This window comes from Tenrec ecaudatus, chromosome 18 (assembly GCF_050624435.1).
Source record: "Tenrec ecaudatus isolate mTenEca1 chromosome 18, mTenEca1.hap1, whole genome shotgun sequence".
NCBI classification, from domain to species: Eukaryota; Metazoa; Chordata; class Mammalia; order Afrosoricida; family Tenrecidae; genus Tenrec; species Tenrec ecaudatus.
Window position 1 is genome coordinate 33,700,456 of NC_134547.1, and position 72,089 is coordinate 33,772,544.

Below are 72,089 nucleotides of genomic sequence, written 5' to 3' on the forward strand. Positions count from 1 at the left end.
ATCCCAAATGAAGACTGAGCATGATCGTGGGACCAGAGGAAAGTAAAAGGAAATAGGGGAAAAAAGCTAGGAGGCAAAGGGCATTTATAGAGATCTATATATCGGTATGCACATATGCAAATATTTATAGATTTAGTATTAAAGTAGCAGATGGACATTGGGCCTCTACTCAAGAACTCCTTCAATGCAAGAATATTTTGTTCTATTAAACTGGCATTCTATGATGCTCACCTTCCCAACATGATCGCTGAAAACAAAGCGGGTGCATAAGCAAATGTGGTGAAGAAAGTTGATGGTGCCCAGCTGTCAAAAGATATAGCATCTGGGGTCTTAAAGTTTTGAAGATAAACAAGCAGCCATCTAGCTCAGAAACAATAAAACCCACATGCAAGAAGCACACCAGCCTGTGTGATCATGAGGTGTCGATGGGATCAAGTATCAGGCATCAAGGAACAAAAAATAATATCACTGTGAATGAGGAGGAGTGCAAAGGAGACCCAAAGCTCATCTGCAGACAACTGGACATCCCCTTACAGAAGGGTCACAGGGAGGAGACGAGCCAGAACAGTGCAGTGTAGCAATGATGAAACATACAAGTTTCCTATCATGATCCCACCACTATCATGATCCCAATTTTACCTTACAAATCTGGCTAGACCAGAGGATATACACTGGTACAAATAAGAACTGGAAACACAGGGAATCCAGAACAGATGAACCCCTCAGGCCCAGTTGGTGAGAGTGACTATACCAGAAGGGTAAGGGGAATGTGGGGTTGAAGGGGGGAACCAATCACAAGGATCTACATATAACCTCCTCCCTGGGGGACGGACAACAGAAAAGTTGGTGAAAGGAGACGTCGGACAGTGTAAAACATGACAAAATAATAATATTTTATAAATCATCAAGGGTTCATGAGGGAGGGAGACAGAAAGGGAGGGGAAAAATGAAGAGCTGATGCCAAAGGCTCAAGTAGAAGGAAAATGTTTTGAGAATGATGATGGCAACAAATGTACAAATGTGCTTGACACCATGCATGTATGTATGGATTGTGGTAAGTGTTGTATGAATCCTTAATAAAATGATTTTTTTTAAATGGTCATAACAGACCACCCATTGAAGGACTTCCCAAGTCCCATGTCCAGACCATGCCAGGCTTACTCTCTTTCCTTTGGTTTGAAAGGCTAAATGTTTTAAGGTCCAAAAGATACCTCATCTCGAACATAGCTTAAAGAGAATTTTATTAAGTCACATCATCCGGATGAGGGAGGCCACCAACACAGGTTGAAATGGCATCGGAGGGCCCTTGAGACATCAAGCGTTAAGAAGGGCAGGAAAGGCAACAGTCTCAAAAGCGTGATTGGTGGCAGATCAATGCATCACAGTTAGAGGTGGGACTACAGAAGCAGGCCTGGGACCACGATTGGGACACATACATTGTTAGACAGAGGGTTTATGAGATTGCTCCAGGGTCTTCCAGCCAAGACACTCAGGGCCCAACTGATAGGGCCTGACTCATGACTATGCGACCCCTTGTACTGCCCCCGTACGGTGACCTCAATCAAGGACAAAGCATTCAAGGGAGGCTTCATTTATGTGGGGGTTCATCCCTCCTTAGCCTTTGTAGCCCTTTGCAAACCAAGGTGCTCAGAATTGAAGCTCTTTTACACACGTGTGCTGAGCAAAACAGAAGTGCACCTGCTAGTTCAGAGCCCAGCACAGTGTCTTGAAATGGTAGGGCAGGTTCAGCTTGGCACCTTGAAACCCTGGTACCTGGGGCCCATGACATTGGGCAGACTCTATTGACAGCTGCTTCAAAAAGCCTGTCTTCTGGCTGACATGGATGACCTTGCTGCAGGCAATGTGCAGATCAGGGCCTCGTCACTGCACTGCCTGGTACTTTGGGGATCATACTGTATCAGCTTCACTTAGTTGACATCCCCTCAAATGGGCCGCTTGGGGGACCCAGCAAGATAAAGAAGGCAGAAGATAGATGCTCAAGCCACTGGGGCAGGGTTTTCCAAAAGTTATTGATCTCAGAATATTTCTTTTACATTAAAGTTCAGTACAGATGTGAGTGTGTAGATATAAAATTATAACAAAAGTTTGTGAAACAAAACTTACCCTTACCGTGGGGAATGCATTCATATTCCCTCCACTGATTCATTCTGTTTTACTTTTTAACTTTTTATTGAGACCCACTGAACTGATGTTATGATCCACTAATAGGCTCTCACTCATGTTTTAACAATCATTAGTGTTTGTCTGTTTGGCCCTCAACCCCCATCCCTTGCCCATTTCCTCTTCATCTTTCCCCATTTCTTTGAGTCTAGTTTTCTCAGCCTTGAGCTCAGCTGCCCAGTTGCCCCTCTATAGTGACAGAATGAATGTCTAATTATTCAACACATCTCATTAGCAGGCAGCACTGACAAAGGGGGATGGTGTGGGCAAAAGTGATCCCCTAGTATCAGGGTACAGAGAAGCAACCCAGAGGGCATCACACACAGCAAAGTCAAATAGCGGCCACATATGGCTCAGCAGAGAGGAATGAAGTAAGAAGGAAGGTAGTAGGAGGAATATGGGACAACCTGGAGTACTCCGCTTTAGAGAACTGCCCTGGGTCTGCTCTGCTCAGCTCTGAGGCTAGGCTGGAGGCAGGGAGCCCTCTCTGAGAAGGGCCTGAGCACAAGAGAAATCAGGGCTGGTTGAGCTCAGTCCTTCTGTAGACTATGAGCTTCCAGGGCAGAAGTAGAGCTACGGTCATCTCTACAGGCCCAGGTCTAGGCCACGGTAAGCCAGAATCCCAACTCCCAAAATTTACACACCATCATTCTTTCTTTCTTTCTTTCTTTCTTTCTTTCTTTCTTTCTTTCTTTCTTTCTTTCTTTCTTTCTTTCTTCCATGTGTGGAGCAAACACACTATTGAGACCTGGGACTCAGAGACAAACAACATCAGTCCTGAGGAGTTCATATTCTGATGATGTATAATAGGGGAGGCAGACAAACTGGAAACTTTAGCACACACAGAATATAGAGAGTTGTGGCACCCCAAGAGTGCCCAAGGCTGGATGATTTTCTTTCTTTCATTCATTTGGGATTTTCTTTCGCTCATTCATGAGACAAATATCCCTGGAGCACAGGGCTCAGCAGAGAACAGGCCGAGCGCTTGGGGGATTCTTTTCTGTGTGGTAGGCAGACAGGCAGCAAGAGACTGTTCATAGTGGGATGGGAGACCCTGAAGAACGGGAAGGCTGCACGAGTACTGGGGATCTCTCTGTCCCTCCTTCAGTCCTACTCCACTTCCTCTATTGGGTGACCAAGCCCCTCACTCACCCGGTCACTTCCTCTCCACCTGCCCTCTGCCTTCACACACCATTTCCTGCCCAAGGCTCCCTGTTGGTCCCCTGCATCCCCGATGGAGATGGATTTGACCTGTCAGACCTGTAAGAGACGATTTGACCAGGATAATGGACAGATTGAAGTGTGGTGTCATCGGTGGCCTCTTCAGTTCTAAAGACAGCACATTTCCCATTTGTATTAAATATGAAGTACATTCAGAAATGAAAGCGGAACGTCAACATAAATTAGAACTGACATGGTTATTGAGTCCACAGCTATTGATTCTGACAGGCCTGCCCATTCACTAAAGTTGCTGCTGGATTGCCTGTGGGCATGAAGAGCCAAGAGTGCTTAGGACGGTATGAAGCGGGAGGTGGGGGTGGGGGTTGAATAACTCTGGGCAGCTTCAGCGGCGCATGTGGACAGAATGACTCAAGACACTTCTTGCCATAGGTTTCGCTCCAAAGTGGAGAAGACCTAAAGAGCCATAGCTGGAGAGAGATTCTGGATCAAGGGCGGTTTCTAAAAAGCACCATGTGAGGGCACGCATGTCTGCGGGCAGTGTGCCAAAGAAAGAGGGAGAACCTGAAGACGCAGGAGCGAGGAGATTCTCATCTGAGTTCCCACCCATGGGCTCACATGGATTTTAACAGGCCTAGAGATAGTTCAGATCTCCTGCCAGGAGGGAAGGCAGGGAGCTTGAATAGAGAGGAGAGGGGTTGGTAAATGTGGTGGTAGGGAGAAGAGGTGGTTCCTTTCATTTGATCCTAACTGAACTAAGCTTCTCCTGGGCCCTCTGGGCACCGCCACTGCTGCTGAATGCTTTGTACCCAGGTTCTGACCAGCAGTACATGCATGTGATCCGCTAACACCTCACTCAGTGGCCCCATCTTTTCTCTCACTGTGGGAAACCGAAAGATTTCTCCCAAGTCGTCTCCCCCAAATATATGTTAGCCTTAGGACACTGCCTGCAGCTAATGGTGAATGATTGTCAAGTTACCTCCTTGAAGGCAGTCAGTTGCCAGACAACTGTCTGGGCCCACCCCCTGCTGTTAAAGACCATGGGCTACTTCTCCCTAAAGGCTTGCCACCATTAGTCTGGTCCCTGTAGGAGGGGTTTATACCCTATTGATAATGGTTTCTATGGAGATCCAGAGAACAAGTCAAACCTGTTGATGATGTCACCCTCCAGGTGTTAAGGAGGCAGGAAGGCAATGCAAAGGCTTCAACAGCCCCCATATAAAGTGATAACTGACAGTCAACACTACCCTTCAGGTTAAGGAGGACACTGGAGAGTGGTGGGGACTCTGAGAGAGCCAGAGTCTCTGTCTATGGATAGTGGTCTCCATATAGCTCATTGTTGCCACAGGGGAATGCAGACCATCCTTGTATGACTTTCTGCTTTTTCAAGATAAGCCAGAAACCCATTTATTTTTAAAGACCAACAATTCAATTTCTGAACATTTTACGGGCCAAGCCACATGGTATGCCAGATTTGGCCTGCAGCCCATCACTGGAGAGCTCCGGTCCAGGTGTTACCATGATTGGCCTGAACAAGTGTTCTGCCCGCCTCTCCCACAGGATCGTTCAGAGATACACATTCAGGACAATGTGGGTCTGTTTCCATGGGGCTCTTGGTTCTCATGTTCCAGGTTGTTGTGTTTTTTGTGGCAGAGTCTGACCAGACACTGGCTAACGGAGACCCACTGGGTTCTGGCAGAACTTAAGAGCAGAAAGGAAGCCTGGTGGGGTGTGAAGGAAAGAGGATCTGACCAATTAACTTTCCACTGTTTGTAAATACATAAATCCAAGATGCCAAAGAAAAAGAATATGTGGCCTTTAGATAAGAGACCATAAACCTGTCTTGGATAATTAATCTTTGGAAGAAGCAAACATGTTCAGCACTTAATGTCTGAAAAGGTGCAACAGCAAGCGCGAGCTGTAAATAAGATACGGAAAAGGCGGTTGTGTTTTCCCCACTCATTACGGTGGGTTTAGCTAATTAATTCATAATGCCACCACATTGATGCTGCTTTATTTCATGTGAATTACCTCTTAACTCATGTTCAAAGACAAACACATGGAGCAAGTTGAACTTTCAAAGGAAGCAAATGTTCATAAAAGACAAAATAATAATGGTCATGGCTTATTCATGTTGCTATAGATAACATTATTATGTCAACATTTCCATTGGAAACCTTTATTTCCAGCAGTGTTCTATGTTAGCATTATGATATCGCCTATAAAAGAGGTGCTTTTGTTTTTATTCCATGTTGAAAAATAACTTTCATTAGCTGGTTAGTTTCCCAAGATTTAGAAAATGGCTTTTCATGGCAGGGTGGACCATAGAGAATGACAGCAGTGGTCTGATTTTGCTTTAGGAGTACAGGGAGTGTTCCAGGTGATTCCAGGGCCTACCACAGACCTGGGAGCTGAGGCTCACTGATTCTCACCTGCTCTTGTTTCCCCCATTCTCGGCAGCCTGAGCCTCTTTTCTACTTGGAGTGAGCCCTACTCTGCCTTGCTTTTCCTTCTTTTGGGCCCAACCAAGAGACATTCATTCATTCATTCATTCATTCATTCATTCAGTACGTATTCACTGAATACATCCACATGACAGGCCATGTGCCTTTGCTGAGTCTAAGTGGAATGATACATGGAGACTGATAATGCCATTGGAATACCTTCTATTGCAGTGCAGCATTGTTTTCGTACTGGGTTTTCTGGGGGCTGGACAGGTGCTCATGTGCTCTAAGGTCCTCATCTGGTGGTAGCAGGCACCATCAGCTGCCAAAAGTAGTGAACAGCACAGATGATCAATGAGTAGGCCAAAAATAAATAGATGGTGATGAAAGCAACAAAACCGAAAATAGATAAAATGGGAAGAAGTGATGGGGACTGTCAATAGTGTGGCGTGAGCCACTGTGTTGCTGTTAGGTGCGATTGAATCTATTCTGACTCATAGCAATCCTATGTACAACAGAACAAAACACTGCCTGGTCCTGTGCCATCTTCGCCATTTTTCCTATGCCTGCAGCCACTGTGTCAATCCATCTTGTCGAAGGTCTTCTTTTTTGCTGCCCTTCTACTTTACCAAGCCTGATGTCCTTCTCCATCTCTTGACAACATGTCCAAAGTACGTGAGGCAAAGTGTTGCCATTATTGTTTCCAAGGAGTACTCTGGTTGTGCTTCTTCCACAGCAGATTTGTTGGGTCTTTTGGCGGTTCATGGTACTTTCAATATTCATCACCAGCAGGCAGTTGAAACTACTGTAGCTTGGGTACAGTATAAATTACAGTACAATTTAAAATACTGTAGCAGGTGCACCTTAGTCCTCAAAATAACATTCTTAGTTTCCCACACTTTAAAGAGGTGTTGTGCAGTTGATTTACCCAATGTAATGCATCGGTTTGATCTCTTGACTGCTTCTTCCATGAGCACTGATTGTGAATCTAAGCAAGATGTCAATCATTTCTCCACTTACCATGATCTTATCTACTGGTCCAGTCGTGAGGATTTTCGCTTTCTTTCTTCTTTTTATTCTTTTTCTTTCGTTACAATGAATTGCAACACGTACTCAAGACCACTGTGTTAGCTACATAATCTGGTGTCAATTTGGGATTTGAGAGGATTACGAGTGAAGGGGTGGAGTCTAGTCTTTCAATTGGGTCATACCCAGTGAGGCCTCTGTGTGAGTATGGACTTCTCCTGAGAACTCTGGGAACTCCTGGATTTCCTCCTTGGAGGAGAGAAATTCTCTTCTCTCTCTCTCTCTCTCTCTCTCTCACTGTCTCAGTTTACTTCCTTGGAGATGCTCTACTGACAAGACACATTGTGCTACACCCTGAGAACTGGAGAAGCTTGATGCAACCAGACCTCTGGAGCTGGAGAAGCCATGTGGAGACCCCTGCCAGCACTGAGATGCTTACAACACCACTGGACCCACAAGACTTCCAACCCACTTGCCTGCAACCCTCCTGCATTCAGCATCATTGCATGTATTTCATGAGGCTGAAGAGGACTTTATAGATTGGTACCGGACATATGGACTTGATCTGGACCAGGTTGGGACGTTTTCTCAATATTCAATTGATCTTCTATATAAACCTCTTTCTTATGAGTGTCTATGAATTTGTTTCTATAGTCTGCCTGGACAAACACAACAACAGTTCTTTTTTTTTTTTTTTAGGACAATAAAACTTTTAATAATACTCATTCACTCAAGTAGAACTATGCCTCTTGGACAAGACGTGCCATACCAAAGCAAAGAGCTTAAAAGCAAAGAAAAAATAGAAAATATATGGTGGTCTGAAATTGCCAATTCCTGGGCACCTTCAAATTAGGAAACTTGAACCGTAGTCCAATGACCTCCAAATCCATAAGCTTGGGATCATCATCATCTGCTCCTCTAAGTCCCAGGGGGATGTCAGTTCCTTTAATCTGCCATAGATGTGTGTTTAAGGTAAAATCCAGTTTACTTAGAGGGGTTTCCAAATGAACCCTCATGTTGTGATCTAGAAGGATACTGTGCGCCGCAGAGGAACAGAGTCTAAAGTCCCCGCTGTCTGCAGCATGCTGCTGGGCCACTGAGGAAGGTGGTCGTGTTTCCACCAATGTTAGTAAAAGCTGGATGCTGTTTCGGCAAAGATAGCGACAAGGTAACTGACAGTTTTCTTCTCTTCAGTATTTGCCTTAAAGGAAGAGTCCTAGCTGGTAGAAGCTTCTGGTGCCAGGAAGCCATTAAACACGTGGGTATGGCTAGCAATCAGGCTCACTTAGCTCATGGTAGTTGGCACATGGATGGTTATAGTTTGCATTCCAATGATTTAAACCGAGATATTCTTGTTCAGGTTGGACGCACGGTGAGTAGAAGACCTCTTTTCCCAAGAAATAAGAGGGAGAAAGTCTTTGGAGAACGGCCTCGCTGAACTGGTAAGTTAGTTTTCTCCGGATTTTGATGATTTCCCCAGTTCTTCCGTAATTCCGCAATGCCCTGGCCATTTTCTGGTAAGTCATGGTCTTCCGGTTGCCTTTCCTTTCCCCCCAAAGTTCTGCAAGTCTCTCTTTGTTTTTTGACACAAACTGAAAGATGCCCTTGCTTCTATCTACCCACTGAATACAAGAAGCCATCTCCAGGTTACACAGGGATTCAAGAAGGTATTCAAACAGCCGAAGCTTCTTTCGGCCTTTTCCGACCTTTTGCTGGAGAGCGGCAGGTTGCGTTAGCTGGTTTTCAGCGATATTCTGCAGTGATGGATGCATATTTGTTTCCACACAGTAGTCTGCAACATTATTGATGATGGTTTTCCAGGTACAGGCAGGCTCCTCCGCCGGTAGCACTCCAAAGCAGCTGGGGCTCCCTCGGACCTGAGCGCAGTGGTTGATGAAAGCCAGGTAATTTTTGTAGTCTTGCATGATTCCGTCTGTCCCATGTATGGCAGGGTGAGTGGCTGCATAGGGTTTTCTTGGCTGTAAACTTTGACGGTAACAGATCACCAGGCCTTTCTTTCGTGGCACTGCTGGGTAGATTTTAACCCTGCCCACCTTGAGGTTAGGACACAGTTGGTTATGGGTTTGGCTGAGATCCGAAAGGTCTGAAGTTTGAAGCAGCAGCCACTCTTGAGGGTAAAGACGAGGCTTTCTACTCCCGTAAAGAGTTTAACAGTCTTGCAAAGTTACAGGGGCAGTTCTACCCTGTGGCAGACCCTATGGGGTCACCATGAATTGACTGGATGCCAGTGAGTTTGGTTTGGTTAAATACGTTCGCCACCTCCAAGGGACCTATCTCCCACAATACCCTGGAGAGTACTGGAGGTTGCCTGTTGAATGTTGCCTCAACACATCAAAAGCATCTTCAAATGCTTGCCCCAGCTTGTCTTGTTCACTACACGCCATGTTTGATTAATAAATTGGGTGATTCTGCTCATGGGCCTGCTACCTTGCGTCTAAAAGGGCCAGACGCCAGGAGTCTCGGCTTTCCCGGAGATCAAAACAACAGTTCTTAAATTAAAAAAAAATAATTTTATTGGGATCTCTTACAGACATAACAATTTGTAATTCAATTAGATCAAGAATGCTTATACAATTATTGCTGCTATCAGGTTCAAAACATTTTCATTCTTCTTACTTCCTTGTTATAAGCTCACCTTTACCCCCCCTCTCCACCACCCTTCCCCCCAGGAGCCTTTATTGTTGTATCTGGTATAAATTATTATTATTATTTTCCATGTCTTACACTATCCAATATATCCATCCAACTACAATTCTATAATTCGTTCCCCTCAAGGGGGATTACACAGTCATCATTGCCATCAGCTCACCCCTCCTCCCCTTCCCCAACCCTCTCTTTCCCTACCCTCAGGAAATCATTACTCCTTTTACTATTTCTGAAGGGTTATCTATTTTGGTTTCCATGAATCACACATTCTTAATTATACACATAAGTATACTTATGTCTAACTAGGGTAATGAGGTAAGAGAAGAACAATAATAGTGAGGGGAGGAAATATTAAAGAACTATAGGTATCCCGGCGTGGAGGAGGGAACCGGTGGAGAGGTCTGGGAGGCTGGCCCCAGCACCATAAATTAAGTGGATTCCTGCCCCTCCCCCGAAAAGAATTTGTTCCAAAGGACGACATTGACTCTGCAGCTCTGGGAGATGGACATATTTGATCAGAGCACACGGGAGCAGATGAAGGGGCAGGAGGAAAGAGTGGAGCACAGCCTGGCCCACCAGGCTGTGATGATGATGTTCCTGAGTAGAGCAGACAGTCCACAGAGAGAACAACATGGCTGGCCCTACTATGAGACATGATGCCCCTCAGTGAGTAAGGGCGATACAGGGGACAGCACCGGAGACACAGTGTGGGAATTGCACCTGACCTGATCCCACCACACCGAGGCAAATCACTGGGGGAGTGCAGCGGAACAGCAAGGGAATGGAGTGGCAAGGTCCCCAGGGAATGCTGAAAGTGGACTTTGGGGCCAGGGCGTGGTGCCCCAACAGACTGGACTGGAAAACGCTCCTAAGGGCCAGCAAACGATCCCTGAACTAACTACAAGCTTTTCTCTTGTGAACTGTTTTGTTCTGTTCTTTGTCAGTGGTTTGTTTTTGTTGTTTTGTTGTCTGGTTGTATACTGTTGCTTTGTTTTCCTCTGTCTAGTTTTCATGCATGTTAGTGACTCCACAGGTCTGTCTGAATAGGACAGGCTGGATGAACTATCTGGAGGAAAAACAACGGGACTGACAGTTCCGGGGGGACTTGGGGTGGGGGGGTAGGGGGGGGAGGAAGTGGTGTTAACAAACCCAGGGACAAGGGAAAAACATGGGACCCCAAATGGTAGAGAAGGGGGAGTGGCAGGCCTGGTGGGAAATGATCAAGGGTAAGGTTGCTTAGAGAAGAGGTATACTCTAGCCCAGGTGGCGATGAAGCATGGTAGTAGGACAGGAGGAAGGTCAAGAGAGATGGAGGAAAGAGCTAGGAGTCAAAGGGCATTCATGGAGGTCTAGACAAAGACATGTACATGCAAATATATATAGGAGGATGGGGAAATAGATCTATGTGTCTATATTTATAGGTCAAGTATTAAGGTGGGGAAGGACCTTGGGCCTCTACTCAAACACTCCCTCAATGCATGAATACCTTCTTTTATTAAATTGGAACTCTATGATGCTCACTCTCCCGACACAACGGCTGAAGCCAAAGTGGGTGAACAAGTAAAAGTGGTGAAGAAAGCTGATGGTGCCCGGCTATCAAAAGAGATAGTGACTTTGGTCTTAAAGGCTTGAAGATAAACAAGCGGCCATCTAGCTCAGAAGCAACAAATTCCACATGGAAGAACATACCAGCCTGTGTGATCCAGTGGTCCCAAAGGGATCAGTTACCAGGCATCAAAGAACAAAAAATCATATCATTGACTGCACACCTCCATGATAGGATCACTGAAGACAAATGGGTGCATAAGCAAATGTGGTGAAGAAAGCTGATGGTGCCCGGCTATCAAAAGAGATAGTGTCTGGGGTCTTAAAGGCTTGAAGGTGAACAAGCGGCCATCTAGCTCAGAAGCAAATAAGCCCACATGGAAGAAGCACACCGGCCAGTGCGATCACGAGGTGCCCAAGGGACCAGGTATAAGGCATCATGCAAAAAAAAAAAAAAGATATAAGTGTGTGTATGTATGTGTATATATGTGTATATATATATGTATGTGTATATATGTATATATATATCATATTAAATGAAGGGGGAAGTGCAGAGTGGAGACCCAAGGCCCAAGTGTCGGCCAATGGAGATCCCCTCATAGAGGGGTTTAGGAGAGGAGATGGGTTAATTAGGGTGTGAGGTAGTATCGATGAAGAACACACCTTTCACCCAGATCCTGAATGCTTCCTCCCCCCAACTACCATGATCCGAATTCTACCTTGCAGGGCTGGATAGGACAGAGGCTGTACACTGGTACATATGAGGGTTGGAGGTACAGGGAATCCAGGGCGGATGATACCTTCAGGACCAAGGGTGTGAGGGACGATGCTGGGAGAGTGGAGGGTGAGTGGGTTGGAAAGGGGGAACTGATTACAAGGATCCACATGTGACCTCTTCCCTGGGAGAGGGACAGCAGAGAAGGGGGGAAGGGAGACTCCGGATAGGGCAAGATATGACAAAATAACGATGTATAAATTACCAAGGGCATATGAGGGAGGGGGGAATGGGGAGGGAGGGGAAAAAAAAAAAGAGGACCTGATGCAAGGGGCTTAAGTGGAGAGCAAATGCCTTGAGAATGATTGGGGCAGGGAATGTATGGATGTGCTTTATACAATTGATGTATGTATATGTATGGACTGTGGTAAGAGTTGTTTGAGTCCCTAATAAAATGTAAAAGAAGAAAAGAGAAAAAAATGATTAGGGCAAAGACTGTACAGATGTGCTTTATACAATTGATGTACGTATATGTATGAACTGTGAAAAGAATTGTATCAGCCCCAATAAATTGTTAAAATAAATAAATAAATTAATTGGAAAAAAAAAAGAACTATAGGATGGCTGTGTGTTTCATCAGTGCCATGCCACATCCTGGACTTAACATCCCTTCTGTGTGGCCCTTCTGTGAAGGACTGTCCAATTGTCTTCCGTTGTGTTTTGGGTCTCCACGTCTTTGTCCACCCTCCTTCACTTTTATTTGATTGCTTTTGAATTTCTGATATTTATTCCCATTGACACCTCATGATCACCTAGGCTGGTGAGCTTCTTCTATGTTTGCTTGTTGCATCCCTGCTAGATGGCCACTTGCTTAACTTCAAACTTTTAAGACCCTAGATTCCTTATCTTTCAATAGCCAGGCACCATCCATTTCTTCACCACATTTGCTTGTGCACCCATTTTGTCTTTAGCAATCGTGTCAGGAAGGTGAGTATTATACAGTGTCAAATTAGTAGACCAAAGTGTTCTTGTACTGAGGTAAGATTTGAGTGGGGACCCAAAGTCCACCAGCTTCTCTGTTGTGTGTGTGTATATATATACCTATATATACTTTTAACTTTCTTTACCTTCATATTTTTCTGTTTTCTTTCTCCCTTACCTGTCCCTGTTGTTGGCTCACTGCTCCACTCCCTCCACCCCACAACCATCAGTCCAGTTGATATCTCTTTGGGCTTGTTTATCCTGCTTATCAAGTAGATACCCAAAATAAAAAAGATAAAATAAATAACAAAAAATACTGTAAATAATTCTGTGTCTGGTTGTTATCCTATCCCAGAGTAGATGAGAATCTCTGTGTTAAATAGTGGGAAGGACTTGTTATAATCTGCCAATTCAGTCCTCCTTTCTCTCCAGGTTCAATATCCCAGGACCCACTTGCCCTATGGCACTTGTGCCCATTTAGTCCTCAGCATCCATAGCCAAAGGGCACACTTCCTTAAGTCCCCACTGCTCTTCCTGCTATCAGAGATGGAGCTGTCTAGTGCATCCCCCCTCTTTGAGTACCTCCTTATACACAAAGACATTTAAGAAAATATGGATCATATGAACACACTAATTTCTAAGCTGCTTTTCCAGTTAACATATGGAACATGATTGATCATATCATGAAACATAGATCTTAAATGTATTTTTAAATGACAGCAACCAATCTCATTGTATGAATGTACCTCAATGTAAGTATTCTTACTCTTGGAGATATTATTTCACTAATCTAAACAAGACTGTGAGGAACATTTTTGCACTTTGCCTACAATTGCAGTTGCTGGATCAAAGGACTTGGATTATAAATGCAAATGGAAGGGTCCCATTACTAAGTACATTAAAAACTCCCTGTCATTGAATCAATAGCCCCCCTATGGGTCAGGGTACAATTGCCTCCGGGGGTTTCTGCGACTGTAACTCTTTATGGGAGTAGAAAGCCTCGTCTTTCTCCTGAGTAGTGGCTGGTGGTTTCAAGCTACTCACTTTGGGGCTAGCAGCCCAACGTCTAACCATTATGCCCGCTACCTATGACCTCCGCACATCTTCTCTACCGCTGTCATTAGATAGAATAGCTACCGGTGTTATCATTATTAGGTGCTGTCGAGCCTGCTCCAAGTCATAGCGACCGCATGCACAAAAGAACGAAGCACTGTACAGCCCAGGGTCACCTTCACACTGTGCCTGAGCCCATTGTTGCAGCCGCCGTGTCAGTCCAGCTCATTGAGGGCCTTCCTCTCTCTCACTGCCCGTCCACTCTACCAAGCAGATGTCCTCTTCAGGGATGGGCAGCTCTTGAAACACACAAGCTACCACAGAAAGATAAACTGACAGACAAATATGGAGCTATTGATGGACACAAAGTAATGTATGATTGGTCTTAGGGGGAGATGATTTCCCTCTGAATAAACTCATAACTCTAAGAAAAGTTACCAAGGCAAAGAAGGAAGAAATGTTCTTAGGCCAGGGAATTTAGAAAAGTCAGTCAGAAGACAGTTACCCATCTTGAATAGGGTCAATAAGTAATGTCCATTCCCTGAAGGGGCTTTTTACCTTTTCTAATCCATCTGGATTTTATGGCCCCACTCCTCGGCTTGTTCTGTGTTGTTTGGCCTGCACACACGGCTCTTGCTAGTATATTTACCCTGGGGTAGTAGGGCTCCCTCCCATGGCACAAAGCGTAACAGTCAATTCTGGGATGGGAGTCTAATCTCAAAAAACCTTGGCTGATAATGATGCATTCTCATCCCTGCCTCATTTATTCTGTGAGGAATGAACACCTGTTGACCACACCACCGATCCCTGGTAGCACAGTGGTTATGCATTGGGCTGCTGACTGTATGGTCAACAGCTTGAAACCACCAGCCACTCTACGGGGGAATGATGTGACTGAGTTACAGTCAAGGGCAGTTTTACCTTGTCCTCTAGGGTCCTTATGAGTCAGAATTGACTCGATGGCAATGAGTTGAGTGAGATCACAGTGTTAGAACAGTGCTTGGCCTGTGCCCTGCTCCACATGGTCTTCACTAAGAACCTGAGGTTATGGCACATTGCACCCATGCACAGAGGATGTGAGGATCCTGGGGTGAGACTCCTAGGAGAGCAAGAGCCGCTCTCACTCCCCAAGTAGGAAGGGGCTCTGTTGTCGCCAAGCTCCACCTACCTTGGCTAAAGCCCAGAGCTCGTGTGGCCTCTATTTTGCTGGTGCTATCAGAAAGAACACATTGTCTCGGTATCTGGGTTGTCTTCCCATAAAGCATTCTGGGCAGAGGTTGGAGGTTGACAGCGTCTTGGGAATCACTCTGGGACAAAGTTATAGGGAAAGGAGTTTGTCCATGAAGTGCCACGTCTGTCACTGAAACTGAGAGAATGCCAGAGGTGGAATAGAAGGAACCTGGTCCTTTTCTCACAGATGGGGACAGAACACACCTGTTTCTATGAGGGAAACGAAAAAGTGCAAGGGTTTTATTTAGTGGGGACAGGAAGGAGAATGCAAGCTGTCGCATTGCAACCTACATGGGGGCATTAACCCAGCCCACCCAAAGAGTCCCAAGGAGGAAGATTCATAATGAAAATTGAGATAGTTGGTATTGACTCTGACTCGTGGAGACCTTATGTGCAACAGAATGCAACAACACCCGGCCCTTCATCATCCTTGCAATTGTTGGCATATTTTACTCCGTCACCTAGGGGATTGTGCCCATCCACTGGCACTGCACATAACCAGCTATGACCCCTGCCAGTGGTTGATCCTTCTTGATGACACTTCCATGGGAGCTGGACAGTGTTCGGTTGTGATCCCTAAGGGTTCCCACTGGATAAATCTCAGGAGTAGAACACTAGGTCTCTCTTCTTAGTCTGTTGCCACCTATCCATCACGGATGATCCTGCTGGTGGTTAAAATACTGATGGCATAGCTTCCAGTCTCCCAGCAACATGTAATCCTTCACAGTATGATGAACTGACTGCTAGATGGTGAGAAATAAACATAAAAACCAAAGGAAAACAAAATCAAACTCACTACCATGGAGCTAATTCTGATTTGTAGTGAGTGACCCTATAGGACAGGATAGCTCCACTTCGCTGAGTTTTGGAAACTAACTTTTATAGGATTAGAAAGTCTCATCTTTCTCCCACAGAGCCCTTGGTGGTTTCAAACAGCCGAGCTTGAGATTAGCAGCCCAAAGTGTGACCACTGCACTACCGGGACCCCTAGTAATATTAATAATGGCAATAAAACCCAAATCGGCACACATTGAACAATGACCAAACCAACCAACCAAACAAAAACTCTCACTTCCTCGAAGTCGGTTCTGATTCCTAGCAACTCTGTAGGGTGGAATAGAATTGCCTCTGTGCGTTTCTAAGGCTTTAAATCTTTACAGGAGCAGAAAGCCTCATCTTTCTCCCATGTAATGGTTGGTGGGTTTAAGCTGCTGACCTTGTATAAGTGGCTCAGTGTGTACGTAAGCTCCTGCCAGAGGATGAACTCAATGCATTTCCTTTCCTCCTTTCCCATGACATAGGCTTTCTAATGACCCACACTGTGTACAGGAAAACAAGGCAAGGAGACTTAGAATGACTTGCCCAAGGTCACAGAAGTTGTCCTGGGCCCAGAATCCACACCTTTAACCACCAAGGTTTCCTAGGGGGACGTCGATGTCATTTTGGTCCTAGGTCCCGTGATGGCTGAGGGTGAGGATGGAGGGGGCACCAGGAGAACATGAAACAGCTAGAAATGAGAGCAGCACTGGTCTTTGTGCAGAGCCACAGATGTGTGGTTTCAGCCTTCCATCCTTCATCTTCCCCATCCCTTCCAGCTCAGAAATTAATAGGATAAATCATCAATTATTTGAACTCAAATCTGACAAATTAAATTGCAACGAATTAAATAAGTTGTAGATCAATACTATTTGAATGATCAATTAATCATTCTCCATAATTAAAACTACCAATTCCTAGTACCTTTCAGGTATGTTTTATTGCACATTTTTTAAAATGGAGCTTTTAGGCAATTGTATTGATTGCAGGTACAGTCATCATTGTGGTAATCAAATAATTTATTAAAGCACACCTTGTTATGGGCTATCTGGCTTAATTGCCATCATCTCAACTCGGGATGCAGGTTGAATTCGGCTTAGGCCTTCCCTAAGACACAGCGAGTAGGCCATTTCATTCCAATATGGGATTCTACAGGCCACACCAAGTTCCTTCTTTTGTGATAAGAAGAAAATTTTAAGAAAAATAGGTGAGTGTTCTTAGGTAGCTGGGAACAGGAAAAGCTTGAGTGGTTCCTTTAATTTATTCTCAGTCTATTTGGAAAAGCACTCTTAAAGCTAGGAGATGAACGTGCCTTTGGGTGTACAAATAGGTGTTGCTTTCATGATTACCCTGAAATACAAATCCATGTTGAACATATGTATAAATACCACTCTTATTGAGTCGATGAGTGGATGATCCCAGCAGCAATGCTGAACAACTGCTAGTTCCCCTTCCCTTCCCGTCATGCTTTCTAAGCTTCACTATGAGGGGGAAACACTGACTTGCGATGCTAGGTCAAGCAGCCCTGGTGCCACAGTGGTTCCATGCTCACCTGGCCGACCACTGGAACCCATCAGTGGTTCTGAGGGGGAACAGGCAGGTGATCTCCTCTTATAAAGACGACAGCTTAAGCAACCTGATCGGGAAGTTTCACTCTGTCATATAGGGTGGCCATGGACCAGAACTGACTGGACAGCACACAGCAACAATTGTGTGTACACCCCTCCAGGGGCTTTACGTGGGCTGGAGCTTACTTTCCTTGTTGTTCCCCTTCCTCTCGCTGGAGGTCTCAGATGCCTGGGGCTATCTTGGAGCCTCTTTATGAAAGGGGGTTAGAGGAGAGGTGGGTCTTGCTCTATTTCCCCCTGAAACGAAGGGGTCTAGGTAGCAAATGCTCTGGGTTTTGGCTTCTCAAAAGAGACAACAGAGGCCCCATAGAAGATCTGCATCTTAGGGAGTCCACAATGCCACACTTGGGGACAAAGTGGCTGAAGGCATAGAACTGTGATAGCAATGGGGACTGTGGGGGTACTCCATGTTGACCCTGCCTTTGTCCTCTACTGGCTGCCCAAGGCCTCTTGGGGGCTCATCCCTTTCTTGAATACTGTCTTCTAGGAACTGTCCGATTCTTTAACAACCCAGATTGTTCTAGACCAGTAGTTCTCAACCTACCTAATGCTGTGAAACTTTAATACAGTTCCTCATGTTGTGGTCACCCCCCCAATTATGCTACTTCATCATTGTAATTTTGTTACTGTTATGAATTGGGTGACCCCTGTGAAAGGGTTGTTTGACCCCCAAAGGGGTCACAACCCACAGGTTGAGAACCGCTGTTCTAGGCCTTCCTTGTTCAGGACACTCCCACTCTGCATTCCACCGCTCCTGTTAAATTATACAGCTGTTTAGAAAACAGAGTGGATCACATGACAAATGTTTCAGGTGCTGTTGAGCTGGTTCTGACCCAGAATGAAACACGTCCTGGTCCTCTGCCATCTTCACAATTGTTCTTATGGTGAGCCCATTGATTAAGCCACTATGTCGATCCATCTTGCCAAGGGACTGCCTCTTTTTTCACTGGCCTGCTACTTGACCAAGCATAAATAATGTCCTTCTGCAGGGACTGGTCTTTTCTGACCACATGACCAAAGTAAGGAGCCAGAGATGGATGATGGGCAACTCTTCCTCTCTTGAATTCTCAAAGGGATGAATGCCATGCAGAGAGGGCATTCAACCACAAGGAAGTGGGCCCTGCCACACCAGGCCATTTGAGAAGAAGACCTCAAGCCTCAGGTCCAGTCACAGCCCTGACTCACTTGATGGCAGCCTGACAAGACCTGAATGATGGATCCAGGTGAGCCATGCCAAGATAGCTGCCCTACAGAGATAGCTCATGGCTATTGTTTAAAGTAGCTAAGTTTGTGGTAGGAACCCAGATGCATAGCATATTGCACACTGGACTGCTAAGCCACAAGGTCAGCAGTTCAAGTTCACCAGCCACTTTGTGGGAGAAAGATGAGGCTTTTTGTTGTAGTAAAAATGTACACCCTCAGAAAACCATAGGGGCAGTTCTACTTGGCCCAGTAGGGCCAGCTACTCAATGGCAGTAAGGTGTTTTGCTGTTGCATTTTTAAGTTTTTGGTAATTTGTTCTGCAAAGGAAAAAAAAAATCTAGGCCCAAACCCCCACTTTTCCTAAAAACTCTGCTCTGGCTATTTGAACCAAGTTTCCTTTGCTTGGAGTCTGACCCCCTGCTGTGAAATGGCCTTTCCAGTTTAGGCATACTGAGTCAGAATCCACCAGAGTTATCACAAGCACCTGGGGGTTCTGTTAAAATGTAAAATGTGATTCAGTCTATCTGGGGTGGAAATGCAAATTCTCAGGAAGGGGTCAGATCACAGTGAATTGACTAGAACCTCACTGCCATCGAGTGGATGCCCACTCATAGTGACTTTCTAGGGTAGAACTGCCACCTTTGAGTTCCCATCTAAAGGCCGGATGAGCTCTTGCTGGTGGGGCACTAGTTCTCCTGAAGCTCTTGCTTCTGGTGTAGACAAAAGAGCCCTTAGACCGAGAAACTTGATAGCTGGTCCCATTCTTTCATTTGCTGTATCTCCGGGACCAGACGTACGTCCTTCTTCAGTGCACAAAGTGCATGCCTTCCTGCTGCTCCTCACTCACGTGATTGTCTTCCTCAGGCCCCTGATTCCCTTCAGCATTCACTCTTGGTCCATGTCTATGGTGCATCACACATCTGGTACACAACCTGGCCGTCAGGGCCCAGGAATCCATGACTCCTTCAGGACAGGACTGACTCCCCAGCCTCTACCCAGGGCCTGGCATCTCAAAGGTGCTCGCCCAGTGAACACTTGGTGAATGGCCACACAGGGCATATTTTTCATGAGGTCCAAACTTTGCCAGCTGTAAATGAGAGCGTGGTTGAACCAGGCACTCTGAGATGGCTCCTAGTACTAACACTCTCCCATCACCAGCCCCATACTCCTGGCCCCTTCATCCAGCTTTCTTTTCTCCATAGAAAACAAGCCCGGCTGGCCTCCTCATTAGGCCATAAAATCCCCCAGACCAGACATATCCATCCATTTTGTTCATGCTTGTATCCCTAGCCATAGGCAGACAACACTGCCGGGAATATAGCAGACTCTATGAGCAAATCGCAAGCCTTATATATTCTTGACAACAAACCTCTGAGATAGTATTCTTCTGTCTGTTCTGGGTTACTTAAAAGGAAGTAACTCAGGCAGTGAGTGGAGAAGTCAAGGTCAAACTGAGTCGGCCTGACTCAGGAAGGAGCCCAGGTGTTTACTGTGCCTGCTATGCAAAGGAGTCAATTTACTGGACACGCTTTGCAAGGGGTATGTAATGCACTAGTGCGCAACAGGAAGGGGGTTCGGACTGCCGTAGCAGCAGTTTGAGGGGCAAGAGATGGGGGTGGTACTAAGGAAACTGATATGGTTTTCAACAAAGCCAGTAAATTAATCATACTTAATGAATGTGACTAATGTGTTAAAGGAACAAGTGATTAAAACATTACCCCACGTGAATTTCTCCTCCCTGGCTAATTTCTGCTCCTCCCTCGGGTTACCATCTCTCAAAGAGGCAGGGGCACAGAATTACGGAAATGGATATGGAACAGAAATGTGTTTTAAATGGCCTAAATTGGGGACAGTCTGTGCAGTTCTCCAGTGGCTGTCACTCCACATCTCGCTGCTCAAGCGAGAGACGTGGGCTGTGGAGAGAGGCTGGAACTGTCACTGCTATTAGAACTGGGAACAGGAAGTCAGGCATTTCCCGGGGGTAATGGTGTGGAAACCGTAGCCAGATGCCCGGTTCTTCAGTCCATGGAGGGTTACCATTTTACTCAGGCACAAGGTGACGTGGGAGGCCTGCTCCCTGCAGCAGGGCCACAGCTGGCTGGCTGGCTGGCTGACTGTATATTATCCACAGCGTACACAAAAATTCTGTATCATCAGTGATTTTTGAGAATCATCATTAGGGAATTACGGCACAGTCTCCTGCGAGTATATCCCCTCTCTGGCTACACGCACCTCATTGCACAGAGAAGCAAGACTGCGAGGAACGGAAGTATCTCCGAATGAAACACACGCATCAGGAATCAGGAGAGCTCGCTGCTTGTTGGCGCTCTACAATTTGTTATCTGCAGGTCACCTTGTCCACGAATCAACCTGAGAGCTTCGGCGGCTGAGGTGTTTATCAGGACATGTTATAAGTGCCCAAAGGGGCATACCACTCCACTATAAGGCATTCGGCTCAAGCTCTGTGGGTCAGGAAGACCACCTTAAACAATTGAGTGCCCAGGGTCACTTAGCTCTGCAAGGCAGCCTCCTGCACAAAAGCATTCGGCTTTACTTGCTCCGTAGGTTGCGAAGTCCATCACGCTGTTCTGTGCTCTGTCTCCTGGTTCTGCTGCCTCTTCTCTGATGTCACATCTGTTCTCAGGAGCCAGCAGACTCACTGTGCAGGGATCTCTGGTCCAGAGGACACCCTACATTCCTTACTCTTGCTGGCAATGAGATCCTTCTACCTGCTTCTCAGAGAACTCGTTCTATACACAGCAAGATGGTTCTACAGGGAATCCGGTTCACAATTACTCACAGGTGAAACCTATCAGTATTTCTCCCTAATTTCTTGCCAGACCCACTAAGGGAAAAGGTCATTTGGTAGAAGTGAGACTGGCTAGACAGGATACTGTAAAGAATTCACTGGTCTGCAACTATGTTAACTGGAACACTAGAATAGATGAACAAATAAATACTACAAAAAGTAATGTTATTAAACCTTTCCAATTTCAGTTGTTTGGTCAGGCCTTTTAGTGCAAAGTCTCAAGAGGGAAGATTAGCAAGTGCCAGAGAAATTAAAGAGTAATGTGTTAGTTTGTTTTCTAGAGAAAAAAAAATCAGGCTCTCTCTCTCTCTCTCTCTCTCTCTCTCTCTCTCTCTCTCTCTCTCTCTCTCTCACACACACACACACACACACACACACACACACACACACACACACACACAAGAACTTTGTATCAAGAGAGACATTTACATCAAGGAAGCAGCCCAGCCCAGCCCAGTCCAACTCAAGTTTATGGGTCAGATACCAGCTGGAGGCATCAATGAAGCAAGAAGGTGAAGCGGTAAGCTTGGAGATCACAGGCCAGTGGGTGCAGTCGTGTAGATCCAAGGACCGCAGAAACATGGCAGGGCACTGACAGCTCCCAATGTCATGGACTAGTGACCCCAGAGCCACATGCAGAATCCAGGCAAGCAGGAAAAAAGGCCATATCCCCAAGGCGATGTCATGAGGCTTGGTCCTGATTAAGAGGCTGAACTCCAGTTACATCTATGCAGAGGCACATCAATTTGACATAAAATCTAGCCATCACAAATGAACTGAAACTTTCTTACTGATGAATTCAGAAGGCCAATAGAAGAAGGGAGAAACTTTCTCAGCAGGTAGAGAAAGTGATGTAGCATCCTTTTCTCTCCATGTTACACCTAGTCTTACTTAGGGAAATGGCATGGGGGTCAAGAGCACAGAATCAGGAGGTGGACTGCCCTGCTTCACAGCTAGCTCTCCTGTCCTGGGCAAATACTCCATGTGAGCCTGTTTCATCAGTAAAACACTGATAACATTAGCAGTTAAACTGGGTCCCTCATGGTGGACAGATCTCAGCAGAACTTCCCGACAAAGACAGAGGAGGAGGAAAGGGTTGCGGATCTACTCCTGAAAATTAGCATATGGATCATGCTTGAAGATGAACACCCAAGGCTGAACCACACTGGAAACCAAACCTCTGGCCATTGATTCTAACTTAGTGCTGCCCTATAGGACAGAGAAGAGCTGCCCCTGTGGCAGTGATTTGAGTGCCACCCTAGAGCTCACCACCTCAAACTCACTGCCTCCAGTCTATTCCAACTCAGTGGCCCAGAGAGCAGTGCAGAACTCCTGGGTAGGGTTTCTGCAGGTGTAACTCTTCACCAAAACGACCGCTTCACCTTTCTCCCACAGAGCTGCTGGCGGGCTTGAACTCCTGCCAGGCCAAAGAGCTTTACTCACAAAAACCCAAACGACAACAAAATCCCCCAAAAAACACCTGTCATGGTGTCAAGATGGCTCATGGCCACCTTATTGGACGAGAGAGAATTGCTTTGGACTGTAGCTGACTAGGTCCATGATCCCCCCCCCCCGATCGTCATAGCAACAGGGAACAAATATCCGTGTGTAAACGGGTCTAGCCCTATCCAGTTCAATTCCGAATCGTTCAAGGGTCAGCTGTCCGGTGTCATCTCTAGTTGTAGCTCCAAGACGTCTTTCTTGCTCTTCTGTGCCTTCCTGCTTGCTTGACCTCTGCACGTGGGCCTGCGGTCAACAGCCCACGACCCCGCAGGGAACGTCCGTCAGACACCCGTTCGCCCTAATTCTGGACGCACGTCTGAGTAACCACAGAGAAAACCTACCCCTCCTCCGCCCGCCTTCCCCGAGGGCTCAGAGCCCCGCCTCTGACTCGGCGTCGCTCCCGGCTCGCCCCGCCCTGAGAACGTCTCCTCAGCCCGAGCACTGACGTCACGGCGCTCGGTGACGTCACGGCGCGCGCGCCGCCTCGCGCCTGCGCGGTGCGCAGAAGGTCGTCCCTGTGACCGGCCCGGCTGTAGGAAGACCTGTCGCCATGTTGTCGGTCGCCGCCCGCTCGGGCCCTTTCGCGCCCGTCCTGTCGGCCACGTCCCGCGGGGTGGTGGGCGCGCTGCGGCCCCTGGTTCAGGCCTCGGTGCCCGCCACCGCGGAGCCACCGAAGCTGGACTCGAAGCGGCCTTTCCTGTGCCGGGAATCGCTGAGTGGGCAGGCCGCGGGCCGGCCTTTGGTCGCCTCTGTGGGCCTCAATGGTGAGCCGGGCTGCGGGGAGCGACCGGGGACTGTGGGATCGCCGGCTTCTCGCTCCCTCCCGCCCTGGGCCCAGGGAGGCAGCTAGGAGCGGGCCGGGGGAAGGCGGGCTGTTTGCAGTGTTAGCTGTGGCCGAGCTGAGCGACCTTGGACAGACTCCGGCCTGGCCTCACCCGTGCGCGGTCGCCGCTGGCACGGGTGATCGTTGCGACCCTTCAGCCCTGGTGGGATGGCGAGTCTTTCCATCGGGCGAGGCCCCGTAAGCTCCCAGCCTACACTTCGTACTAAGTTGAGGAACTGTGGCGTCTGAGTGCTTCCAGCAGTTAGGTGGCCACTGCTGCTTGCAAGTCGTGTGCCCTTGGGCAGGTGAAGCATGTTTTCCCTCACTGGTGAAACGCTTTTGGTGATTGTATCGCCTTCATAGGGATGTTGTGACACGTGGGGAAGCTATTACAGCGTTTGGGGCACTTAATAAATGCTCACGAAGCAGGTTTACTATTAATACTTGGGAAGATGTCTCCCCTTCACCAGCCCTGAGCACTTCTGAGACCTTGCCTGCCGCCCCCCTGGAACAATTCCCCCACCCAAGCCCCCAAGGTGAGATCCAAAGTCAAGTGTCAACACCGATTTAAGGCACACCATAGTCAACTTCATCCCCAAGAACAGGCATAAGGTGATGATGCTCCCATGTAACATGAGGGGAGGTAGCTACTGGCAGTAGGGCACACTGTGTACCTGGGAGTGAGAGAGCATGGGTTGGTCTCACCTTGTGCTTGTCCCACATATGTTCTTGTACCTTGTCAGCTGTTTCTCTGTAAAAACTGATTGGAAATGTTGGAAACTAGTTTTAAAGGGAGGGTGCCCTTCCAGCCCACCGACAGCCCTCTCCAGGCCTACTTGATCCATCCTGCTCCGCCTTGGTCCCATTTAGAGTTGAGTTGCTGGCCCTCATCCTACATGCTGACCAATTACCCTTGCTCCTTTTTCGTGTCATTCACCTTCCCATCGGTTTTTTTGTAGACATTTTAAAAATCCCTTCTGCCTTTTATAGCACATACGATTTTCCACTCTGTATTGCATTTACTGCCGAGTCCTTTTAACTCGAGGGCATGGAGAATGGATGCTTTATTTTTCTGTCTCCCCCAACCCCTGATTGCTAGGGAACATCAGTACTGTTTGAAGATATTATTGTCCCAGGGTAGAGGATCCCTGGTGGTGTAGTGGTTATGAGTTGGGCTGTTAACTGCAAAGTCAGCAGTTCAAAACCACCAGCCGCTCTGAGGGAAACAGATGGGCTCTCTACTCTTGTAAAGAGTTATAGTCTTGGAAACTCACAGGGGTAGTTGTCCCCTGTACTATAGGGCCTCTATGAGTCTGCATAGACTTTGATGGCAGTGAGTTTGGTTTGGTCCTGCCCCAGGGCAGGGTTCAAATAATCTATTACACACCAAGCCTACTTTTGGAACCTGTGGGTGAGATACAGTAGAGATGGAGAAAAAAATCAGTGGAGGTAAAACACATCTTTGGGATTTGTCAGGTGGTTAAAATTGGGAAGTTGGATGACTTACAGAAATACTTTTCCAAGAACAGCAAAAAACAACTTTAAAACATTCTTGGTAACAACAGCTAAGCACTTGGCTGCTAACGAAAAGGTTTGGAATTGAAGTCCATCTAGCAGCTCCCCTGGAGAAAACCCTAGAGCCGCTGCGGAGAAGATGATAACCTCACAAACCCTAGTGGCCGTTCTCACGTGGGGTTACTATTAGCTGAAAACTGGCTCAGTGAAACCTAGCAAGATACCAGACTCTTCCACTAGTAGTTCATCACATTAAAAATCTGCCTCGATGGTTTTTGGCAAGATGTGTATAATGCTAGAAATGGGGCCTAAAAGACTGAATCAAAGTTCCTTGAGTTGGGGGTTGTTGAGGGCAGTGCTATATGAGGGAGTTTCAGAAAGTTCTTGGAAAAACGGAATTTTTGATAAAAGAATTTTTGAAACCCCCTCAAATTCTGGTAGCAGGCTTTGGGAATTCACAGAAAAGGTGTGAATTGAGGGTGTAATCTTTTTGATTGATCGTTTTTAAGATCATTTTATTAGACGCTCTTACAGCTGGATCCACACATCAATTGTATCAAGCATATTTTTACACAAATTGTCCTCATTTTCTAAACATTTACTTTCTATTTGAGTACTTGATGTCAGCTCTTCCTTTTTCCCTCCTTCCCCCACCCTCCCACCCATGTGAACCCTTGATAAATTATAAATAATATTTTCATATCTTACACCCACTGCTGTCTCCCTTCACCCACATGTCTGTCGTTTGTTCCTCTCAGGCGGGTGGTGATGGTTGGGTGTCAGTCAACCGTTTACTAAGTTTTACCATCATTTATTAATGCTTCTGACTTGTATACAATTACTTATTTTGAGAACCATGTAAAAAAGCATTTGAAATGCATTATGTAAATAACAGTTTCTATAAGTGAAAGATCATTAGTGTTCCCTTTTCTAGAGAGGAAAATTTACCAACTCCCTAAAACAAACACTTTGCAAAGAAATTTGCTTCCTGAAACATGCTTAAAAGTGGTACCAGTAAGTTAATTGACAGACATTTAAAAATATAGGAGAAAGGGATTTTATTTATTCCCCTCAACAATTTATTGCCATTTAATTCACATACTAACCAATTCAATAGTTCAGTCACATCAAGAAGTGTACAGTCATCACTATCAGTTTTAGAACATTTTCTTCATTCTTATATTTATCATTATTTCCTCATTTCTCCCCAATTTCTCCTGCCATACCCCAAAAGAACCATTATTCCTCTTACTATTTATAGATTTATCTATCCTTGATGTCATGTACAGAAAAAAAAATTAAAACAAAAAAATTACAGTGAAACAAACCTCAATGGAAAAGAAAACAAAATATTAAAAACTAGAATAAATTTAAATGGATCATGAAGGTGCTAAATCAATCTGAGTGCACTTGGAAGAATCTCATTTCCAATGCAGTCTGCATGTTAGTAAGGCTATTTACATCCCTGGTCCATGGTCACAGGGGATTCCCCAGTGGCTTAATCTACATGTATTTCCCTTTAATTTTTTAAAAATTGAAACAGCTTTAAAATGGGTCAAAAGGAAGATCAAATGCCATAATCGATGGTACAACGCTCTTTGTCTTGATCATGGTTATTCCCATCCCTTAACTGATCGGAGGGCTCTCACCAGCAGCTATATTCATGAATACACCCTTCAAATGGACGTTGCACTTTCGCTGTTATCCATTACCTGCAAACCAGGTGTTCACAATTTCAGCTCTGATGTTATTCCCTCCTTTAGATTTGGATTATATTGTTTACAGTCCTTGGATTACACAGAGTAGTGTGCTTCTTCCATACGACTTGGTTGCAGCTTAACTTAGATGCCAGCTTGTTTGAAAACTAGCCTTTTAAGATCACAGAGTATGATAGCCAGGCACCATCTACTTTCTTCACACATTGCTGTAGCACCCATTATCTCAATGAGCTTTTCATGAGGTTGAACATTAAGCAGGTCCATGCTATAAAAATTAACTGTGCTTAAATAGGATCTAGGATTCAGCACAAATTCAAAATTTATTCATGCGTCTATGGTTTATATATGCCTCTGTTCAGTAACACCTACCCCCCACTCCCGCACACACACATACACACACACACCGGGGGCATTACTTCCACTGCTATAAAGTCAGTGCCGGCTTATAGTGACCCTATTGGGCAGGGTAGGGCTGCATCTGTTAGTTTCTGAGCCTACAAATCTTCACGAGTAGAAAGCCTCCCTTTCTCTGGAGCTGGCTGGTCGTTTGGGACTGCTAACTCTACATTTAGCAGCCCAGTGGGTCATTAGTTTAGCCAATGGTATAGAACTTAAAACTATTGAGAAAAGGAAATTTTATGACTATAGGTCTCCTAGGAACCATAGTATGTGAATTGTTGACTTGTACAGATTAACTTTTAAGTGACTGGACACTATTTACAGAACCAATGGGGTTGATGATAGAGTATATTTTCTAATATTCCTTCACAACAGAAGACCTTGTGTACCAGATTAACAGCTATCATAATGAAGCGAGGAGAGCATTAAACTAGGAAGTATGTGGTAGTTCCGGGGCACCCTCAAGGCACAAAATTCAGACCGAAACCCCTTGCCCACCAGTTCTATGCCCTTGGACAAGTAATTACCTCTTCACACACTAGGGATTTTCAGCCTTGTGTCCAAAGGGAACAGGTGAGTTTTTGGTAGAAAAGGTCACTTAAAAGGAGGGGAAGGGGAAGGTGGGGGAGAAAAGGGGAATCAATCACAATTATCTACATATAACCTCTTCCCTGGGGGACAGACAACAGAAAATTATATGAAAGGAGACACTGGACAGTGTAAGACATGAAAAAAATGATTTATAAATTATCAAGGGTTCATAAGGGGGAGGGGAGGGGAAAAATGAGATGATACCAAGTGCTCAAGTAGAGTGTTTTGACTGATGATGGCAACAAATGTGCTTGACACATGGTTGTATGTATGGATTGTGATAAGAATTGTACAAGTCCCCAATAAAATGATTTTTAATAGACCATATAAGGGGATTTCTGGAAGCTTGTGGAAGGAGATAAAGAATAATGGAATTTTCCCATAGCATTTTTGAGTCTACTTGTGTCTATTGATTCATTGTGTGTTTTACGCAAGTGGTTGCATGTTGTATGACCTGCTCCATGGAGGGACTGCTGTTAAATAGCAAGCCAGTGCTCCTGCCCTTATAGAAATGATCACCTTTCATTGAGGAGGGCTGCAGATTAAAAAGCTTCCTGCTCATTCCCTTATTAAATTGAAAGAATTCAGCAGACTTCTCTGATAATGATGGCCGCCTGCTTTGATAAAGTCGTTCTTGAAAGGGATACTTACGTACCAGAGTAGTTTTGCAGCGTATAGTCAGTGTTTTCTTGCAATGGTTCTTAGCAGCGTTGTACGAGAGCATGTAGGTAGGGGTTTAAGTTTAAATATTTGCCTCATGACAATTTCACATCGACCTGCAGTGAGGACTAGATAGGAATGCTTTAAAGGAGCCCTGGTGGCACAGTGATTAAATGCTGGCTGCTAACCCCTGGCCATCTGCTCTGCAGGGGTAAAGACCTGGCCATCTGCGCCCTTGCAGATTTCAGCTTCGGCCCTGGGGGAGTTCTACTCTGCCCCGGAGGGACACCGTGAGTCAAGTTTGACTTGATGGCACACCACAACAGATGAGGTTTAGGGTCCCTTCCAATGTCTTGGTAGGCAGTGTTCAGAAATGGAAATATTGCTGTTTACAGTGCTATTGAACTTTTTGCACCACACTTTTTGAAGAGTTCTGCATCAGCAGTGTTATAGGAGGATCTCAATGCACAGATACGATTCTGTGCTTTCATACCAATGATAGGTAGTGGCCGACTTAACTTCATTTTGAATATTTTATGTGCTGGCACTGCCAATTTGGCAATTTCTGAGAACAGCGAGTACCTTCTCTGGCATTTTGAGTTTGACTTTTGCTTGTAAGTCTGTAAGTGCGTTTTCCAGTAAATGTATTCCTTTCGGGGTGCTCATCTGATTGTGTCTTTTAACCTTTGTGTCTTGCAGTTCCTGCTTGTGTTCGTTACTCCCATACAGACGTCAAAGTGCCCGACTTCTCCGACTATCGCCGGGCTGATGTGTTAGATAGTACCAAGTCCTCAAAAGAGAGCAGCGAGGCCAGAAAAGGGTTCTCCTATTTGGTCACTGCAGCCACCACCGTTGCTGTCACATACGCTGCCAAGAATGTCGTCACCCAGTTTGTTTCCAGCATGAGTGCTTCAGCCGATGTGTTGGCCATGTCGAAAATTGAAATCAAGTTATCTGATATTCCAGAAGGCAAGAACATGGCCTTCAAATGGAGAGGCAAACCTTTGTTTGTGCGTCATAGAACCAAGAAGGAAATTGAACAGGAAGCTGCAGTTGAAGTGTCCCAGTTGAGGGATCCGCAGCATGATTTAGAACGAGTGAAGAAACCAGAGTGGGTTATCCTGATAGGCGTCTGCACTCATCTTGGTTGTGTACCCATCGCAAACGCAGGAGATTTTGGTGGCTATTACTGCCCTTGCCATGGGTCACACTATGATGCATCGGGCAGAATCAGGAAAGGGCCTGCCCCGCTCAACCTGGAAGTTCCTTCGTACGAGTTCACGGGTGAAGATATGGTGGTGGTTGGTTAGAGACTTGGATTCATGTCATAAGTGTTTTGAAGTCTTCATGTCGCTGTAGCAGAGTTATTTGAGAGCAAGCCTTCTGTCCTTCAAGTTGGTTAATTAAAATGCTTAAGAATTGTTAATAATGTATTTGCAAACACTGAAGTAAATTGAATATAATGTTGAATACTTTAAAGTATTCACCTAATAAAACCATTTTTGAGCATTGTTAAGTGCAGCCATGGACTTGAAAGGTATCTTACCTTTGATAGTTAATTAAAAATTACAGACTTGGTGTACAAGGCATTTGTGTTAAATCTATAATTGGCTTTCTCGTTCTTTGTCTAGCTGTTTGGTTCCTTTTGTTGTTTCAGGGTCAAAAATCCTACATCTGTACCTGTTAGAATGAGATCAAATGGAGTGGTTAGTCTCAGGCACTTCTGAGAGGTCCCAAGTTTCCCTTTTCACATGCCTGGTCATCTGTTCCTTTGCCCTGAAAACTTCTGACAGGTGTTTCTTCCTCCTGTGTGACTGCAAAGGTAATTAGTTAAACATAATCTATGGGGAAGAATTTGCAGTGAGGCATTTGCAGCTCACCTAGCTAACTTCTTGTCTTTGTGACAAGCCAGAGCATTTTAATCCACAAGGAGGTTGACAGTGGCTGCAACAGAGCAGTGGGTGGGTAATTGGAACCTGGTGAATTTGGTAAGGGTTGGACTGCTCACCATAAAGTTCATGGTCAAAGAGACCAGCTGCTCGTTAGGAGAAAGGTTAGGTTAGCTGCTCTGTAAAGATTTACAGCCTCAACTCCTATATAAGGTTGCCGTGAGTTGGAATTGACTTTAAATTGGAAGTTTCATTTCCTTCATTCGGACTTAGGGTACTCCTGTCCCCAGAGCTCTGAATCCATCCTATTAAGAGACCAGTGAGTCAGATAAACTTAGATCCGGATTATTTTGTTTCTGTAATTTGATTTTGAGGCGTTTTTTCCAATTGAATTTGCTGTCTTAAAACCAGGACACTTAATGTTTATACAGCGTGAATGAGTATAACAGCTAATTAGTCTACACAAAGCAGTACAGAGGGTTCAGTTCATTTCAGTGGAACAGGTAATACACTGGAAGTCCTTCAACTCACAGGCTGCAGGGTCCAAAGTCAAGGAGGCAGTGGAGTCCTCCCTCAGGCAAGGCAAGTAGTCTACCTGTAGGCAGCAGACAGCAGGATGGGTTACTAACAGGCCTTTGCTCAGGAGCTTAGTGAAACAGGCCCAGATGGTACATTGAAAGTAAGCAATGCAAGGTGACAGGAACCATCAAGTTCAAGCAACATGATGCTTGGTTTGGCCCACAGGGACTGTAGCTCACTGGTTGGGGCAGACAACTAGTTAAAAGCAGCACTCATCACCAGCAAGGCAGGCTTTGCAGAGCCATTTATCTCTGCCACCAAACTGTGACCTGATTAATCCCACATGTTCCTATTGGCCAGATTGGTACAATAAACCTGTCACACCCCATACTACTACATTTTCTAATTAAACGGCCAGGGGCCTGTCATTTTACCTCTGGGACATTGGTTTTCTCCTTTATAAAAATAGGATTGTTGGCCTAAAAGCCCTTCCTAGTGTGTACTCCCTGCCACCCCCATTTCCATAATGGAATTGGTTGATTTTAGCTGAGTGTTGACTGCTGCTTTCATGAGCATTGATTATGGATCCAAGTAAGACAAACTCCTTGACAGCTTCAGTCTCTTCTCCACTTGTGATTAATACCTATTGGTTCAGTTGTTAGGATTTTGGTCTTTCATACTGAAGGCTGCCAACCTTGATCTGATCATCAGGTGCTTCAGATCCTCATTTTCCGCACGCAAAGCTGTGTCACTTAGGTACTGCAAGTTGTAAACGCCTTCCCCCAACAGACTCGGGCATAGGAATCATTGTGACGATGATGCACGACTGTGCAGTGTCTCTTGTGCACAGGGTCGCTATGGGTCAGCGCCGGCTCGCTGGCACTTAACAAGTGTCTCGTACTTGCAGTGTATAGTAGTATAATGAGATCTGAGCTCACAGGCAATAGAGTATACCTTTCACAAAAGTACTCAGCTGGGTGAGGGGTGTCCTGGTACTTTAAAGGGTATTTGTGGCCTTTTTATTGTCTCAACTATTACTTGCATTAGAGGAGTGGTAGTGGTACTGGAATAGGAATGCCGACTGTGCACTTGCGGGGATATGGGTGCATGGTTAGTATCCTAAACACTTGTGCTCCTGCCAGAAATGTGAACAGCAGCCTCTTGCCTGCGGAGAAAAGGTCTCACACCCAGAAATGAAACCTCAAAATATTTCTCACTGGCCCATATTTCATGTTGCAAACATCAAAACACCACTGCATTAGTGGCTAGCCGGCAATGGAAGAGCCACATAGGAAATTTGTTGACTCCTGGACTTTTGTCTCACAGGGATTCATGCTGGAATTGCAGTGTTTGGTGGACTGACGTGATGGCTGCTGTTCTATTTCAATATTCCATTTCGTCTCTGAAAGAAGACATTATCCTACAAATGACAGGACAAGCACAATTGGCCTTTTTGGTTATTTTAAAGAAACAGTCTAAATTTTAAGGGAATAACTGTAAAAAGAAGGAAATCTGATTAGCTGACATCAGATCGAGGAACCTCAGTTGCATCAGTAGTTGAAAACTCTTAAGGAGAAAGATGAAGCTTTCTACTCCCATAAACAGTGACAGTCTCAGGAATTCGGGTCAGTTTTGTCCTGTCCTATAGGGTCCCCATGAGTCGGAATTGACTTGACAGTGAAGTTGATTTTTGGTTTGACATCAGTTCATCAATGTACCGTGTTTCACCTAGAAAAAAATCCTGGGACAATCTCGAAACCCATGCTTTAAACAGAGTGGTTATAGAAAATAGCCTCGGAGAATTTGGCTTTATTTATTATAGATAATGTCAAATTTGCTGTGATCTCTCTGAACATACCTCTGTAAAATCTATGTTGGACTCAATCTGAGTGTATAGAGGTCATTTGTCCTTGTTTGATGGTTACAGCTGGAGGTCAAAATGCTTTTAGTACCTTCATTTTTCTAAACAGTAGGAGCGTATTATTGATCTTTATGTCAAAAGTCATTCATCATATTCACGATGTTAAAAATGTCATTTTCTGCTTTTAAAAAAAGGCACTTGAATTCCACAGCATTTATATATTAACCTCAAATAAATGTTGACATAGCTGTCAAGTAAACTAATCGCTAAGTTTATAGGCCCAGATTCTGGGTTCTAATCCTGGCTCTGCCATTTCTTGAATTTATGACTTGTGATGTTATCTATCTCTCTACCTATCTTTCCTCATCTGAACATGATCATGTTAGGAATCAGTGTATCAGCATGTCTCACCTGCTTAAATATGACAATGTCAAAATCCCTTAACATGGAATCTCTTCAAGGTCTTCCGGGCTGCTTCCCATCAGTAAACCCTTTGCTCCAACAACACAGAGCTTGCTTGTTAACCTGCAATGTCTGTGCTGGATTCTGTTTCTCCATGTTGGTCCTACTGCCTTGTTCCTTTTGCTTTTCCGGATTCTGCTTAGGGCCAGTGCCCTGCAAGGAACCCCAACCCTAAATCACAGTCTTAAAAAAAAAATTCCCCAAGTAATCAGGGGCATATCTGTTTTATTGTAAAGTTCAATTTCCTGGTTTGTCTCCCCACAGCAGACTGAAAGGGTGAGGCCCATGCCTAGCACCCCGCCATGGAGGTAGAAGCTGAATGGTTGGGGAAATGAGTGGCTGACTGACATCACTGGAGATGAAACATTTGCAGGGAGAATTTTGTAAATATCAGGTGTGATATTTTAATGAATAGAACAAGCATACAATGTACTTTATGTATTTAATCATCTTTATAGGACACCGGGTCAGAGTAAAGATATTAAAGATACTTGGGTCTTAAATTTAGATTTTCTTCCCAGAAGACAAAATGGGGAATGAATGCAAGATATCAAGAAACAAATTATTTTATTTCCATTTGCTTATTAATGACCTTCTACAATATTGTATACTGGATAGTATAAAACTTTTAACAGCAAAAGGTCTGTCCTTTAGTGTTCCATTTCCAATATTCTAAAATAAAATGGAATAATTTTATTATATCTTCTACCATTTTATCTCTTTTTCATCCACTTTCCATTCTGGCATTCAAGGGGAGCACTTTAAGGAATATATATATATATATTTTATCATGCAGGAGAATTAATTTCTCCTGAGTTAGTAGGAAGAATTGAGAATTGTTTTCTCCTTCAAACATTCAACACTAGTTAGAGGTTGTGAATTGCTTGCCAGGAAGCGAAGGTAAAATGGCTTCTACTCTAGATACTTACAGGCAATCTAAATACACTACAAAAGAATGACCACTCAAGTACTTGTTTTTGCAAATGCTTCTAAAATGAATTGTAATAGATCAGAACTCTCTGGGCTGTAACTCACAAATTAATTTTTGAAGGGTTTCATCAGTATCTGTAATAACTATAAGGATCAACGTCAATTGAAAATCCCAAATTCCGTAAGCTACATGTTATATTTTTGCAGCCATTATCCTAAATTTGGGTCAATTTGAGTACAAAAGCTGGCCTTTGAAACCCTTATCTGATGAGAATATTTGCAAAAGAAATGAAAGTGAATAAATAATAGACTTTTATACATTTTTAAAAAGGCAAACAAAACCTTGGCCCTTTAGTTAAAAAGGGAAAAGAGCAAATCCATTTCACATTGTTTTCCATTTTCTACTTGGATCCGTGGCTAGAATTCCAATTCATGCCTCTTCCTTTAATGAGGGAATGCCTGCTTTCTTAGTTCTCTTACTGAGACGCTTTCTCCTGTGACCCATCTTGGGCCCTTTGGAAACACAAGGCAACTGATCTCAGCTTATAAGTATCACACTGGAAATTCTATTCTTCTTAGTAAAGAATTATGTATTAGATACTTTTAAACATAAACCTCAAATAACGGGTACAGAAAGCATATAAACTGTAAAGTCACATACAAAGGCATAGAGTATTACTTAGTGTTGTAAGAAGTTAAGTCAAAAGTGGCTACTAGGGTCCTGTTCAGAGGAAATGGCATGGGGGCCACATGGGATCTCTGGCTTCAGTTTGGAGAAGGACAGTACAACTACGCATCTCAAGGATGGTTCCCAGGAGGGAGAGGTCAGGCATGTCTCCATTCTCCACCCTTCTTTATAATATTCTGACACCAACTCCTCCTCCCACGGCACCTAATTTCTCTGTTGGGTGTGAGAGTTCATTTCAATGGCCACATACAACTCCCAAACAATACTCAGGATTGTGGTGGTTTATTAGGGAAGTTAACACGTCACGAGTCAAGATCAGGAAGCATTAAGGATACAGTCATTTTGTCTGTAGCAGAACTTCTTAGTCATGGGAGCAGTCATCTCTCTCTCTGGTCCTTAGCCTTTCGATCATGCTGCCCATTGGCCTTTGCCCTGCTTGGACAAGTGTTACAAAGCACCGTTAGTACCGGTAAGTGCCCAAGAGGCACCTCACTGCAAGCCGGCCTCCTGCCAAAGGCACTCAGCTTTCACTCGTTCTGTGGACAAGGAAGCCCAATGTTCTGCCTTATAGTCTCTGTACTGCTTCTCTGCTCTACCACAGGGCCTTGGGTCTATGGCCTCTAACGCCTTCCCCACTTAGGCAGGAGTCTGAGGCATGCCCTCGCAGCTCTTCTTTCTTGATGGTTATGGGAGTCCTCTGTTCCTGCTGTGAGATGGCTTACCTTGATGCCCCGGGGGAGTGACCTAACTGACCAATCCCTGAGTTAAAACTCCTCTACACCTATTTGCATGCTCCTCACCATGCACTTGGCAGGACTTACAAAACTTTAGATAGGAGATCCATACCAAGTAATGTCAATGAGAGTTCACACACGCATGGGTTTATTCAAAATATAAGATGTTTAAACCTGGTGCTTGCTTCGGTGGCACATATGCTGAAATTGGAACGATACAGAGAAGGTTAGCATGGCCCCTGCTTAAAGGATGACCCGCAAATTCATGAAGCGTTCCATATTTTTAAAGACAAAAAGATGTTTAAACATGTCTCTGTTATCAGTGGATGGACGCAGACAAGATCTCTTCGTAATACATCTAGCTTGGGGTGCCTTTAAAATAATAGGTTAATCAAAACTGGTTTCCTAAGGGATCTGTTGGGCCAATTAAATCCAAGACAGAGAAGTCAGCTCAGAAGGTTATAGCCATGATTTGGGGGGATTTCAGAAGGGTAATCCTGACAGATTCACCACCACCCCCATCCCCCGGACATGATAAGGGCTAATTTGAAGAAGTTTTAGGAAAGTTGAAAATGACACTGATGCAAAAAAGGTCAAGAGACTTGTGCTAAAGAATTTTCTTGAAAAAAAAATCACATTAATGCACTTGCTCATTCTTTGAGGGTAGCAGGAGAATTTTACTGGGGCAACCTTACCCCAGCTACCCTAGAGGCCTGGTCTGGCCATTCCGACTTCTTTTTGTTCCACAGTCTCAACACGTACAGGGGCTACAATATGAGGCCCTCGAGGATGCCCCAACTACTGGTTTGATGTGGTAGAAATCAAAGAGCCAAACAGTCCTTGGGATGGAAACACTGCCTGCAGAAGGGTGTAAGACCTACATGGGGGATATGTCAGGAAGCTGTCTCCATCCATCTCCTTGAAGGCCCCCTTTTTGACTGCCCCTCCATTTTACCAAACATGGTGACATCCTCTAGGCACTGTTATCTCCTGACAATATCCCCAAAATCTGTCAGATGAAGTTTTGCTATCTTTGCCTCTACGAAGGCCTCTGGCAGGAAAATTTCCAACATAGACCAGTTTGTCCAGCAGCCCCTGGTACTTTGAATAATCTCTCCCAGTCCATAATTCAGATGCATCGATTCTCCTTTGGTTTTCCTTACTCAGTGTACAACTTCCCCATGCATATGAGGCAGCAATGGAGAATGCCATGGCTTGGGTCAGGCGCACCTTCTTCCTCACACTAACATCCTTGCTTTAGAGTCTAAAGTGATCTTGTGTGGAAGTTTTACCTAATGTAATATGTCTTCTGATCACTTGACTGCTGCTTCTGTGAGCATTGATTGTGGATCCAACAGGACAAAATCCTTGACAACTTCAACGTGTTCTCCATTTACCATGATGTTCCCTCTTGGGGTTCGTTGTGAGGATTTGGGTGCTCTTTACCCTGCTGCCCACACTGCAGGCTGCAATCCTTGACCTCCATCAGCAAGTGTGACGAATATTCCCTTCACTTTCAGTAAGCAAGGTTGTCAAGAAACCTTCTTCCAATCCTGATGCTTCTTTCTTCTTCTTCTGCTAATCCACATAGCAGGAATAAAATAAATGTTTGCCCATTAATTGTGACTATAAAAATAATCAAACATGAATAGAGTCAACAAATAAGGTGTGCAATCTATATTAAAAAAACAAGTCAAGATCTGAGATGGGGTGCTTTTGAACAGTAAGTCTTAATTTCATTAGATGTGAATTTTCCTTAAATTAACATTTATATCTAAATACAGGCATATACATATGTAAATATATTTATATAGGATGACAGGAAATAGATCTATGTGTATATATTTATAGGTTTAGTATTAAGGCAGCAGATGAACATTGGACCTCCACTGAAGTACTTACTCAATGCAAGAGCATTTTGTTCTATCAAATTGGCATTCCATGATGCACACCTTCCCGACATGATAGCTGAAAACAAATGTGTTCATAAGCATAGGTGGTAAGGAAAGCTGATAGTGCCTGGGTATCAAAAGATATAGTGACTGGGGTCTTAAAGGCTTGAAGGTAAACAAGTGGCCATCTAGCTCAGAAGAAACAAAGCCCACATGGACGGAGCACACCAGCCTGTGTGACCACGAGGTGTCAAAGGGATCAGGTATTAAAGAACAAAAATCCATTGTAAATGAGGGTGAGTGCAGAGTGGAGACCCAAAGCCCATCTGTAGGCAACTGAACACCCCCTTACAGAAGGGTCACCAGGAGGAGACGAGCCAGCCAGGGTGCAGTGTAGCAAGGATGAAACATACAACTTTCCTCTAGTTCCTAAATGTTTCCTTCCCACCCACTGTCATGAGCCCAATTCTACCTTTCAAATCTGGCTAGACCAGAGGATGTACATTGGTACAGATAGGAACTAGAAAAACAGGGAATCCAGGATAGATGATCCCTTCAGGACCAGTGGTGAGAGTGGCGATACTTGGAGGGTGGAGGGAAGGTAGGGTAGAAAGGGGGAACTGATTACAAGGATCTACATATGACCTCCTCCTTGGGTGATGGACAACAGAAAAGTGGGTGAAGGGAGACAGTGTAAGATATGAGAAAATAATTTATAAACTATCAAGGTTTCATGAGGAAGGGGAGAGCAGGGAGAGAGGTATAAAAATGAGAAGCTGATATCAAAGGCTCAAGTAGAAAGCAAATGTTTTGACAGTGATGATGGCAACAAATGTACACATGTGCTTGACACAATAGATGTATGTGTGGATTGTCATAAAAATTGTATGAGCCCCCAATAAAATGATGGTTTTAATTAACAAATAATTTTACTGAAATTCTGACTTTCCTATTATTGTTCTGCTTTGTTTTATTTAACATAAAATAGCCATAACGTTTATCTTAAAAATAAATATTCAGCAATGGCAAAGAAAATCGTACTAGTAGAGTGAAGATTTGCCTCAGATATGAGGACTTGTTTTAAAATCATTGTAGTTGAACTGAGATGACACTGGCATGGGGAAAAACATGTCAATGGAACAACATAAATGTTTCAGAATGACATCTCCCGGTTTATGAGAATTTCCTGCCTGGAAGACAAGAGTCACTTGAGTGTAAGGAGTTTAGACCATTCCATGAAGAATGCTGGGCAGACCTACTCTTTACCTGGAAGAAAACAGAGTTGGTTCTTGGCTCTCATCACGCTGCAGGGAATACCTTACAGAGGAATTAAAGACACTTGTAAAAATATCTTAAAAGAAAGTGTGGAGAGTGGCATATGTAAGGGTAGAGGAGACCTTTTAAATTATGACAGGATATTTAAAACCTCTAACAGAAAAGATAGACCTGCTTGTTAAAAAAAATTAAATCTTGTATAGCAAAAGACATTAGCCAAGTCAAATGAAAAGTGTTGGATGCATAAGACTAATGCTAACACAAATGAGAGTAGGATCGTTCATATGCATAATACATAAAGAATTCTATAAGCTGACAAAAGAAGGCCAATGCTCTAGGGAAAGGTGAAGTGCTTTATCTGGATCTATAATGCACAAGGACATCTATGCTCAATTGTGGAGTAAAAAATTGTGAATTAAATGTGCAATTTGGTCTTCTGGTGAAAATAAAGGGACAATATTCTGTTTGTTGTTTGATGTGTTTGCCTGAACAAAGGGGCATCTGTACATGTGTGGAAGAGCATCATTGTACCATTAGCTTGGGTCTTGAGTGAGCATGGGAAGGCTTTTCTCCTCCTTATGCTTTGGGCTACTAAGGTGAGCAGTTCAAACCCACCAGCCACACTCGGAAGAGAGACGAGGCTTTCTATTAGAGTCTCAAACACCTAAAAACCCACAGGGGCAGTTCTGCCCTGTTCTTTAGGGGTGCGATGTCAACATCAACTTGATGTCAGTTGGTCTATTTTCTTTCCAGTTTCCTGACATACATTTTACTGTTATTTTATCTGCTGCAACAATTCTGCTTTGCTTTGTAATTCAAAGAGGTTGAAATTGGCCTGGTGGTCTGGGGAGACATTTTCCCTGACTTATTACTTCACACCCACTGTTCCCTTCTATTGCTTAGTATTGGACGTGACTAACGAGTATTTTCCAGGGGTCAATGTTTATACAGTAGCCATTAAAAATCCCCTTATACATGGAAGTTCTATAATGTGCAGTTCTGGTTACATGTGTTCAATAATCATTGATTTAAATAATTATTTTTCTAGAAAGATTTAAAAAATGACAATGACCACTTATTTACATCCATCATTGACGAATCTTTAACCACAGAGTGCTTTGGTTCATTCACCTGTGAAGGGAAGAAGGATGGAATCTACTTGCAGGAAAGTTACTTTTATTTTGCCACATCATTATAATAATCCGGGTCAGAGATGTCTCTGAAAAGAACGCTGCCATGAAGGCCATGCTCTATGATCTGTGCCACCATGGAAACCAAGGGTGGCCACTGAGCGCTCAACATGGGGCTACTGCCGCTGGAGAATTTAAAGGTTCCTTTGCTTTGGGGTAGTTTAAATAGCCACAGGTGGGCAATGACGACTTCCTTGTTCTAGGACCATGCCCTTCACTAAACCAAAATAAGGCAAAGCCATCCCATCCCCGTGGATAATTGAAAGGGCAAATTTACTTCTTTTAGGTAGGAGTTGGTATATGACACCCTATGTGTATAATGAAAACACTTTGAAAACATGACTAATACTGTTAAATTTTCAATGCAATGCTTCAAACATGCCATGAGGTGCAAGAATGACAAACTATGTCATCATTAGTAAACCTATTTTGACTCATAGGGAACCTATAGGGCAGAGTATAACTGATCCACAGAGGTTCCAAGATTGAAACCTTTATAAGAATTCAGACCGTCACCTCTTTCTCCTTCAAGCTGACTGGTGGGTTCAATGATTGATGCCCTATTGGCTACCAGCCAAGCACGTAACCACCACGGCACCGCCAGTGTTCCTTGCAACAATGATAAGCACCCATAAACCTACCATTTTGAATTTAACCAGTGCTAATAATTTTCCTGCTAGACAATGAATAAGGAGCGAAGAACTGATGTATTTGAATTATTGACTACAAGATGGATTTCCAAAAGAGTAGACAGACCTATCTTTGAGAAAGTATGAGCAGAGTGCTTTTTAGAAGTAAGGATGCTGATGGAACTCAGCTATCAAAAGATATAGCATCTAGGGTCTTCAAGACTTGAAGGGAAACAAGCAGCCATCTAGCTCAGAAGCAAGAAAGTCCACATGGAAGAAGCACACCAGCCTGTGAGATCACAAGGTGTTGAAGGGATCAGCTATCAGGCATCAAAGAATAAAATATGAAATCATTGTGAATGAGAGGGAGTGCAGATTGGGGACCCAAGACCCATGTGTAGGCAACTGGGGCATCCCCTTACATAAGGGTCCTGGGGAAGAGATGAGCCAGTCAGGGTGCAGGGTAGCAATGATGAAACATACAACTTTCCTCTAGTTCTTAAATGCTTCCTCCCCTCCCCATCCCGCCACTATCATGATCCCAATTCTACTGTACAAATCCAGCTAGACCAGAGGATGAACACTGGTAGAGATAGGAACTGGAAACACAGGGAACCCAGGACAGATAATCTCTTCAGGACCAGTGGTGACAGTGGCAATACCGGTAGGGTGGAGGGAAGGTGGGGTAGAAAGGGAGAACTGATTACAAGGATATACATATAACCTCTTCCCTGGGGGATTGACAACAGAGAAGTGGATGAAGGGGGACGTCAGACAGTGTAAGACATGACAAAATAAAAATTATTTATAAAGTATCAAGTATTCATGAGGGACGGGGGTGGGGGAGGAAGGAAAAGATAAGGAGCTGATACCAAGGGCTCAAGCAGAAAGCAAATGTTTGGAGAATGATGATGGAAACAAATGTACAAATGTGCTTGACACAATGGAGCTATGTATGGATTGTGATGAGTTGTATGGGCCCCCAATAAAATGATTTAAAAAAAAGAAGAAGTAAGAATGACCAGGCTTTGTCTTTTGTATTTTGGCCATGTTGTCAAGAGGGACCAGTCCTAGAGAAAGATTTCATCCTGGGAAAAGTAGAGGGTCCATGAAAAGCAGGATGATCCTCCATGAGATGGGTTGACACATTGGCTACAACAATGGGATGAAAGACGTCAGTGATGTAAAGATAGAACAGGACCAGGTCGTGCTTTGTTTGTGTGTGTGTGTGTGGGGGGGGGTGCTGTGACTCATCAGCACTTAGCAGCAATGTGCTAGTCTGGGTTGACTAGTGAAACAAATTCATAGGCACTCCTATGAACATAATAAAGAACTTTATGTAAAAGACTATTTGTATATTAAGAAGACATCCCAGAGCAGTCCAAATGAAGTCCATAAGTTCCATATTAGCCCATATATCTGATAGCAGTCCATAAATTCCTCTGTAGACTCACTCAACCAAACAATGATGCTGAATGCAGGAAGAGCACAGGCCAGTGGGTGGAAAGTCTTGTGGATCCAGAGGTGGTGGAAGCATTTCAGTTCTGGCATGGTGCTCCACATGGCTACTCCAGTTCCAGGGCTCTGACTCCATCATGATAGCTCTATGTGGCTTGTCATCAGGAATACAAAGCAGAGAGTGGATGTGCCCCACCTCCAGGGAGGAAGACAGGAGTTTCCCAAATCCTCCGAAGACCATGCCCACACAGAGGCCTCATTAGTTCTGACCTGATTGACAGACTTGACCCCACCCCTTTGCAAGTTGACAGATTATGTAATTGCCACAAACAGCAACAGCATTGTGCTATTTTTTTTCTAAATAAAACATTGCAAATCCAATTGCACTCTCTTTTGGTATCTTCTTCCTTCTTTTCCACTCTTTCTCCCTTCCAGGAAACTATATAAATTTGGCATGCATCCTTCCTGTCAATTGTATCAGATCATTTCAGAATTTCAAAGGTAGACACTCATTCAGTATAATCACAAGTGTTAATAGTCTCTCTCGGTAGTGTGGTATCCATGTGTGTTTGACAAAAGGAGTCCACTGGCCAGGAATGATTATAAAAATTAGAGAGTCATAGAGAATAGAGTCAACTGTGTTGAGCGGTGATCTGCTGAAGAAGATGATTGTGGATAATGATGGGGAGAATGTATATTTACCAATAGGTAGGACATTGATACAGAGACCTGGTGTTACAGTAGTTATAAGTTCTGGACTGTGAACAGAAAAGTTGGCAGTTTGTACCCACCAGCCTCACTGGAAGAAAGTTGTGGTTGCTCATTTCCATAAAGATTTATTGCCTTGACAGCTCTATGGGGAGGTCCTATCTTGCCCTGAAGATGGTAATAGATTCAATGGCAGTGGGTTTGGTTTGTATGGAATATTGATGGTTTAGTGATAAAATTCTTGAGCCTGGACAAAAGACCTGGGCTTGATTCCTGGCCAATGTCTCTCATGAGCGTTCTCTAACATCTGTCAGTGGCAACTTGCATGTTGCTGGGATGCTGGACATGTTGCGGTGGCACTTTCATGCTCAGACTCAGAAGAAAACCCTAGAGATGTACTTCTCAAGAACCGAAACCACGGATCATATTGGTTTGACCTGTTACGGATCATGGAGTGGCACAGACAGACAGCATTCCATTCTGTTATGTGTGGGGTCACCAGAGGTTGAAGGCTTTAACAAGAATGGGGAAGGGGGTTCAAGTCCAAGTGCACCAATTCCCATATGATGAGGAAGTGGGAAGAACCTCCAAGAGGGTTTCCTAGGGAAGTTTGTTTTGGGAAGTGCTTCTTAAACTTGTGCACCCCAGACTTATCCAGAATGCTGGGAAAACCACCGACACCTGGTTCCCTTCCCAGAGATTAGGGTTTCATTGGTCTTGGATATGGCCTGTGGGTCAGATTTGGTAAAAGACTCCCAGGAGGCCCCTATGTGCAGCTGCCATTGAGAACTGAAGTCTTAGGTCTGCCTTTCAAACTTATTTGATGTTAGAATCACCTCTTGAGCTTGAAACACTAAACCTGGGACCCACCTGCGGGCATTCATAATGTTTAAAGTGATTTAAGTGACAGGGAAGCAACCAGGGCATCAAGGTTTTTTATAGCTCCCCAAATTCTAACTCAAAGCCAAGTATGTGAATCTCTGGCCTAAGGGAAGCCTTGTATTTGGCGGAATGAATTAAATGAGAAGCTCAGTGGATTTAGAGTTCTGTTTCTGGCCCCTCCATGCTGGGCTCTGTCGAAAATTGCAATATAATTGCGCAATAAATGCCACAGAAATAAAACAACAATCTCTGGGGCCCCTTTTTGCCTCAAGTTAATGCCAGTATATCTGATCCAAAATATTTGGAAACACACACAGTTCTCCCAGTGGCTAGTGGAGATCTGTTTGGCTCAAGGGGTTTAGGAGCCAGCCCTTTGATTCCCAGACTTCCCTTGAAGATTACCAGAAAGAGAGGATGACAGGTTGTTTGATGGACACGTGGTAAGATTATAGCGCGGGAAGCGCCAGAGAGCCAGGGAGAAGCGCGTTTTCCCAGGCGTCACAATGGTCACTTCTGAACTCCTGGAGCGGAGGGCAATCCGTGCGGATGCTAGCTGTAAATCACATGATCGAAGGAAAGGGGCGATTTTGTCATTTGCTTTACGTGGATGAAGTCGTGATTCCAAGGAGAGACTGATCATTGTTTCATTGAGTGAGTGAGTAGGAGTGTGGCTCATGGCTCCAATGAGATGGGGAGGCTGGGCAGAACTTCAGAGAAAAAACAGGCCCTTGCCAGGGAGTTAATACTTTCAGAGCAGGGGGTAGGGTTGGGGGTGGGGGTGTGTGTGAGGGAAGCAATAAGGAGGGAGGATTAATAAGAAAGTGAAAAATCCCAACAGTAAAGGCTGCAGATCTGGATCATGGGTTATTTACCTTTGGGCACTATTCTTTCATTTATTGAACTGAGGAGAGGAGCTAGGGAATTGATCTTTGATTGACTTGAGGGAGGGAGAGAGGAAGATCATTGAAGAGCTAATATTTTTCTTTTATTGATAATTAAACTTCCAACTGTTATGGAAGAAGACAGGTTTATAGTGTTGGTGAAGTATAATACATTTCTATATTTCATTTGAAAAATTAGAGAGCGCATTCTGTTTGGACATTATTTTTCTGCTAGAAAAATAATGCACAGTGAAGATAACAGAAAAGTATAAGAAAACAATAAAAACATACAAAATCACTAAAAGCCTAACACAAGATTTCTGTATTTTACTCCAGTAAATTTCCATGCAAATGATTGCACGGGCTTACCTTAATAAAAATGATATTCCTTCATGCAGAGCAATTTAACATCAGAATAGTCTTGAGATACTAGGGGACAGAATGCTTCCTACACAATACACAATTTATGATAGGCATTTCTCACTTTACCATCCATCTCGCGTGACACCACAAAGGCATTTGATTTTAGAGGGAAGAACTTAAGGCAGGAAACACCTAAGCCCGCGCCCTAGAAAACTGCAGGGGTAGATTCCAAGTTGCAAATTTCCAATAGTTGATTTTTAATCAGGCTCCCCGAGTTAATTGAATTTTTAATACGGCTGTCCTTAACCTTTAACCTTTTCCCTCTTTCACCGTCCAGACAGTATCCTCCTCCTTGCTCCTTTTTTGTTTTTCCTGCTTCCAGCCATTTTCGATTTTTACAACCAAAGGTGAGTGATCTGTATGTTGCAGGTTGTTAATGAGTGGTCCTGCAACACTGATGCGTCATGTAGTCCATCTTTGCAGATTATCTGCTCAGCATACAGATTGAATAAGTATGGTAAAAAGGTACAACCCTGAAACACACAGCTGTATAAATTTTAAACCGGGAAAAAATCCCCACATTCAATTCCCACAACTGCCTCTTGATTCATGCATAGATCCCTCATGAGCCCCTGAAGGTGCTCACTCTTCTCAAGGATTTCCACAGTTTGTTGTGGTCCACACAGTTGAATGCCTTTGCACTTGCTCACATGCAAGTGCAGGTTAAAGCTGATGAAATTTAAAAGAAGTCCATGAGAACCCAAATATGACCTTGAGTCTAGTCCATGTGGATTTTGAGAACATATCAAGGATAGATTTGACACAATGCACATTAATGACAGAAGACCTGATATGTTGTGGGAGGACATGAAGGACCTTATACACAAAGAAAGCAAAAGGTCATTATAAAGATCGGAAAGAAAGAAAGCAAGCATTAAAATGAATATCAGAAGAGACTCTGAAACTTACTCTTAATCATAGAGTAGCTAAAGCAAATGGAAGAAAGGATGAGGTCAAAGAGCTGAATAGAATATTTCAAAGAGCACCTGGAGAAGACAAAGCCGAGTATTATAATGAAATGTGCAAAGACCTAGAATTAGAGAAACAAAAGGGAAGAACAGACTCAGCATATCTTAAACTGAAAGAACTCCAGAAAATATTCAAGCCTCAATTTGAAATGTTGATGGATTCTATGGGTAAAATATTGAAAAATACAGGAAGTTTCCAAAGAGGATGGCATGAACACAGTCACTGTACCTAACAGAACTGGTTGACATTCAACCATTCCAAGAGGAAGCATATCACCCAGAACCAATGGTACCGAAGGAAGAAGTCCAAACTGCACTGAAGGCATTAGCCAAAAACAAGGTCCCAGGAATTGGTAGAATAACAACTGACATTTTTCAAAAATCTGATGAAGCACTGGAAGCTCTCACTTACTTATCCCACGAAATTGGGAAGACAGCTACTTGGTCAACTGACTGGAGGACATCCATATTTGTACCCATTCCAAAGAAAGGTGACTCAATAGAATTCTCAGATTACAGAACAATCTCATTGATATCACAAGCCAGCAAAATTTTGCTGAAGGCCGTCCAACCAAGGTTGTTGCAGCGGTACATTGATGGGATGCAGGTCAGATTCAGAAGCGGTGTGGAAGAAGGGCTATCACTGCAGATGTCAAACGGATCTTGACTGAAAGCAGAAAATGCCAGAAAGATGTTTACATGTGTTTTATTGACTATGAAAGGCATTTGACTGTTGTTCTAGTCTTTACTAAATCTTCCTGATTTTCCTTTTTTTAGTTTTTGAGATGTTAAATTTATTGAATTTTAGTATTTTTTTTAAAACTTACGCTGAATTTACTAATTTCATCACAGATTTATTTTATCTTGAAGTCTACCTGATTTCTTCTCTATTTAGAAGCTTGTAACAACACTATTTCCTCTTTTTGCCTTGTAGTTGTCTTAATTTACAACTTGGTATCTTTAGTTCCTTATTTTTAGTCTTGTTAGTTTACTTTATTTTGGGTGCTCCTATATTTGAGTTGGCTTCTGGGTGATGTTTTCATTTATGTTAATCTTAGGATGTTGTTTTCCATTGTTGGTTCTTCATCTGAAAAAGTCGCTTTCACCTTTTTTGCAATTTTTTTCTTCTGGTTTGCACAGTTCTTTTAATTTCTGGTTATCTGGGAAGGTCCTAGTTTCACCATTGTATTGGAAGAATAATTTTGCTGGTATATAATTCTTGTTGGGCACTATTTTTGTTTCAGTTAAATATGTCATCCAATTACTTTCTTGCCTGCTTGGTATCTGTTAAGAAATCAGAATAGTCTAATGAGCTCTTTTTTTAATCTTAAAGTACATTTTATTAGAAATTAATATTTCCATTCCTGTATATATATTTTTAAACATTTTATTAGGGGCTCATACAACTCTTATCACAGTGCACACATATACATACATCAATTTTATAAAGCACATCCGCACATTCTTTGCCCTAATCATTTTCAAAGCTGTTCATTTTCCTTGCACTTGTCTCAGGATTCTCTCCTTGTCTTTGGTTTTGAAAAGGTTGATGATAAGATGTCTCAGTGATTTTTTTCATTGGTATGCCTTCTGTTTGGGGTTCTTCGAGTTTCTCTTTTTTCCTGGCAGTAAAGAAGTTTTTCTTCAACAAAGTATTTAATATTATTCTCGGTGCTTTTATTTTCTCTTCCTCTTCTGGAATTCCAATCATCCAATCTTGATGGTATCCCACATAATCCTTAGTCTCTCTGTCTCTTTTAAAAATTATTCTATTTTTCTGAGTATTTCTGTACTGGATCAGTATTGAGTGATTTGCCTTTAAGCTCGCAAATTGGGTATTTTATTGATTAAATTCTACTTATTTGCCCTTTCTATGCATTATCTATTTCTGAAATCTTAGTATGTAGGTTCTCGATTTCTACTTGCTGGCTTTGTTGTTTTTTTTTAACAATTTATTGGGGCTCATACAATTCTTATCACAGTTCATACATATACATACATCAATTGTATAAAGCACATCTGTACAGTCTTTGCCCTAATCATTTTTTCTCCTCTTTTCATTTTTTACATTTTATTAGGGACTCATACAACTCTTATCACAATCCATACATATACATACATCAATTGTATAAAGCACATCCATACATTCCCTGCCCCAATCATTCTCAAAGCATTTGCTCTCCACTTATACTTGCTGGCTTTGTATGGCTTTTAGTTTTTTATTTAGTTTGTCAGCTTGTTCTTGTAGTGATTTCCTGAATTATTTTCTAGTTTTGTCTGTGTTTTCCTTGATTTTTGTCTGCAGTTTCCTTGACTTTTCTCTCAATCCACCAATGGTACCTAAATATCTTTATTTTAAATGCCTTATCAGTTATTTCCAATGACACTTCTTCCCCAGAAAGTGTTTCTATCTCTGTGTTTTGGTCACTAGTTTGAGCTACTCTGTCTTATGTGACTTTCTCCAAGTGGTGGGGCATTTGGATTTAGTTATAATTGTGTGTTGGTTTCCTTTAGGGAATCTACTCACCTGTCTCCTGGTGGAGGTGATAGGGGATGGGAAAATGTGTGCAGTTTTCTCTTTGCTTTTTGTGAAGCACAGTTGTGTGCTTGCTGATCAGGTGGTTTAGGAGTGAGTAATGGCCCTTGCCCAGTAGGTGGGGCTGCAGAAAATGCAGGTGTGTCAGGTGAGTGTGAGTGTGTCAGGTGAGTGTGGCACTGGGTGAACAAGGAAAATAAAAAGAGAAAAAACACACACAAAACTCAAACAAACAGAAATAGTGAAAAATCGTGGGAAACCAACAACCAGAGACATAAATGTTGGTAACTAAAAAGAAAGAAAAGGAAAATCAGAACAATGGATAAAAAAGGAAGAGATAAAAAGAAAAACATAAATAAAAGTTAGAAGGAGAAAAGAGAATAGTAAAGAAAAAACATAATTGAACAATAAAAGTAAAATCGAAGAGAAAGAATACGAGAAAACAGGTATGAATAGGGCCCAGAGAGGAGAGCCCTGGGATGGGGGCAGGTATTTGGTCAGGGTTAGTGCCCTCTGCTGGACAAGAAAGTCACGGGGTGAAAGTGGTATGCCTGGTCCTAGATAGAGTTCCTGCAGACCAAGAAGGTGCTTGGGGCAGGATGCCAGGGCCTGAAGGAGTTCTTGGGGACCTAGAGTGCAGCTGGGGGCAAGACACCTGGCCCTGAAAGGAATTCTTGTACACCTTTCCCTGTGACCAAGGCAGGAGACTGATCAGTGGACTTGTATCTACTTTGTGAAGGAACTAGGAATACAGTAGAGGGGTTCGCGTGTGTCATACAGATCCCATGAAGGACAAGGGAGAGTGAGGAAGCAACAATCCTCTTGTCAGAGCATGCAGAGGACTTCCTTCCACAGTCAGGGTTGATGTGCCACTGTTCTGCCAATTCTCAAACCACAGGTTTTATACAGAGCAAATAAAGAATAACTAGAGGTGTTTTAAAAAAATGTTTTTAAGAATAATTGCCAGAAAACCTAAGTGAAAGAACACAAGATCTAGGCTAATAGCCAACTTTGAGTCTGAGAAAAGACATCTTGAATGTTAAAACCTTGCTTACGAAGCAAATGTTTTCGAGTTAAATCTGCATTGGGAGAGTTGGAATCTCTGGTCCCTTCGGCTGTCCTGCAGATGAGTAGGGGGAGCCACCTGAAGGAGACAGAGCAATTGGCCCATCATTGCAGCAGGTGCTGGGGTGTGCTCTCCTATGCCTGCTGCACCCACAGCTCAACGTCTTCAACACAAGCCCCACCGGGCATCTTTCCTCCCTGGATCAAACCACTGGAACGGGGAGGGAGGAAGTTCAGTGGCCTGTGCAGAGATGCCGCCGTCATCAAGTGTTGCCAGGTAAGATCAACACTAGCTCTGCTCCGAATGTTCTTTATTGGAATCAGAATGTGCTGGTCTGCTGCTCATTTCTCACAGGAACAGAAATGTTCAGCCACAGGGAGAGACAAGATATTGACCACTGAGCACTAGAGCAGAATTTGATCAACTCCAATTACAGCTCTCCTTTTTTTAGATCAGAAAATTGAGGCTTGGAGATTAACTTATCAAAGTTAGCACTGATAGTAGAGAAAGTGTAATTTCCAATTCAGTGTACCAATCCCAAAGCCACAGTACCTGGCTCCTGTAGAAAAATTCAGAAGCTCCTAGTTACAAATAGGTTAGATTCCAAAACGCTGTTAAAAGCATTGCTCTCAACTCCAAACCAGCACATTCCAAATGACTGCAAGGTTCTGTTCAGGATCAGGTCTTTGCTCTTGTGCCCAGGGGATCCTTTCTACTAAGTAGCCAAGCTAGTCAACCATTGTTTGAGACATCTAATGATTAGAACTAGTAGTATAGGAAACCCATCACGTACTGCCTCACACTGGTTTTAATGCAAATTTATAACTATATTTTATTGTGTTTTGTTGAGAGCGTATGTAGCAAATCAGGCTCCCATTAAACAATTTCTATACATATTGTTCAGTGACATTGGCTGCTTTTTCCACATTATATCAACATTCTTTTGTTTGTAATGTGGGTTTCTTGATGTAGTATTCACAAATCATATACCTCCATGGTTAAAGTGCTTTAAAAACGAGCTGTACTACGTAATCGCAATCAGCTCCTGTGCTCCCTCCCCATTCCTGGCTTCCCTTTTGCTCCCCAAATCTCCTCATCCTCCCTGTCTGCCTCCACTGATCCCTGATAAACTCTTGCATCAGTTATTATATCTAGGCATCTACTCTTTCTGTGCTTTACAAACTGGGAAACCCAGCAGTAACAATAAAAAAACCTAAAACAATAAAAATATTAAATTTCAAGAATAAAATAATTAGTAATAATAATATAAAAATGCAAATACAAATGAAGAGTAAGAAAGAAAAGTCCACCATCATTATTTAATAAGTCAAGGAAGAACTTTTCCTTGTGGAACAAGCAAGAAGTACTTGAGCTTAGATTAAATTCAGGTTGATGATGGCGAGCTGATGAGTGTCAAATTATCCCATATTTGATCTACCATAGTCAATTTGACAATAATCTCTGTCTGATAGTAGAGCTGCCTGAGTCCCTTGCCTGTGGCGAGAAGGGATCTGACAGAGGCTTAATCTAACTGGATCCTCTGCAGATGGATTTTGTGCTCCCACTGTCCCCCACAGTCTTCTATAAAATGGGTGTTCACAATTTAAGCTTTGATAATTTTCCTTTTGTCATATTTGGATTTTGTTATTGTCATCTTTGGAGAACACAGGCTGGTGTGCTTTTTCCATGTGGACTTAGTGGACGCCTCAGGTGGATGGCTGCCTCACACTTTTTAGACGATAGTGTTTAATCTGATCAGCAGTGTGGGTGGGTAGGTTCAGTGAGTTGCACTGATTTTTAACAGTAAGAGTGTGCTGTGCTATAACATAAACCATAACGTCAGTGCTCTACATTCTACTTGGGTGATTAGCGCCTGGGCTCTTAGAACAGGAGCTGTAACCAGCCATCTAAGTTGCCACTGTTGGCATCTCCCTGAACAGAGCGTAGACGAGTGAAGAGGATGTGCACTGGTACAGACAGGAACAGGAAATGCAGGGAATCCAGGACAGATGAGCCCCTCAAGACCAGTGGTGAGAGCGGCGATACGGGGAGGGTGGAGGGAAGGCGGGGTGGAAAGGGGGAACCGATGACAAGGATCTACATATAACCACCTCCCCGGAGGATGAACATTAGAAAAGTTGTTGAAGGGAGACATCGGACAGTGAAAGATATGACAAAATAATACTAATTTATAAATTATCAAGGGTTCATGAGGGAGCGGGGAGCAGGGAGGGAGGAGAAAAATGAGGAGCTGATACCAAGGGCTCAAGTAGAAAGTAAATGTTTTAAGAATGATGATGGCAACGAATGTACACATGTGCTTGACACAATGGATGTATGTATGGATTGTGATAAGAATTGAATGAGCCCCCCATAAAATGATTTTTTTTTAAAGAAAATTGAAGACTCATGATAACAATGAGTCCAATGCACTTAGGGATCATATGAAAAACGGTCTCTTTGATCCCGGCAACATAAGAACTAGATGGTGCCTGCCTACCACTACCAACTGCTCCGAAAGGTCCTGGATAGAGTGGGAGAAAAATTGAAAACTCAAACTCATAAACAAGAACATGCTCATTCTGACAGAGACTGGCAGAACCCCTGAGACTACGTGTATGACCCTGAGCCACCCTTCGGGTTTGGAACTGAGCTCAATCCCCTTGCTTAATTTTTGAGGCTCACAATAGACAGGTCTAATCTACTCAGTGCAACTGAAATCACAGACATCGATAGGACAGAGTAGAACTCCCCCTTTAGGTTAGGGAGATCATGAATCTTTAGGGGACCAGAAACCCTGTCTTCCCCCTTGGTGAGTCAAACTGCTGACCTTGCAGTTAGCAGCATGACGTAGAGTCCACTGTGGAACCAGGACTTCTGAGACGTCTATACGGAGAACAATAACACTCCTTGGAATAATCAACCATTTAAGATAAAAAAAGGCAACATTTTTCCAAGCACAAAGTTTCAAGCTTAGGAAAGGGAGAAGAATGGGAATAGGAAACATGAGGAGGAAGTCGGATAAGTGATGTTATATTCTGGGATTGTAATCAATTATATGAAACCAAATGTATATGAACTGTTCAATGATAACTGATTTGTTCTGTAAACCTTCCACCAATTCACACACACATAGACAGTTTTCTTATTTTTAAAGGTAGTCCATGGTTATTAATGAAGGATCCCGGAGGTGCCGTGTTGCAGGCTGCAAACTGCAAAATATGGTCCAAACTCACCCGCTGCTCCACAGGACAAAGATGAGACGGCCTGCTTTAAAAATTATACAACAGTGCTACTGGGCCCTGTGAGTTGGAATTGACTTGATGGCAGTGGGCTGGTTGGGTCTTTGGGTGGGTGGAGGTGAGTCAGATCAGGGAAGGGTGTGGAGATGCTCTAAAGAGCTTTCAGCCAATCTTCCAGGGACCAAGCTGGGCCTAACACCTCTCGTTCCCTCATAGTCTTTGCATCACAAACCTTGGCCTGGAGGGGCACAATATACTCTGTCTCTGAAACTATTTATCAACATGGACGCATTTTTGGCAAGAGGAATATCCAGGCCATCCCCTCTCATTCTTCTTTTCTGGGTGCACATTGCTTTTTGCTCAATAACCCATTGCCACGAAATCAATTCTGAGTTAATGGTCATTCCATTTGTTTCAGAGTAGCATTGTGCTCCACAGAGATTCCAATGGCTATGGACTTTCAGATTGGCCAACCTTTCTTCCAAGGTACTGCTGGGTGGTTAGTAGCCAACTGCTTAACACGCTGCACCACCTGGAGACTTCGATTTACCCATAAGCTGTTAAGTTCCAAAGGTTCTATGTCAAAACCAATATTGCCTTTCAGTTGAAATCAGGAGATGAAAACAGCGATTCCATTCTTTTGTGGGAGACTGAGCACCAGCTCTCAAAATCTCCTTTTCACTGCAATGCACGCTGGCTGGAGACTGGAGAGCTGACAGAAGAAACTCTGGCCGCTGCCTTTCATCCAGTGCTTGGTGTTTTGTCTCTATGTGGCTGATTCAGTAGACGTGGTGCTCTTTCACTTTGATGAGACCTGTCATCCTCAGCTTGTCTGACCCCGAGTCTCATTAGGGAGCTTATGTGTGTTGGGATTGACTGCTTGGTAGAGTCTGTTGGCACTTGCTTAGTACACAGGAAGGGGCTTTCCTTATTGCCAGTCATCTCTCTTTGCCAAAATCTGTTCTTAAAGACAGAAATGTGTCTTGACAGTTCCTTTGCCCTGGATTGTGATTCACATCTCCATACTGGCCTGGACCATCCCGGCATGTGCTCCATAAATCTCTTGGTTTTTGGCCCCGTGAATTCCTTGTCATCTCTAGATGGCTGGGCTGAGGTCATTAAAGGCTGTTGCTGCCAGTACTATTTATCTTCCAGTTTTGTTTTCACTCTGTTATCCCAGGCCTCTTCTCTCCCAGGCGAGTCGCCTTTCAATTATTTCAATAGGTTGTCCCTTCGGTGACAATGATCCATTTCATTAATTTTGCTCCAGCTAATGTGGCAGATCACAGTGGTTTCATCTGGCCAGTCTAGGCCCCGAGGATGTTTGAAGATGCTGGGCCCCCTACTTCCCCCTAGGACAGACTAAGCAAGCTGGATGGGGGTAGGTGTGATGCATTAGGCTGGCCTTTGAGGGAGCTGCACTTAGGAAGCGTGACGCTAAGCAGGTGGTTTTGCTCTCTATTAGACTGGAGCCACTGGCCAGTGACTGGTCTTCCTCCCTTCCTGAACTCTCTCCCAACTCCCCCCCTGCCTGCACCCTTATATATGCCTGATATATGCGCACCAAATCAGTTGAGTAAGCTGATGCAACAATAGATAAATGCATGCCACTAATCTTAAAACCTAGGAATTCACCAAACAACAATTAAACTAAATTCCATGATAGCATTCTTTCTGGTCTGTCCCTTACCCACAATTTGCTGTTTGCACTTTGTTGTTCTTCTTAGTGAACCTTCAAGTGGCCCCTAACTCAGGGTGATCTGATATTTAATGAAACAAAACATGTTAATAGAATGTTCACTTGTTAATAGCGTGAAGGGGTGGGGTTTAGCCTGTCACAGTCTGATGATCCCTCCTGGTGGGCATGACCTTCTCATGAGGATTCTGGGAACTTACTTTCTTCCTCCCTGGACAGGGGCCACTCTTTCTCTCTCTGCCTTGTCTTATGCTGACAAGCCACGCTGATGGCAGCCAGAGCCCTGGAGACGCGTCCACCGCCATGGAAACCACACCACTTCTCACCCATCAGCCTGTGATCTTCCCGCATTCGGCGTCATTGGATAACTGCGTGAGTCTGAAGAGGAATTTATGGACTAGTATCGGACATATGGGCTATTATTGGAATTGTGGACTTGATCTGGACAGGGCTGGGTTGTTTTCTCAATATACAATTGCTCTTTGGCATAAGGTTCTTTCTGACACTCATATATGAGTGTCCCTGGATGTGTTTCTCTAGTCCACCTGGACTAACACACTGGTCAGGAGCAATTACAGATCGAACTGCCGTGATCCACAGGAAGGTGATTTGGGGAAGTGGACCACCAAGTCTTTCTTCCTAGTCTATGTTAGTCTAGAAGATCCATGAAACTTGTTCAGCATTATAGCAACCCAGTCGTTTTCACTGGCCGTTGGGAGGTGGCTGTGCTTGAGGTACATTGGCCAGACATCAAATTATGGAAGGTGGTATTCTGTCACTGAACCAAAAGTGCCTCTTTTAGCAGTTTCTGCTACAATAGTAATGTGGCTTGGTGTGCTCTAGGGCTGAGGTAATATGTCACACCTGTATGCTATTGTGCAAGCGTGTATTTTTTAATTCTTTTCTCTCTTGACTCAGTTTAGGTGAGGAGGTACACACCCTTCCACAGCCGATTTGGGCAGTAGATGCCATGAGAGCCCGTCTCTGATATAACCTCTAGTTAGCATCCTGCCTCTGGCCCTCCTCTGTAATTAGTACACTGGGGTCTTATATCACAATAACCTGTGGCTGAACTTTCTTTCTTTCTTTTTTTTTTTTACCATGTATTTGGTGAAATGCTGTTTATTCAAAGGGTTCTCCCCTGGAAGGGGTTCAGTGTAAATTGGTCAGGAAAATGCTGCAAACCATCTCTCTGAAATAGAAAGTCACAGGGCCCTTTTAAATATTCCCGGAAGTTTGAGTAGAGAAAATTCTTCAACTTTTCCTTGATACTTCATGTGTTAGTCCAGATAGACTGGAGAAACAAATCCATAGAAACTCATATGTGCGTAAGAGACAGTTTTATATGAAGGGTGATCATAGATTAAGAAAGCATCCCAACCCAGTCCATTCCAAATTCATAAGTCCAGTATTAGCCCATATGTCCAATACCAATCTACAAAGTCCTATTCAGACTCACAAAACACATACAATGATGCTGAATCACAGGCCAGTGGGTAGAAAGTCTCTGAATCCAGTGGCGGTGTAAGCATCTCAGCATTGGCAGGGGTCTCCATGTGGCTTCTCCAGTTCTTAGAGCACAGGGCCTATCAGCCTAGTGCCATGTGTCTTCTCAGTAGAGTGTCTCTCAGGGAGTCAGTGTTGTCACTAGAGAGTCTCCAAGGGAGTCAGCTGAGAGAGAGGTGTCTCCTGCCTCCAAGGAGGAAACGCAGGAGTTCTCAGAATTCTCAGGAGAAGGCCATGCCCACACAGAGGCCTCATTTATTATGTCTCGATTGACAGACCAGACTCCACCACTTCACTCCTAATCCTCTCAAATTAACACCAGATTCTGCAACTACCACGCTTCCTAAATACTTACATGTTGTTAGTTATCCTTGAGTAGGCTCTGACTCAGGGTGACCGTGGGAATGACAGGATGATACACTGTTCACTCCTGAACCATTTTCAGCATGGTAGGTATCCTCAATTATGGTGGCATTGTATGTTTTGAATGCCTTTGGGGGGGGGCATCTTCTGGAACTCTGTGAGACAATACTCTGATATCACCCATAAAGTTTTCACTGGCTCATTTTCAAAACGATTGCCAGTCCTTTCTTCTTAGTCTGTCTTTATCTAGAAGCCCCACTATGAATGACTACATTGGTCTATGTCTATGGCCATACCACCCTGTATGCGCCCGATCTCATCTGAAATGCCAACTTCCAACGTCACAGCAACACTCAAGCCAGCAAGTCTGACAAACTGACAGTTGGTGGGACATTTTAATTAGGGAGCCCTTTTCCATTCATAGTTTTAAAATGTTTTGTTAATTTTCAGTTTATTTTTATTTTTTACATTTTATTAGGGGCTCATACAACTCTTATCACAATCCATACATATACATACATCAATTGTATAAAGCACATCCATACATTCTTTTCCCTAATCATTTTCAAAGCATTCGCTCTCCACTTAAGCCCTTTGTATCAGGTCCTCTTTTTTTCCCCTCCCTCCCCGCTCCCCCTCCCTCATGAGCCCTTGATAATTTATAGATTGTTATTTTGTCATATCTTGCCCTATCCGGAGTCTTCCTTCCCCCACTTCCCTGCCGTCCATCTCCCAGGGAGGAGGTCACATGTGGATCCTTGTAATCAGTTCCCCCTTTCCAACCCACTCACCCTCCATTCTCCCAGCATCGCCCCTCACACCCTTGGTCCTGAAGGTATCATCCACCCTGTATTCCCTGTGCCTCCAGTCCTCATATGTACCAGTGTACAGCCTCTGCCCTATCCAGCCCTGCAAGGTAGAATTCGGATCATGGTAGTTGGGGGGAGGAAGCATCCAGGATCTGGGGGAAAGCTGTGTTCTTCATCGGTACTACATCGCACCCTGACTGACCCATCTCCTCTCCTAAACCCCTCTATGAGGGGATCATTCATAGTTTTTTTTTTAACCTTGATTTTTATCCTCAGCAACACTGCTCCATCTTCCCTTAAGGATGGGTGTTCAGGGAGAGAACAGTAAGTGCCTCCTACTGGTACCTTGTAGGATAGCAGTCAGATTCTGTTGAATTGATTGGTGCTGAAGAGGTAAGCAGTACACCTCACCTGGGTCCTGAGGAACTGTGAGAAGCCCCCCCTGGTTCTAAAGCCATGCTGCAAATTGAAGTCCTGGTTGCTTGCAGGTTTCATATTCAAGGCCGTGTTCTCTACTGACTGCCACCAATAATTGGCACTCCTGGCCCATGCTTATGCTTCCCTCACCAGCACTGAGGGAAGTGATGCTGACCCTTGCTGAGTGATGGAGAACAACTGCCAGGGCAAGGGTGTCAGTGCCTGTTCAAGTCTTTCTCAGAGGCTTCAGATGGGAGAATGAACAGAAATAGGTTCCAGGGCTACCACAGGGTAAAGAAGAGAGCGGGGCTGGGAGGGAGAAGCCAAGACAAAACGCACTCATTTCTTTAGGTGCTCTCAGCCATCGATTGGAAGTGCTGGAATGGGTCAAGTCCAGAAGCCAGAGAGGTCCTACAGGTGAGTGCACAGGCAATGGGAACACGTGGTCACCTTCCAGAGCGGAGACCCGGGGTGTCTTGGACAATGATACGACGTGTGCCTAGTTGTGCTGATATGAAACGACAGGGCATGGAATGGGTCTGAGGGTGGTTCTGGGGTGCCTCAGGGAAATGATGGGAGCTGACTGTGGTGAATGCACAAGAGTTGTCCTAAAGGACCTTGTCGATCCTGCCACAGAGTCTACTGAGAGCACAGTGAGGAGTCACCAAAGGGTTTCAGACAGGACAATGAAATTGCCGAGCATCTGTGGAGGATCGAGATGGCAGAAGTAAGCAGGATAGATTAAACTGGAAAAGAGCCAAAGCCATACAATCACTTAGCCGATGGCATTCAGAGATAGGAGGGAGGGCAGAACGGTGGCAGAGGGAATGGAGAATAAGGGGAGAGTCAGTGAAAAGAATATGAAGAAAGATGGATATTTTCACTTATTTTAGGTTTTCCAAGTTTGATAGGACTTGGTGATGGATGGGATGTAGGGCATGGTAAGAGAATGTCTCATATGGCTTCTAGTCTCTGCCTTGAGTCACTGGATTTGTCTACAACACACAAGAAAATCAGAATTGTCAATTTACAATGTGGTCCAAATGGTTGTTGTTTGTAACAGGTGAGATTGATGGTTAGGTTTCTACCTTTTGCTTTACTGCATTTATGATAGTTAGATTTTGTTAACTTTGTTGAGTCAGAATTCTCCGTGGTTTTGCAGTTAACATCAGGTAATCTCCCATGACTTGATTTAACAATTTTTGACCTCTACAATGAGATCTACTATGAGCAGCCCGTCAGTTGTAAGAAGATTAGGGTGGGATACAACACCCTTAATCAGATCCCTCCTCTAAAAATTTGAATGGGAGTTTCCTCTGGGGTGTGACCTGCTTCCAAAATATATGGACACTCTGGAAAAGATTGTTTTCTCTTTGCTCGGTCTGAATCCTGCATCTGGTGCATCAACTTCTTGTTCTTTCGGTTTGAGCTAGCAGCCTGCCATATTGTCTACCATTTCTGGGAGTCATCAGGATGGACTGGCTGTCTGATCTGCTGATATTGGATTCATTTGCCTCTTTAGCTACACGCTTGTGGAGTTCCTGTTGATCATGGGTTCATCAGACTTCAAATCTACACAACTCAAGAGAAGCTTCCAGCCTCACAGACAACTTATCCGTGGACTTGGAACTAGCTTGGAGTGGCTTTGCCAGCTTTTATAACAGTGTGAACCATTTTATTGATATAAATCTCTATCAAGCATATATATGTATGTTAGTGGTTTTGCTTTTCTCAAGACACCAATCTGAGACAGTGCTCTTCTTTGCCTTCATGTTTATGTGTTGAAGTCGCCTCTCTTCGTGACAAAAGCCCTGCCAAACTGAGTTTGCTTTTGCTTTCACAGTTTGTTTAAATTCCCAAAATCTTGACTTCACAGCAGGGAAGAACACGCCTTCTTGTTCTTATTTACCAATGGCTATAGTCAAGACCAGAGACTAATGGGATTTTCATTGTGAACCATGGTGGATTCACTTAATCCCCACCTTCCTCAGTATTTGGCTGGGGCTCTTTGGGTGCTGATGTAGTCTTGAGGTATCACCCAGCATAGGGATGGGGACATTATTCATGCCCGCCAGAGCTTTCTCACACATCAACACTCTGCTCTTACTGTGCGGCTATTCCTGAAATCATTTCCCCGCATGAGTCCATATTCTACCATTGAGTGCATTCATGCACTCCGTTCTCCGTGAGGCTTCTCTGACTTCTCCTGGAAGGAAGCAGTCTTTATCCTCTGACCCCACCACACTTTGTCTACACCTCCTGTGATAGGCTGGCTTTTCTAGAGAAGCAAAGCCCTGGCACTCATCTATGTCAAGAAAGAACATTCTATCAAGAAGGCGTTCCAGCTCATTCCAACTCAAGTCCATGGTCTGCTGCTAGCCAAGGCCTTGTTTAGACTCATGCAGCTGCAGGCCAATGTCACCCAAAGAAGCAGGGAGACCACAGGTCGGTGTGTGCAGAGCACAGAGTCACGTAGATCCATGGCAGGGTAGTAACAACTCCTCGGGTCAGGGGGTCCACATGCAGCCACCCCTCGGGGGCCCCAGCGAGCAGGAAGGCAAAGGAGCAAAGAGAAGCCGTTTCCGGAGCTTCCCACTCTTATACGAAAAGCCATAGCCCAAAGAGGTGTGATCAGGCTAAACTAGGCCCTGCCCCTACCTCTGCACAGGTACCATCAAGTTACCATAAAATCTACCCCCCACACTTTCCATAAGGCCCCCCCTTTTAGTGGATAACAACTGGACTGCAGTGTTTGGCTTGATTCAGATCCCAGCTTCACCATTTACTGAGTGTCCCCAACAGGCTCACTTCCACCTTTGTAAAAATGGAGTGGGACAGTGTTTCACCTTTTCCAGCTTCATCATATAGAGGAGGTGGGGGGGGAGGGTCATTTTCCACAGCAATCAATGGTTGATTACCTTGGGGCCAAGATCAGATATGCCTCCATCATCCAGATATTTTACCAGTTCTGACATCAACTGTCCCTTCCATGGTCCTCTCTGTTTCTCTGCTGGGTTTGATATTTTGTTTAGTAACCACACAGAATGCAAGGCCATACTAAAAGTTGCAGGGTTGATTAGGGAAGTAGCTGGTTACAATTCAGGTTCTGGAACATTCTTGATACTGTCATTCAATCCGAACAACTTTTTCTCAGCCATGCCCCTCAGCACCTGTTCCCTTCAGTCAAGTATTACAAAACTCTTTAATCTCTCCACCTCTCAGCACTGAGACCCCTTGGCCTAACTTTTCTCTGGTTGGGAAAGTGTCTAAAGATCTTGTAGTTCTGCCAATCATGGGCTCAAGGGCACCTGCACCACCAGTAAGCTTTGGGCCCAAGGTGTTCAGTTCTAGCTCTGTGGGTCGGCAAGCTAAGCCCGCCAGATCAAGCAAGTGCCTGGAAAAGACCCCCAGCTTTCTCATTTTGTGGGCCAAAATGTCCACTGCTCTGTCTCTTGCGGTTCTGCTGCTGCTGATGCTGCTTCTATGCCTCTGCTTCTTCCCCAGTGCTTGGTCTCCTGGGTCTAAAAGGTTCAGTGTAGGGGTCTCAGGTCACACACATTCTTGGCTCTTCCATTTTGATGACATTAGGGTCTCCTCTCCTCCCTCTGGGATGGCTCATTTTAAGCCTAGAGATGGCAAGACAACCAATCCCCACATCAGGCTTCCATACACCTTACTCATATGACCCTGCCTCCTAAGGGCGCCGTGGGTTGTATTTACGTTATTAGTAAGCTATCCAATCCCTTTGTAGACCGCAATCATTTCACATTTTTCCCACCTCATCTCTGGTGGGAATCACAGAGACTATGGCTAGAAGAGCCATATGATGTTATGGTGCGGCACTCTCAGGTGTTTTTTATAGATTAAATGAGTTAATGCACATAAAGTACCGCTTCCAGATTGTACTAAGTGCTTACTTCATGTTAACTACAGTGACTATACTTATTAATATTATTATTTCATATTAGATGATTTTAGTATACCTCTCCTTTCAGACTGTGAGGACAGGACTCTGTCTGTTGAATGTCTTTCCCCCTTCCAACGCTTATCATATTGTGTGCCATACAGGAGATAGTCAGTAGATTAGTATCACATGTTGAATGATAACTTTGAACACCCCATTCTAGGAACTCCCAGGTAAAGCAAAGTAGCTGTGTTTCTCTCCCTGTGGTGTCTTCTGCTTCCAGGTTCTTAGCACATGTTCAACTCTGAAGACATGGATGTTATACCACAGGGTTGTCTTGAGTGAATATCTTTTCATGTGTGCTACTGTTTGGTTCGGATTTATACCTGAGGTCCTTGAGAAGTTGCAGTGCTCCCTCGCACCTAGGGTATCTTTAAACAGCTGTTACTTCCACTCCCTCAGGACAAGAGATGTACAAAAAGACTTCTAGAAAGGTTGTATGTCTAGAACATCAATGAATGGATCCAAGCAATGTTAGGAAGACATGACAGTTCTCAAACTCAAGAGCGGCAGTGCTCAGCTGGGACAGATGCTACATGCTTCCCCTCCAATAAATTTTAAAAAGGAAAACCTAATTTTATATTTACCCAGTTTTTAAAATCATTTCCAGCACATTACTTCCCTTTCTGTAGATCTCAGTTTCCATCTAGTATTATTTCTGTTCAGCATTTCTTATCTTCTGATGACCATTTCATTTCCCACTTCTTTTCATTAGATATGGATGTTGACACGTTTTTCCCTTTCCTCACTTTCAACATGTTGTCTCAGATGCTTTCTGATTGCCAGGATTTATGGTGAGAAGTTGGCTGTTAGTTTTATTGATGTGCCTTTTCCACATAATGTATATATATCCTCCCTTTGACTAATTTAAAGATTTTTCTCTTTTTCTTTTCATTTTCATTGTTTGATTATGATACGGTCAAAGGTGATTTTCTTTGTAATTATACTTCTTAAAATTTCCTGAATTTCTTGGCTCTAAGAAGTGTTCCTTTTTATTCAATATAAGGGGAAAAATCAGTTCACTTTTTATATAAATATCTTGTCTGCCATCTCTTTCTCTTTTCCTTTAAGTGCTCCAATTACATTTACGTAAGACTGCTGAGACATCCTACAGCTCACTGACAATCTGCATTCAAGATTCATTTTTCTCTCTCTAGTTTCATATTTCTTCTGCATTGGTTCAGTCTATTATAAAGCACAACCCATACATTGTCATTTAGAATATTGTGGGTTATTTTCTCAATTTTAATATTTCCATTTTGAGGGTTTCATTATCCTGATATTTTCCATTTTACAATTAATTTCTATGTACCAATAAACATTCATAACAGAGTAGGGTGCTCACTGGTCTGCCGACTGCAAGATCAGCAGTTAGACACCACCAGTCGTTCCTCAGGAGAGAGATGAGGCTTTCTGCCTCCATACATGTAAAGATTGACAGTCTCAGTGTCCCACAGGGGCCCTCTGAGTCAGAGTCTCAGTCATTGACCTCCGATGAGATGGTAGTGAGTATAACCTTTAATATATTTATAGTTATTATTTCAAAACAGTTATCTATAATTCCAAGATCTGGCTCATCTATGGGGCTGTTTCTATTGACTTTTTTCTCTTTTTAATAATGGGTCATGTTTTCCTGCTTCTGCAGACCATATGGTAGAAGTCCTATGCTTAATACACTGTGCCACCAGGGTACCTTTCCACAACTAGTACATTTTTTAACATTTTATTATCGGCTCATACCACAACTAGTACATTAATATAACATCCTGAATGTTGCTGATGGCCATTGTTGTTGTTAGGTGCCAGTGGGTTGGTTCCCACTCATAATGACCTATTACAAGAAAACAAACCACCATTCAGTCCTGCACTATCCTGACAACTGTTCTGATCTTTGAGCATATTCTTAGAGCCTCCAGGTCAATTCATCTCATCAGGAGCGATCCTCTTTTTTGCTGCCTTCTCATTTTACCAAGCATGGTGTCCTTCTCTGGGGACTGGTCTCTCCTGATAACATGTCCAAAGTATTGAGATGAAATCTCACCATCCTTGCCTCTAAAGAGCATTCTGGGTGTACTTCTTCCAAGACAGAGGTTTGTTCTTTAGACGGTTCACAGTCTTTTAAATAGTCTTCGCCAACGCCATAGTTCAAATGCATGAATTCTTCTTCCATCTTCCTTGTTCAATGTCCAACATCCTCATGCATAAGACTATAGATTCCATTACTTCATTATGATGGGATATTCTAAAAGACAGTTAAACTACTGGAAAATAATCTTCATGCAGTGTAAGTTCATTTAAGACTTTTGGGGGACGTGCCTATGTCAGTTTTCCTTGAATCTTGGTGCATAGTCCTTAGTCTTAGGATATAGTCTTTACCCCAAAGCTGTGACCTTCTGATATTTTAATGGACAGTTCAAGGTATTTAACAAAAGCCTCTAACTTAATGAGATTTGAGCTTTAAATTCTATGTCCCCAACATCAGCAGAGCCTGAAGAGTCTTGTCAGTCTTTAAGCTTTAAACTGTTGCTATCTTCTGAGACCCCGGGAATACTACTTCAACAAAGATACAAAGCTTATCAGTCTCTTAAGTTTCTTTTTTAAAAGATCATTTTATTGGGCCCTCTTACAGCACTTATAACAAGCCATGCATCAATTGTATCGAGCATATTTGTAAACATGTTGCCATCATTACTTTCTAAACATTTACATTCTATCTGAGCCTTTCCTGTCAGCTCCTCTTGGTAAATTATAATTTATTATTATTTTCATATCTTACACAAACCACTGTCTCCCTTCCCCCACCCTCTTCGAATGGCTACTTCCGTTTCTGTCCCTGAGGGATTTATCTGACCTGGATTCTGTGTGTCCTGCGCTCTTATCTTTACTCGTGCGCATGCTCTGGCCTACGCAGCAGTGAAAGACAGGATTGGGGTCATGAGAGAGGCTAAGCAGCCTCAAGGAACCAGAGGAATATTGTGTGTTTCCTCGTTGCTATACTTCACCCTGGTTGACTCATTCCTCCTGGCGCCCTTTCCGTGAGGGGATGTTGCATTGTCTACAGATAGATTTTGTGTCTCTGCTTCACCCCACCTCATCAACAATATGCTTTTTTGTTTGTTGTTTTGGGTCTTCTGATGCCTGTTACCTCACCCCGTCGACACCTCGTGATCGCACAGACTGGTGGACTTTTCCCATGTGGGCTTGTTGCTTCTCTGCTAGATGGCCCCTTGTTTAACTTCAAGACTTTAACACCCCAGATACTATATCTTTTGATAGCAGGGCACCATCAGCTTTCTTCACCACATTTGTTTGTGCACCCATTTTTTTCTTCAGCGATATGCCACAAGAGTGAGCATCACAGAATGCCAGGTTGTTAGAACAAAGTGTTCTTGCATTGAGGGAGGGCTTGAGCAGAGACCCAGAATTTGTCCACTTTCTCTGTGTATCAGCATATAAATATATGTACCTATGTCAATACTTCTATTTTTATGAATTAACATATTTATATGAGTGCACACTTATATTTACACCTCTATCCATAGCTTTGCTTCCTAGATCTTTCCTGTTTCCTTTATATTCCTCCTTTCCCAGCATCACACTTGCTCTTCTTCTGCCTCTTAGTAATGCCTTTCAGACCTTCTTCTGCCTCTTAGTAATGCCTTTCAGCCAGATTGCTATTGCTCCAACACCCCATGATCTCTACATCCACCTTGTTGTTGATTTTAATTCCCTAGTTGTTCCCCTGTTTATGGCATTGTTTGCTCACCACTCCCTACCCCAACTTCTTCCTCCTCCCCCTAAGTCCCTCCAGGACCTTCGGTCCCATTGCTTTCTCCTTGGGCTTGCTTCCCATGCCTATCTTATGTAGGGAGGCAAACCATCAATAATGTAGGCAATACAAAAAGAAATAAAAATTTAATAAAAAAGAAATAGAAATATATATAGAAAAATAATAATTGTTGGTTAAAAAATCCCAGAAAAAACATAGATAATTCTGCTGATCTTTATGACTATCTCCCCATTGGTCCTGGGGGGGTGGGGGTTCCTGGAACTGCCTCTCTGAGACAGAGGACAGCAGTGGGAGCACACAGCGGTGTGTGGATCCAGTCTCAGGCCCCCAGAGTGGGGCGAACCAAGAGGGGAACATAACAGATCAGCAATGGGAGCAAAGCCAAGCCACAAAGCCCTTGAGGAGCCCTCATTTAAGTTTTAAAGGCAATTGTACACATACTTGAGGTATCTACCACTGTTGAGTATTTTTTTTCTGTGAATTTCACCCTATCTCCTGACTGTTATGTCATTGACCTTGATGTTCCCTGAGACTACAATTCTAAAATGGCTAAAACATTTTCCTAACTTTTCTTCCTGTGTACATTACTGTGTTCATGGATATATTTTCAGCACAGATAAATATTTGTAGAAATATCCTTTGTCAGACATATATATATTTCTAGGCGTAGCCTTTCCATACCTGTTCAGTTTGCATTTTTATCTGTGCATCACTCACAAATTATTGTTATTACTGTTATTGCATCTTCTCTTACTAAATTTATTACTCTTTACAAAGACCCAAACTGTAGTATCAATTCTATTGTTTCTGTTTTCTCTCATTTAGTTCTACATCACTCCCTCACTCCCTCACTGCCATTGAGTTTTCAGACTCATCGAAACATGATAGGACAAGATAGAGCTGCCCCTGTGAGTTTCCAAGACTGTAACTCTTTACAGGAATCGAAAGCTCTTGATCCCTCAAAGAGGGTGGTGGGTTTGAACTGCAGACCTTACTTATTGCAATCCAACTTGTCGCCACTATGGCACTAAGGTTCTTCCTTATTCCTAGAGAGTCTTTATCATTTCCGTCCTTCAGGTGGCTGGTAGGGTGTTTCTGCTATTCTTTCTCTAATTGTTGGAGATGTTAGGTTAAGATGATGATGTCGACTCTCTCCCTTTGATACATATATTTATTGCCATAAATTGTTCTCAGAGCAATGCTTCTTTTACTTGTGTCTCAAAGATTTTTGTATGTTTTCTTCCATTGTTATTTTATTCAAGGAATTCAAATTTATTTTGTTTTTATTCTATTAATCTATCATTTTAAAACAGGGTATTATTAGATTTCAATGTAATTGATCCCCCCCTTAATTTTACTTTAAAAAAATCATTTGATTAGGGCTCATAGAACTCTTATCACAATTCATACATCCTTCCATATGTCAAGCACATTTGTACATTTGTTGCCATCATCATTGTCAAAACATCTGCTTTCTGCTTGAGCCCTTGATATCAATTCCTCATTATTTCCCTCCTTTCCAGGCCCCCCTTCCTCATGAACCCTTGATAATTTATAAATTATTATTATTATTTTGTCATATCTCACACTGTTCGACGTCTCCCTTCACCCACTTTTCTGTTGTCGATCCCCCAGGGAGGAGGTTATATGTAGATCCTTGTAATCAGTTCCCCCTTTCCACACCAGCCTCCCTCCACCCTCCCCCTTCCAGTCCTGAAGGGATCATCTGTTCTGGTTTCACAATGTTTTCAGTTCCTATCTGTACTAGTGTCCATCCTCTGGTCCAGCCAGCTTTGTAAGGTAGAATTGGGATCATGAAAGTGGTGGGGGGTGAGGAAGCATTTAGGGACTAGGGAAAAGTTGTATGCTTCACTGCTGCTACACTGCACCCTGATTGGCCCATCTGCTCCCTGTGACCCTTCTGTAAGAGGATTTCCAGTTGCCTAAAGATGGCTTTTGGGTCCCCAATCTACACTCCCCTCATTCACAATGATTTGATTTTTTTGTTCTTTGATGCCTGATACCTGATCCCTTCAACACCTCATGATCACACAGGCTGGTGTGCTTCTTCCATGTGGGCTTTGTTGCTTCTCAGTTAGATGACCACTTGTTTACCTTCAAGTCTTTAAGACCATAGATGCTGTATATTTTGATAGCCGGGCTCCATCACTTTTCTTCACCACTTTGTCTTCAGAGATCTTGTCAATAAGGTAAGCATCATGGAATGCCAGTTTAATAGAACAAAATGTTCTTGGTTGAGGGAGTACTTGAGTGGAGGCCCAATGTCCTGCTGCTACCTTACTACTAAACCTATAAATATATGCACAAAGATCTATTTTCTCATCCTCATATATAAATATATTTACATATGTACATACATTTATTTAGACCTCTATAAATTCCCTTTTCCTCCTAGTTCTTTCCTGTATTTCCTTTTATGTTCTTCTTGTCCCACTATCATGCTCAGTCTTCATTTGGGTTTCAGTAATTCCTCTTGGTTACATTATCCTTGGTCACACCTTACCAGGCCTCCTACTCCCTCCTCACCACTGATTTGGGTCACTTGTTGTCTTCTTTTCCTTGGGTTTATTAACACCACTTCCTTTCCCCCCACTTCCCCTTCTCCCATGTCCTGCTGGAACTGTCGGTCCCGTTGTTTTCTCCTATAGATTGTTCATCTAGCCTATCTTATTTAGACAGACCTGGACAGATAATAACATGCACAAAAACAAGACAGAGCACAACAAAGCAACAGAAGAAAACAAAACATCCACAAGAACAACAACCAAAAGCCATTGACAAAAAAAAAAAACTACACCCAAAAACAAACAAAAAAAAAGCTTGTAGTTAGTTCAAGAACTGTTTGTTGACCTTAGAAGTATTTTCATTAGAGTCTGATGGGGTGCCAAGCCCTGACGCCAAAGTCTATTTTTGGTGTTCCCTGGAGACTTTATTGCTCTGTTCCCCTTGCTGTTCTGTTGCACACCCTTGGTGTTTTGCCTCAGTGTGGTTGGATCAGATCGGGTGCAATTCTCACACTGGGTCTCCAGTGTTGACCCCTGTCGGGGTATGTGTCAGTGAGGGAAGTCATGTCTCATAGTGGGGCCGGCCATATGGTCTTCTTTGTGGATTGGCAGTTCTGAGCGGGAATATCATCCTCAAGGTTTGGTGGACCAGGATGTGCTCCACTCTGTCTTCATCCCCCTTCATTTGCTCCCGTGTGTTCTGATCAGATATGTCCCTATCCCTGAGCTGCAGTTTCAGTGCTGTCCTCTGAAATAAATTTTTCTGGGGGGACGGGCAGATGTCCACGAGATTGGGATTGGGGGAGACCCCTTTAATTTTACTTTTAAAAATGTCTAATTCTGTAGCATTTATTTGAGAAGATGCTTTATAGTCTTCTACTGTTTTAAAATTTATTGAGGTTCCCTTTGTGGCCTACCATATGTTATATTCTGAAGAATGTTCCATGTGTATTGAAGATAAAGGTATATTGTGTGGAGTGTTGCATGGTCCATGTGGAATGTTCAAAGATATATTGGGTGGAGTGTTCACTGTACTGTGTGTTAGGCCAGGTTGCCTAAAGAAATAAATCCAGCGCCACTCATATAAGAAAGAGCTTTATATCAACAAGTTATCTTATATCAAATGGTGGCATCCCAGCCCAGTCCAATTCAAGTCCACAGCTCTGATACAAGTGAGGGCCTTTTGTAGAGTTGTGTGACTGAAGGCCGATGATGAGGAAAGGTGAAGCAGATGCAGGGCGATCCCAGGCCAGTGGTACAGAGTCGTGTGGGTCCAAGTCCAGTGGACACATGGCAGGGTGTTGGCAGTGTTCAGGATTGGGTCTACTAAGAAGACCACACCCTCAAGAGCATCATCAGACTCTGATCACATGCAACTTATTCCTCTTCATGGCATGCCACATAATCCTTAGACTTTCTTATTTTTGTTGTTTTAGTAACTGCTAGCTTGAAGGTCAATGGTTCAAAACCACCAGCTTCTCTTCAGGAGACAGACCTGGCCTTCTGCTACCATAAAGAGTGACAGTCTCAGACACTTCTTTAGCGTCACTGTGAGTTGGCATTGACTTTATGGCAGTGAGTCAGTTTTATTTGGATGGTGCCTCTAATTAGTATTAAAATAATTGTCTTCAATTTCAATAATTCTTTCTTCCACTACTGTAATTTACTTTTACCCCTTTGCTCCTCCAATAATTTTTTATTTATGAAAGTAATCTTCTGGATTTCTATTTGCTGGTTTTTGTATGTATTCTAGTTTTCATTTACAAAGGTATTTAAAAAGCAAACAAAATATTACCATTAGGTTTCCAGTTCATGGGTTAAAAACAAAATGTGTTTGAACATGTCTGTGATCAATTGATGACTGCAGACCAGTGCTGTCAGTAATAGATATTTCTTAGTCTCATGGAGAGCATTCAAAAACGTTCTATCAAAACAGTGGCATCTAAGTAAATCTACTAACCTGGTTAGAGTTAAGAGTGAGAGACCAACTCAGAGACTATGGGAAATAATTTTTGGGATCCCAAGGTGACAATCTTGACAGATTTCCTTGAAGGACATAGAATAGTCATATGGGCTCATTATGAAGACATTTTAAGAACATTAAAAACTTCATTGGTAAGTAAAAGACCATGGAAGTTGAGTCACGGAGTTTTCCCACCACAGCACTGCGCCTACCCATTCTTTGCGGGTAACTAGGACTGTCCTAGGAGAACGTTGTTAGGAAACCTGGGACCCTGATCTCACCCCTTTGGCTTTCTTTTTGTTCCTTCAACCTGAAGATGAACAAATAATCAGAGAAGATAGATTATATGAAAAAGAATGTGGTGTCAGGGTTGGAGAAGAGCCTTTTAATTCCTTGAATATGCAGATGATACAACCTTGCTTGCTGAAAGTGAAGCGACCTTGAGGCATTTGCTGATGAAGATCAAGGATTTCAGGTTTCAGTATGGATTACAACTCAATTTAAGGGGAACAAGAATCCTCACACTGGACCAAGAGGCAACATCACGATAAACAGAGAAAAGACTGAAGTTGACAAGGATTTCGTCGTGCTTGGGTCCACAATGAATGTTCAGAGAAGCAGCAGTTCAAAGATCAAAGGACACATCACACGGGGTCAAACCTGATGCACAAGACCTCTTGAAACGTGGACACGGTGGATGCACCAGTGGGCTCAAAGGCAAGGCCAGTTGTGAGGGTGGCACACCTGGGCAGCGGCTTTCATGCTGTTGTACACGGGGTCGCTGTGAGTTGGGACTGACTCTATGGGACCTAACAACAACAACAACAAAAACCCAAAGAGCATTTAAAGGGAGCATAATTTGCGCCCTTCAAGGATGTCAGAATTCCCATTTTGATATCGTGTAACTTGAGCTCGGCAGACTTCTCACATGAAGGGTTGGAAAGCTTGAAATGCCCAGCTCAGAAGCGCATACACCTCAACGGGGGAAATAATAGTTCCATGGTCTGATATTTTTGTTTAATACATGTCCTGTTATTGGTGGCAATACCTTTTGACTAACCCTCATAGTTTATTAATTTGTTCTTATACTGCTTTCCTGGATTCTTCCAGTTTGGGCTGTGCTTTCCTTAATCTTACACATTATATCCTTGGTTCTATCTTTGTTATCCTTCCTTCTTAATGTATTAAAGGGTCATACATTTTTTGACTTCCTCAACAGATAGTTCCAATACCATTTCTTTTCCCCAAATATTTTTGGGCTCTGCATTTTGGTCACTTTTTTTGAGACATCTTGTCCTGCTTTGTGTGTGGGTGTGTGTGGGAGGTGTGTGAGAAAGAAAGAGAAAAAAGAGCGATTTAAAATTATACCACAGAACAATCGCTGTCTGGTCCAGCGCCATCCTCCCAATGGTGCTACATTATGGGGCACTGTGGCCTCGGCTTCTGTGCATCTTGCAGAGAACCACGCTCTTTCTCATGGACGCTGTGCAAAGCATGATGGGATTGGTCCTTCCTGATAACACATACAAACAACATGAGACTACGTCTCACCATACTTACTGTAAGGAACATCCTGGTTATACTTCTTCCAAGGGAATTTACTTATTCCTCTGATTGTCCACAATGTTCAATATTCTTCACCTATGCCATAATTCAAAGGCATCATTTCTTCTCTGGCCTTCTTTATTAGTTGTAGAACCTCACATGAATATGAAGTAATTGAAAAAGTCCCTGACTTGAGTCAGGTACACCTAGGCCTTCCAAGTGATATCTTACATTTTTAACATTTTAAAAAGGTCCTTTTGTAGCAAATTTGCCGCATGCAATGCTATTTTGTAGTGCAACCTCTTTGGGAGTTAGTTGATTGCGGATCCAAGTAAAATGAGGATGTTTTGAGTTTGAAACAATAGGCTGTATGGACGTTGTCTCCTTTCCTAAGGTCTCAACTAAAATCTCTTGAACCCAAGTATTTTCAAAGATCCACCATATGCATGATATATCTTCTTCCATTCCATTTACCAAGCCAAGACCTGCCTGGATTTTGTTAAGATAAGGATTTGGTTTGATGACCTCTGATGTTCCTTCCAACCTTCAAAATCTAAATTATTATGAATTAGGTATTGACTCTGTCTTAGCC

General features: G+C 43.5%; 2 protein-coding genes and 1 non-coding gene across 3 annotated transcripts; 2 read left to right on the forward strand and 1 right to left on the reverse strand.

Moving 5' to 3' along the window:
- Positions 1–8,098: 8,098 nt before the first annotated feature.
- LOC142432754 (transcription factor Spi-C-like) lies at positions 8,099–9,235 on the reverse strand. The gene is made up of 2 exons (XM_075538011.1): positions 9,133–9,235; positions 8,099–8,763 (listed from the first exon to the last, which is right to left on the reverse strand). Exons 1-2 carry the CDS (start codon positions 9,233–9,235, stop codon positions 8,099–8,101), a joined length of 768 nt encoding a protein of 255 aa, XP_075394126.1.
- A 14,242-nt stretch (positions 9,236–23,477) lies between these two features.
- On the forward strand, positions 23,478–30,275 carry UQCRFS1 (ubiquinol-cytochrome c reductase, Rieske iron-sulfur polypeptide 1). The gene is made up of 2 exons (XM_075536330.1): positions 23,478–23,744; positions 29,386–30,275. Exons 1-2 carry the CDS (start codon positions 23,531–23,533, stop codon positions 29,994–29,996), a joined length of 825 nt encoding a protein of 274 aa, XP_075392445.1. The 5' UTR covers positions 23,478–23,530; the 3' UTR covers positions 29,997–30,275.
- A 5,671-nt stretch (positions 30,276–35,946) lies between these two features.
- LOC142432842 (U6 spliceosomal RNA) lies at positions 35,947–36,054 on the forward strand. Its single transcript, XR_012780945.1, has one exon. It is a non-coding gene; the product is annotated as a U6 spliceosomal RNA (small nuclear RNA).
- Positions 36,055–72,089: the final 36,035 nt, after the last annotated feature.

What these genes read in the sequence shown, in the direction of transcription:
- LOC142432754 (XM_075538011.1), bottom strand. Translation starts at nt 9,235, where the DNA reads ATGGCGTGTAGTGAACAAGACAAGCTGGGGCAAGCATTTGAAGATGCT. An exon ending in CCAGTACTCTCCAGGGTATT is followed by an intron (nt 8,764 to 9,132) that starts GTGGGAGATAGG and finishes TACATGGGACAG; the next exon opens with ACGGAATCATGCAAGACTAC.
- UQCRFS1 (XM_075536330.1), top strand. Translation starts at nt 23,531, where the DNA reads ATGTTGTCGGTCGCCGCCCGCTCGGGCCCTTTCGCGCCCGTCCTGTCG. An exon ending in CGCCTCTGTGGGCCTCAATG is followed by an intron (nt 23,745 to 29,385) that starts GTGAGCCGGGCT and finishes TGTGTCTTGCAG; the next exon opens with TTCCTGCTTGTGTTCGTTAC.